The 72,089-nt window shown below is 46.0% G+C and overlaps 1 protein-coding gene across 1 annotated transcript; it reads left to right on the forward strand.

Moving 5' to 3' along the window:
• Window positions 1-8,733: 8,733 nt before the first annotated feature.
• HSF5 (heat shock transcription factor 5) lies at window positions 8,734-40,897 on the forward strand. The gene is made up of 6 exons (XM_073566067.1): window positions 8,734-9,478; window positions 14,995-15,363; window positions 22,361-22,458; window positions 34,459-34,800; window positions 38,000-38,120; window positions 40,827-40,897. Exons 1-6 carry the CDS (start codon window positions 8,962-8,964, stop codon window positions 40,895-40,897), a joined length of 1,518 nt encoding a protein of 505 aa, XP_073422168.1. The 5' UTR covers window positions 8,734-8,961.
• Window positions 40,898-72,089: the final 31,192 nt, after the last annotated feature.

Here is a 72,089-nt window from a genome sequence, read left to right on the forward strand (position 1 = left end):
GCGGGAGCCGAGTATCATGTGACTGTGCTCCGAGCCTCTCGCACAGAGAATCGGAGCACAGCTGTGGAGAAGGCAGAGAAACTAATTTCTCTAACTTCTCCATTGCCAGCGTCGGCGTAAATGCTGAAAACGGTCGAGAAAAATAACGTTTATGGGAGCTGCCCCATAGATTAATACTGGTCCGAGTGCTATGCGATGTTTTATTGCATAGCACTCGTCCGTATTCCTCGCAAGTGTGACCCGGGCCTATCAATGATTTCCTCATCGTCCTCTGGCAGCAAATTATGGTTTACTCATAATTGCTAATTTTCTTCTTCTTCCCAGCTAGTTCTTCTGTTTTCCATTAAGTCTATGATTAAGAACTGACTAGCTGAATCCTTCTAAGCTCTACATTAAAACAGAAGGGCAATTTTCTCTGCACAAGTCATGACTTACTGCAAAAGCCTATGGCGGCGGGGAGGGGAAGCAGCTGGGCCAGGAGTTGGAGAGGGGAATAAGTCATGCAGGGAAAAGAGACTTCCAGTTTCTACATAGAACAGGGAAGAGAGCATAATTAAATGGGTGGAAAGGAAAAATGAGCAACTAATATATTAACAGTATAAAAACTTTGATGGGAATGCTTCTTTAAGCACCCTGATAGACAGACCACTATTTGTAATATTCTAGGACTCTATTATAACAGAGTCTGAATCACAAGATTGCCGCTGACACAGCAGTAACTTGCATGCCTCCTCAGTGCCACCCTACTCACCGCTGACACCATGCAGCTTCTCTTTGTGTCACGCCAGTATTGCCTCTTGCAGGTCTGCTGCATAGGAGTCTGTTACCATTTGGCTTTAGGGGGACGCCATCTCTGCAAGAAATTAACCCTGCTGTGTCCTGCAGAGATTAAGTTCCTTGGTCTTGGCTGTGCAAGCAGCCTCTATATTAGGCAGCTTTTCCCACCACTCTTGGCCCAAACGTTGGTTCCTAGTCAGTTTGTTGTGCTAGTGTTCTCTTAGCGCATGTGTGACTTGTTTCTCCAGTTGTTGACCAGACTCAGACTGTTTTTTGTGACGTAGCAGTGATATTGCTAGCGATATCGCTATGTCTGATACTTACCTCCGACCGGCTCCCCCGCTGATTATCGCTGATCGCGCGAGAACGTCCTGGACCGTTTCTCGTCGTCAGCTTCCTGCTGGGCTTCCTGTGGCGCCGACGAGCGACGAGTGGACGTGGGCGGGAAGACGTCAGGATCGCCTCGTCTGACAGGTAAGTAACGACCCCCGACCGCTGCTATGTCGCTGGTGAGATCTGCCTATGTGGCAGCTCACTAGCGACCACTTAGCGATGCACCAGCGATCCTGACCGCGTAATATCGCTGGTCGGGATCGCTGATGCATCGCTAAATGTGACAGTACCTTGACACTCTCCCACCCCTCTAATCTATCAAAAACTCTGCTGCCCGGCTAAACCACCTGTCCCCGTGCTACTCTATGGGCTGTCCTCTCTGCGAATCCCTTCACTGGCACCACAGACTCCAGTTCAGAATCCTAACCGTGACATACAAAGCCATCAACAACTTGCCTCCTCCATACATCTGTGACCTCGTCTCCTGGTACTTACCTACACGCAACCTCCAATTCTCACAAAATCTCCTTCTCTGCTCCCCTCTTATCTCCTCTTCCCACAATCGCATACAAGATTTCTCCCATGTATCCCCCCTACTCTGGAACTCTCTACCCCAACATATCAGACTACCATGGAAACCTTTAAAGGGAACCTGAAGACCTACCTCTTCCGACAAGCCTACAAACTGCAGTAACTGTCGTTCCACTATACAGCTGCATGATTAGCTCTATCCTCAACTACTGTATCCTCCCTCATTCCTTTTAGATTGTAGCCTTTGCGGGCAAGAGCATATCTCCATCTGTACCAATCGGTGTCTTGTATTGTTTATGATTATTGTACTTGTTTTTTATTATGTATACCCCTTTCACATGTAAAGCGCCATGGAATAAATGTCGTAATAATAATAAAATAATACATTTTATTTCTATAGCGCCGACATATTCCGCAGCACTTTACATTTCAGAATATATAATAATAATAATAATAATAATAATAATAATAATAATAATAATAAAATTAGAGCAATGGGACCAGGGGAAAATCTGTGTAACTGGGTTAACAACGGGCTCAACGATAGGAAGCAGAAAGTGGTTATTAATGGAACACACTCAGATTGAGTCACAGTTAACAGTGGGGTGCCACAGGGATCAGTAATGGCAGGGGCGGACATATCGCTGGTGTAGCTGTACTGGGGCCCAGAGTTGGAGGGGTCCATCGACAACAGCACGCATTCAGCTGAAATGTATTGTGATGCAGAGAACCTGATGGCTCCCTACGCTACCATATACGCCACTGGCCAATCAGAGGCTGGCAGCAGACATCGAAGAACCTGTTACTGGGGGAAAATAGCCGAACATCATATGTAGCAAGATGGGAAGAGCAGATCAGAGGAAAGAGCAGCTGGACAGAACAGAGGACAAGCATTTCATCTAACATGTCCTCCTGTAGGGGGTATCATATATTGCGTTTGTTTATGCCTCTGCCTTTCTCTTTCGTCCCGATGCCATATATTATTAGTGTATGTATATTTGTAATATATGATGGTACTGCTACATGATTTAGTGTATTACCACTTCTATACATTGGTACTGCTACACTGATATTTGTATTACCGTGTCTTGCTGAATGTATATATGTATAATGTTATACTGTTGTAATGCTGCTATGTATAGTGTATAGGGTAAGTGTAGTTACTGGATTGGCTACTACATGGGGCATTATAGTTCACAGAGCTTTCAGCTAGTGAATAGGATAGGAAAGGGTTAACAATAGGAGGGGCTACTGTGTGGTAAGCTAGGAATGTTCCTTTAGGTAGTCAGAAGGGCGAGCGCGCCCGAATAGTCCACATGGGCTCTAGGCCCAGGACGCCACAGCAGTCACGCAACATTAAAGAAGAGAAGCTTAGACATTCAGAGTCTATAGGACAGAAGTATGGTGTCAAGCAGCAGGACTGAAGCAGTTCATAGCTGGAGAAAGGAAGCGGTCCAGGAAAGTACAGGGCACAGATTGTTCGATATGTAGCAAATAGTTGCATGAGCTAATGCTCTCAGGACCGGGGCGAAACGGACCAGAGAATCCCCAGGCACAGTGAGTCTGAACAGGGAGATTGCTGCGGTACTGTACAGGAGGATGTCAAACTGAGTACAGGGAAAGAACAGGATGTGAACTGCATGGAACTTGCTGTTGATGTTGTAGCTGAAAAGAATGTGCTGCCAAGTTGTTCAAGTAAAGTTTCACTTCTTGCATTTGAACCTGTGCCTCAATTCATGCGAAACCAGTTGCAGAAAGGCTTCAGCACTACAGTGGAATCCCTGATGGCGCAGTGAGAAAAAACAAAGGTATGCTGGTGAAAGAATACTGTTTTCATGTAAGAGAAGGCCAGGGCTCAGATACACCAGAGTGCTCGGCCATCACTACAGTCCTGGACCTCCCTTACACTTCCACACACTAGAAAAAAGTCCTTCTCATCAGCTGGACTAGGAGAGGGTTCCTGCACTAACGTGCTGCTGCTCTTCAGTGTGTGGAAGCTACGTACCTCATCCTGCACCTGCTAGACTGCCCATAAGTAATGATCACACTTACTGGCAAGCTAACATGTATCATATTCCGCAGCACTATACAGACATCAGCATCAGTGTCCCCATTGGGGCTCACAATCTAAATTCCTTATCGTTATGTCTTTGGAGTGTGAGAGTGAAACCAACGCAAACACAGGGAGAACATACAAACTCCTTGCAGACGTTGTTCTTGGTGAGATTTAACCCCTTTGTGACCGCGCCAATTTTTTCAATTCTGACCAATGTCACTTTATGTGGTCATAACTCTGGAATGCTTCAACAAATCCCAGTGATTTTGAGACTGTTTTTTCATGGCACATTATAATTTATGATAGGCCTATTTCACATTTCCGTTTGTCGCCATCAGCCAAAAGCCGCCGTTTTGCAAAAAAAAGGATCCGCCATTTTTTTTGGCAGATCCGTTTTTTTCCCATTGACTTGCATTAGCGGCGGAGTTTGACGGATGGTCATCCGTTGGATCCATTTTTTGACGGATCCGCCATAATTTTGGCGTCCGCTGATTTCAGTGGACGGACAATGAAACGTTTTTTGTCTGCATCAAAATAGCGGATAGCAACGGATCCGCCGCTATCCGCCATTCGTTATAATGGTCGCCTATGGGCGGTGGATCCGTTGCCAACCGTTTATTGACGGAATCCGGCAACTGATCCGCTTTTTTTCTCTCTCCTTTTCCACAGTCATGTCACTTTAAATTTCATCACCTCGGCACCAAAAACGGATCCGTCAAAAAACGGATCCTGTGACATCCATTTGTGGCAAAACGGAAACGGATCCGTTTTTTTAAACTCTGGCGGATTTTGACTGACGTCAAAAAACTGAAGTGTGAAACAGGCCATAGGGGTAAATTTAGATTTATATATTTTGTGGTAATTTATAAAAAATATCAGAAACTTGACAAAAATGTAACAAAAATTTCAATTTTCAAACTTTGAATGATTATCCCTTTAATCCAGATAGTCATACCACACAAAAACATTAATAAATCACATTTCCCACATGCCTGCTTTACATCAGCACCATTTTTAAAACACTAATTTATTTTGTTAGCCTTTTAGGAGGTTTAAAAATGTAGCAATAATTTTTCATTTTTTCAAGGAAATTTACAAAATTTATTTTTTGAGAGACCTATCCAAGTTTGAAGTGACTTTAGGGGTGCTATATATTGGAAAACCCCAAACATGATACCATTTTAAAAACTGCACCCCCTGACATACCAGTGTTGCAAAACAACAGTGCTAACCACTGAGCCACCGTGCTTTTATTACAGGAGATCAATGGCTTCGCTTGGATTAGGCGTGGTTGTAAGTATGGTTTAATTGAGATTAATAAAGGAGTTTGTGTCACTTTTTTTCAAATAAAGGACTTTATTCTGGGTGTGTGTTTATTTACAATACAACTATAAGATTAGTAATGGGGGAGTCTTATAGACGCCTCTCCCATTACTAAGCCATGGGCTTGATGTCACCTGAAAGGTGACATCAACCCCACAACTATTACCCCACTTGCCATCGCTACAGGGCAAGTGGGATGAGCAAGGCTAAGTGTTGGCGATTCTTAGAGATGCGCCTTTTCTGGGGGGGAATATTCATGGCCCCTTCCTAGGCTATATCAGCCCCCAGTCGCTGGCTTTCCCTCTGCTGGTTTGGAAAATTGTGCGGGAGCCCACGCTATTTTTTCAAGAAAAATAATCTTTTATTAATTAAATACATGTACAGTAAGCTGCACACACACTGTTCTAATTGTATTTGTCACAGACATCTATATACAGTATCTACCTATTCTGTATGTATTTACTGTGTGTAATCCATCTCTTTTATCCTGTCGGCTCCTGCTGTGATCTTACACTACCACGGCTGCTGAATTATCGGCTTTTCTTCTATCTATGTAATATAAATACATATTTATGTGTGTGTGTCACTGACATGTATATGCATATTTATGTATTCTATGTGTATATCTCTATTCTATTGTGACTTGTTAGTGTGATTTTACAGTAGCCGCATATGAATTGTTGGCTTTTCAAAGGACACTGGTGTGTAAAAATCGTACAGAACTCGCATGGTGCGAGTGCTGTGCGATTTTTTTTCTCGCACCCATTGACTTGCATTGGCGAGTCTCGTCCGAGATGCGGGACAATACTCAGGACGCTGATTTTTTTCCTCAGTCCGGTTCAGCTGAGAAAAAAAATCGCAGATGAGGTGGTATAACATTGGTCCAAGTGCAATCTGATTTTTTATCGGATTGCACTTGCCCGGATTTCTCGCAAATGAGTATGAGCCCTAAGTGTCAAAAATGGCCGGGGGCAGAGCAAGGCCTCGACCAGACTATTTTACACCTGCCCATGGAAAGCTACATAGACAGCAGCCCAAAGGTTAGATTACTGTTCTTAATCTAAATGTTCGGACCCCGCACATTACCGCATACTGAACATGTAAGAAAAACTAAAATGGCAGAATGGAGTTTTTTCACAAACACCACAAGCCTTCACACAGCTATAGCTACTGAAAAGAAAGAAAGAAACTGTGTCATGTGGCTGTGTCCTTGAAGTTTAGCTAGCCTTTCATATTCCACAGATGAGTATAGCAGTGTGGGCCAGTCAGGGACCCACAGAGCAGCAAGGGAGCCCCTTACTCAGCACTGCCGCCACAAGAAGCTGCGGTCACCAGAAGAACCCAGTCAGCAGCCTTCCAATATGGAATGGGGCTGCACTGGCCAATTACATTGCCGCTTTTATTTTGTAATGCAAGGTAAGAAATGTAAGAAGTGATCTTATTGGCCACTTTCTGTTTGCACTGTGCTTAGTGCCCTCGGCTCGGCTATACTTGCCTCCCGCCTTCTTCCATCAGCACCGCTTCTCCCTGAAGAGCTGAAGTAGCAGCTCGCCCGGTTTTCCTTATTGAGCCTTCACCTGCTGGGGCCCGCAGTCCTCCACATAATGGCCGCCGCCATCACTGTTTCCTGCGGCGGCCGCGTGAATCCGCCCAAGGATAGGCACGCGGCAAAACTCGAAGCCTGATTGGTCCGAGTTTGGAATTTTACATGCGCAGGTTCGGGAGCGTCGGTAATAACGGTTTTAAGGAGCGCAGAGAACGGGAGAGGCCAGAGAGAAGCCACGTCCAGCCTCTGACAGACTGTGCACAGTGGTCAGATCCGGTTATATTGTCAGTGTGTGCCCTTATACATACTACAGCACAGATCGGTGCCATAGTACTGACCGCTGCCCAGATCGGTGCCATCGTACTGACCGCTGCCCAGATCGGTGCCATCGTACTGACCGCTGCCCAGATCGGTGCCATCGTACTGACCGCTGCCCAGATCGGTGCCATCGTACTGACCGCTGCCCAGATCGGTGCCATCGTACTGACCGCTGCCCAGATCGGTGCCATAGTACTGACCGCTGCCCAGATCGGTGCCATCGTACTGACCGCTGCCCAGATCGGTGCCATCGTACTGACCGCTGCCCAGATCGGTGCCATCGTACTGACCGCTGCCCAGATCGGTGCCATCGTACTGACCGCTGCCCAGATCGGTGCCATAGTACTGACCGCTGCCCAGATCGGTGCCATCGTACTGACCGCTGCCCAGATCGGTGACATCGTACTGACCGCTGCCCAGATCGGTGCCATCGTACTGACCGCTGCCCAGATCGGTGCCATCGTACTGACCGCTGCCCAGATCGGTGCCATCGTACTGACCGCTGCCCAGATCGGTGCCATCGTACTGACCGCTGCCCAGATCGGTTCCATCGTACTGACCGCTGCCCAGATCGGTGCCATCGTACTGACCGCTGCCCAGATCGGTGCCATAGTACTGACCGCTGCCCAGATCGGTGCCATCGTACTGACCGCTGCCCAGATCGGTGACATCGTACTGACCGCTGCCCAGATCGGTGCCATCGTACTGACCGCTGCCCAGATCGGTGCCATCGTACTGACCGCTGCCCAGATCGGTGCCATAGTACTGACCGCTGCCCAGATCGGTGCCATCGTACTGACCGCTGCCCAGATCGGTGACATCGTACTGACCGCTGCCCAGATCGGTGACATCGTACTGACCGCTGCCCAGATCGGTGAAATCTTACTGACCACTGCCCAGATCAGTGCCATCGTACTGACCACTGCCCAGATCGGTGACATCGTACTGACCGCTGCCCAGATCGGTGAAATCTTACTGACCACTGCCCAGATCAGTGCCATCGTACTGACCGCTGCCCAGATCGGTGCCATCGTACTGACCGCTGCCCAGATCGGTGACATCGTACTGACCGCTGCCCAGATCGGTGAAATCTTACTGACCACTGCCCAGATCGGTGACATCGTACTGACCGCTGCCCAGATCGGTGAAATCTTACTGACCACTGCCCAGATCGGTGCCATCGTACTGACCGCTGCCCAGATCGGTGACATCGTACTGACCGCTGCCCAGATCGGTGAAATCTTACTGACCACTGCCCAGATCGGTGCCATCGTACTGACCGCTGCCCAGATCGGTGACATCGTACTGACCGCTGCCCAGATCAGTGCCATCGTACTGACCGCTGCCCAGATCGGTGACATCGTACTGACCGCTGCCCAGATCGGTGACATCGTACTGACCGCTGCCCAGATCGGTGACATCGTACTGACCGCTGCCCAGATCGGTGACATCGTACTGACCGCTGCCCAGATCGGTGACATCGTACTGACCGCTGCCCCGATCGGTGACATCGTACTGACCGCTGCCCAGATCGGTGACATCGTGCTAACCGCTGCCCAGATCATACAATTAAGGGTGCAATTGTATAATCCAGATGTGAGATCTTGTGGATTCTATGTGATCTAATACTTTTTACCATATAGATCACACATAGGTCTTAGTTTTGCACATGTGCAGTTCACACTTGAGGTCATATGCTCTCCATTAAATATAATACTCATGTGACATCATAGTTTCCTGTGAGGTCAGATAGGTCACGTATAAGATTTTATTTCAGAGGCTCTACCCATACAGTATACACACGAGTCCAGATATAGAGATTACATGTTACATGTGTAGTTATCACATGTTAGAATAGCGTTAACTCGAGGGGTTATACACGTGTGGTCATATACGAGAGTCCATACACTTGAGGTCATACACAATAGGTTATACCTGTGAGGTCTTTCACGTCAGGTCATACAGATAAGCTTATATACAGAAGTGAGGTCATACACATTGAGGTCATACAGGTGAGGACCAACAAGTGAGAGCCGTCGCGTTAAACTCTCATTATAGTTCACATTAGTTTCCATCAATGGACCCAGAAGAGACTTATTCGTCAACTCTGATCAATCCCAACAACTTCCCTGCCAAGCTGTGGCGTCTTGTGAATAGCCCCCGCTACCAGTCCATCCGCTGGGACTCCACCGGGCATGGTGTTATCATTGACCAACAGATATTTGAGATTGAACTACTATGCCCTACAGAGGTAACTAATGAGACCCCTGAATTGTTTAAGACCACTAACTTCACTAGCTTTATCCGTCAGCTCAATCTCTATGGCTTCAGGAAATTAGCGATGGGATCAGGCAGCAATGCCGATCTTCATTCTCCTTGTTTGGTTTTGGGACTCATTGATGGTAGCATTCATCATTTCCACAATGAACATTTTCAAAAAGGGCGACCAGATCTGCTGGTCAATATGAAGAGACTAACGAGCACTAACAAAGCCAAGCTGGCTGCGGGCCTGGAAATAAATTCTCGGGCACCAAATCGCTTCCAGAAATCACTTACCGGGTCGTTGACAGAGGAGAGTACAGGAGATTCCCAAGGTAAGAATGGGTTGTACTTGACCAAAGTGTACAATCTTGATATGCAATGGTAAAACAAGTCTTCCTGGCTTGTAGTAAAACGAGTCACCCTTCCTAAATCCTTTAGTGGGGTATTTTGGTGAGAATAAATTATCACCCGTCCATAAGTTCTAGGTTGATAAGGGTCCAACTCCTGTGACCGCCCAAAATGACCAGAATGGGGCACTTTTATCCCTATTAGTGCTGTGGCGCACATGCTTGACTGGCGTTCCATTCATTTCCTATGGGTCTGCCAGAGAAAGACGATTACAGTGGTACGGCAGTCCCATAGGGAATGAATGGAGCTGCAATCTGCAGTTCTATTCTAAGGCTATGTTCACAAAAGGATCCATTTTTTGGTTACTGGATCAGTTTTAAATGTAACAAAACAGATGGATATTTTTCTGATCCGTTTTCCATAGACTTTGGTGTTAAAAAATGGATCCAGTTGAAATAATTTTTTTTAGCTGGACAAAAAAGTTGTGTCTCCACAACTGTTTTACTAACAAATTGTTGTTGGATCCATTCTACAGTAAGGCCGGCGTCACACTAGAGAGGAATACGGACAAGTGCTATGCTATAAAAAATCGCATAACAGTCGGACCAATGTTAATCTATGGAGCAGCTTCCATCAACCATTTTTGTCTTGGCCATATTATACGTGCGAGAGAAATCGCAACATTCTGCGATGTGCACCGTATCTCGGCCGAGACTCGCCAATGCAAGTCTATGGGTGTGAGAAAAAAACGGATTACACACGGACTACCAGTGTGACTTGCGAGAAATACGCACCGGTGTCCTTAGAAAAGACTGCAATTCAGTGCGGTGTACAGTAAAATCACAGTAGAATAGAATACAAATACTGTATTTTTCGGACTATAAGACGCACTTTTTTCCCCAAGAGTTTTTTGGGAAAATGGGGGTGCGTCTTATAGTCAGAATATACTTACAAATACTGTGGCGGGCGATTCTGCGGCAGTCCGACGCTGCCGGGCGATGTTCACACTTTCTTCCCAGGTTGGGGCAGCAGGTTCGGCGGTAGTGCAGTGGGGGGCTCCACCGGCATTTTGTGAAAGCCTGGAGGCCCCACACATCGATTGCTGCAATTTGGGTGGCCTCTGGGAAAATGTTCAGATTGAGATCTTGACAACGAGATCTCGTCTCCCGAGATCTCAGGATGAGAACTCGTTGCCAAGATCTCGGGATGAGATCTCGTTGCCAAGATCTCAATCTGAGAATTCACCGCACCCGGCGACCATTTTCCCGGAGGCTACCGCATCACAGCAATGGACATGCGGGGCCTCCGCGCTTTCACAAGATGCCGGTGGAGCCCCCTGGCACCACAGAGAACCCTCGCCGCACCAGCCTGGGATGGGATTTCCCGGAGGCCACCGCATCGCAGCAACGGATATGCGGGGCCTCCGGGCTTTCACAAGATGCTGGTGGAGCCCCGAGCACCACCACTGAGCCAACCTGGGATGGGATTTCCCGGAGGCCACCGCAGCTGCCGCACCAGCCTGGGTTGGGAGTCATATCGCCGGACCCCGCTCCACCAGCGCTGCTGATCCCCCCCGGGTAAGCTGAATTTGGACTGTAAGACAGACCCCCATTTGAGACATTCATTTTTTTCCCTATTTTCCTTCTGAAAATTTAGGGTGCGTCTTATGGTCCCATGCGTCTTATAGTCCGAAAAATATGGTACACATAGTTTAGGTGTATATATATATATATATATATATATATATATAAATAAATCAAGAAAAAAGGCTTGACAAAGATGGGTCACCGTTGAAACGTTGCCATCTGGGGATCAGTAAAGTATCCACTTTTTTCACATTTAATTTGAGTGCTGCCTATTTTTTTTCCATATATATATATATATATATACAGTGCCTTGCAAAAGTATTTGGCCCCCTGGAACTTTTCAACCATTTCCCACATATCATGCTTCAAAAGTAAAGATACCAAATGTAAATTTTTAGTGAAGAATCAACAACAAGTGGAACACAATTGTGAAGTTGAACGAAATTTATTGGTTATTTTAAATTTTTGTGGAAATTCAAAAACTGAAAAGTGGGGCGTGCAATATTATTCAGCCCCTTTAACTTAATACTTTGTTGCGCCACCTTTTGCTGCGATTACAGCTGCACGTCGCTTGGGGTATGTCTCTATCAGTTTTGTACATCGAGAGACTGAAATTCTTGCCCATTCTTCCTTGGGAAACAGCTCGAGCTCAGTGAGGTTTGATGGAGATCGTTTGTGAACAGCAGTTTTCAGCTCTTTCCACAGATTGTCGATTGGATTCAGGTCAGGACTTTGACTTGGCCATTCTAACACCCAGATACGTTTATTTGTGAACCATTCCATTGTAGATTTGGCTTTATGTTTGGGATCATTGTCTTGCTGGAAGACAAATCTCCATCTCAGTCTCAGGTCTTTTGCAGACTCCAACAGGTTTTCTTCAAGAATGGTCCTGTATTTGGGGATGGTGTGTTCAGGGCGATGAGCTGTGTTGCCTTTACGCCAAACATATCGTTTGGCATTGTTGCCAAAAAGTTCGATTTTTGCTTCACCTGACCAGAGCACCTTCTTCCACATGTTTGGTGTGTCTCCCAGGTGGCTTGTTGCAAACTTTAAATGACACTTTTTATGGATATCTTTGAAAAATGGCTTTCTTCTTGCCACTCTTCCATAAAGGCCAGATTTATGCAGTGTAGGACTGATTGTTGTCCTATGGACTGACTGCCCCACCTGAGCTGTAGATCTCTGCAGTTCATACAGAGCGATCATGAGCAGGGGTGAACCTAGCCTCTCTGATGCCTTAGGCGAACATCAAAATGATGCCCCCCCCACACACACAAAGTAAATTCTCATATCTATCCTGTAAAACTGAGTACAGTAGTGGATATTTTGATTTAGATAAATAGAAAAAAAAAGGTGTCGGGTAGAGGAGCGCATAATGCCGCCCCCTGCTGCCTGCCGCTTGAGAAGCTGGTGCAAATCGCCTCATTATAGGTGCGGCCCTGATCATGAGCCTCTTGGCTGCATCTCTGATCAATCTTTTCCTTGTTTGAGATGAAAGTTTAGAGGGACGGCCGGGTCTTAGTAGATTTGCAGTGGTATGATACTCCTTCCATTTCAATATGATCGCTTGCACAGTGCTCCTTGGGATGTTTAAAGTTTTGGAAATCATTTTTTATCCAAATCCGGCTTTAAACTTCTCCACAACAGTATCACGGACCTGCCTGTTGTGTTCCTTGGTCTTCATGATGCTCTCTGTGCGTCAAACAGAACCCTGAGACTATCACAGAGCAGGTGCATTTATATGGAGACTTAATTACACATAAGTGGATTTACAGTATTTATCATCATTAGTCATTTAGGACAACATTGGATCATTCAGAGATCCACAATGAACTTCTGGAGTGAGTTTGCTGCACTGAAAGTAAAGGGGCCGAAGAATATTGCACACCCCACTTCCCACTTTTCAGTTTTTGAACTTCCACAAAAATTTTAAATAACCAATACATTTCGTTCAACTTCACAATTGTTTTCCACTTGTTGTTGATTCTTCACCAAAAATTTACATTTGGTATCTTTATGTTTGAAGGATGATATGAGGGAAAAGGTTGAAAAGTTCCAGGGAGCCGAATACTTTCGCAAAGCACTGTAATATTGGAGACAGTGGTAATACAATCACTGGTGTTTTGTAATATTGCAGGCTTGATATCAGGAGTAGAGGTGTATCTAGTGGGTACGGAAAGTATTCAGACCTCTTTAAATTTTTCCATCTTTGTTTCATTGCAGCCATCTGGTATCTTTATGTTTGAAGCATGATATGTGGGAAAAGGTTGAAAAGTACCAGGGGGCCGAATACTTTCGCAAGGCACTGTATATACAGTATATTATATATATATATATATTTATATGTATATCAGTGACACACACATATATACATATATCTTTATATTTCATAGAGAGATAGCAGAATAACTGATAATTCATTTGTCGGCTTCTGTAGAATCATTGCAGAACCCGACAGGATAGGAGACATGGTTTACATACAGTAAACCATTGCAGAACAGTAATCTTTATATATGTCTGTGACTACTAATGTTAGTAGTATATGTGTGTTAAATTTGGGAGCTCTAGGTGTTAACTAAAAGAATTTATTCACAGAAAAAATTGCCGTGGGCTCCCGTGCAATTTTCTGTGCCACAGAGGGAAAGCCAGTGACTGAAGGCAGATCTTAATAGCCTAGAGAAGGACCATGGTTAGTGGTTCCCCCCTGGCTAAAAACATCTGGCCCCAGCCACCCCAGAAAAGGCGTAAGATGTACCAATTCCAGCACTTAGCCTTTCTCTTCCCACTGCCGTGTAGTGGTGGCATATGGGGTAATAAGGGGTTAATGTCACCTTTGTATTGTAAGGTGACATTAAGTCTGGTTAGTAATGGAGAGGCGTCAATAAGACACCTATCCATTACTAATCCTGAATTTTGTAAAGGGTTAAATAAACACACACGCAGAATAAAGTATTTTAATGAAATGACAGACAACACAGTTTTGATATCTTTATTCTTCTCCTTATCCAAACGAAGCCATCGATCTCCTGTAAAAAAAAAACAATATACCATGCTAGTCCGGCGTACAGTCAGTCCCATGGCGTAAATCCAAATCTGGGGGTAAAATAGGTTACAACCAGGAGTGGTGCTAATGCTACCGCCCGGCTGTAAACCACTGTGAAATGAATGAGAAGCTGCCTGTGCAGCCTCCCCGCCTGACCGGAGGTGAACTCTGCAGCGTGGTTAAGTTTCAGATTATTTTCCCACGCTGCCGAGTTCATAGCAGGTCAGGCTGTGTGTCTCCGCAGCCTCAGTGACATCAGCGCGGTACATTGTTCTTTTTATGTCTTTATTCCTGTAAAAATAATTGCATGTAGGTTGCTTCCAAACCCTTGCTTTTCCACAGTCTATTTACCAGTCTTTAGCTGCATTGATGCCAAAACCTACTCCTTTGGAGTACAGTTGATGGCAGTGACAGGGTTAGCACCTGTCTCCTCTTTGGATTACTGGAGTAATGTACTTATCAGATCACTCTCCTGCAGCAGCTTATCCACAGTTAGTGACACACTGGTGCTGAGCCTTTCACTGCCATCATCTGTACTCCAAATGAGTATTTTCTGATATCAATGCAGCTAAAGGCACACAAATAGCACGGTGTGGAAACTACTAAGGAATTATTCTTTTTTTTATAGGGGTGAAAACAAATTCTCTAATACATTGATTTGCAAAGTTTTAATAAAATTATTAAAAAATAAATAAATAATTAAAAAAAGAAGCAAATATTATTATTATTTTTTTTTTTTAAATCAAACTTTAGCTACTCTTTAAGTCTTACTTTAAGTCTGACATGGCACTTTTTAGAGATGTACATTTCTATTCCAGTGAATGAATCAGTTTCTGTACATTGTGTGAAATTGTTTTTTTCCAATCTGTAGGGCTGGCGACTGTTGATCAGACTCACAGAACTTGCAGACGTGAAAACATTTCTCCATATCCATATGTCATTCCGCCATCCCGTAACCAAATCGCTTTTCCTGGAAAGGAGCTCGGTTGGACTTTTATCCCATGGTCATATTCATTCGGCCTTCACCATGGACAGTTTGCCTCTCATTCATCATTTGCAGAAAACGGAATGTTTTATCCTGTCCTGCAGCGCTTTCCAACGGACATCACTTACCCAATGCAGTCTACGGCCAGGTCGGTAAATGTGCAACGTGGTCATTCTGCCATGCCGGGACCAGTGCAAAGATATAGTAGCTATATGCCACATACTGCACAGTACCCACAGGCGTTTTACCCAACAGGTGAGTTCTGCTCCGTTATTAGACAAGGATGGCTGCTGTAGTCTGCTTTGTAGGCCTCTGGTATTAGTAGGACCCCATCGCAAAAGTCCTAATTGGGTCCTCTCTCCACACCCCTGAAACCAATATTCAGTGGGGTAGACGGGGTCATATCTCACAACTTTTAAAATCAGCATATACTGTATATTGCAGCAAGTGCACAGTAATTATGCTGATACTGAAATTTCTTATCATCACACCTTGGCCCTTATAGAATGTAATACCCACAAAAATGGCCCCCTTAAGGTTCCGTTACATTTAGCGATGCACCAGCAAACGCAACAACGATACGACCCGGTCAGGATCGCTGGTGCATCGCTAAATGGTCGCTAGTGAGCTGCCAAACAGGCAGATCTCACCAGCGATGCAGCAGCGGTCATCACTTACCTGTCACACGCAGCGAGGGTGAAGTCTTCCGCCTGCGTCCATGGAGTCACTCGTCTGCGCCAGCAAGAAGCCGGCGATGAGAAATGGACCATCCCGTTCTCGCGCGATCAGTGATATCCAGCGGGGAGCCGGGTCGGAGGTACGTGTCACATGTAGCGAGATCGCTACCGATATCGCTGTTGTTTCACAAAATCGGTGACGCTTTAGCGATATCACTAGCGATCTCGCTAGGTGTGAAGTGGGCTTTACTTTATGATACTCCCACTGTGAATTCACCCCACACACAGTATGATGACACCACAGTGCCTCCACCAAAGTATGATGCTGCCACAATGCCCCTACATACTATGATGGTGCCACAGTAACCCCAAGATAGCACACCTCTCACAGCATGATACCGCTAAAGTGTCCCCCCAACACAGTATGATAGCCCCCACAGCTCCACTATATATCTAGCATGATGGCTCCACAGCCGCATTTACACATTGTAATAATCCCCATTGGAAGTGAGCGACCCCCTATAAGAAGTATGAGGACCTCTACACACAGTATAAGGGCTCCCACATACACAATATGATATCCCCAACAGATCCCACAGGACATATGAGGGGCCACCCACAATGTAAAATGTCACCCATAGCTCCTCACAAAGTATGAGTGCCCTCACAGACCCCCACACCGTATGAGGAAACCCACACATATCGAGAATTCTATAGATATCTGCAGAGAATTCTATAGATATCTGCAGCTGAGACACGCCATAATGTACCAGTTCCCGTATCCTAGAATGAGAATATCTAAATACCCATTGATAGGAATATTATCAACTCAAGGACCCACAGGTGTGAAATCCTCCTTTTATACCTCTCTATTAAATTCTAAAATTGCATCCAGTCAACTCGCTATAGAAAGTAAATGGCGGAATTTAATCCCTTCTATCACTAGTGAACAGTGGAGTGATGCCCTATAGGCACATGTGACGGTGTCACCAGCTGCAAATAATAAGCTAAGGCCAGGTTCACACTGCATTAACACAGCCCGTTCAACGCATAGCATTGACGGGCTGCGTTAACAGGCTGCGCTAACGCTATAGCATAACGCAATATGCGTTATGCTATACCGCTAGCAGATGCTCCATCTGCGCTAGCGGTGACGGAGCCTCAGACGCTGGAGGCCGCGTCCGAGGCTCCGTCACTGAATGACGGCACATCACGAACGCGCGCCGCTTTACTGCATGCGTCGCGATGCGCCCGACAATGGGCCTGAATGGCAGCGTTAACAGACTGCATTACACTTCGTTATACCGCAGTGTAACGCAGTCCGTCTAACGGACTGCTATAACGTAATGTGAGCCCAGCCTAATCCAACTATGTATTCTTCACCAGTCTTATTTGACCCCAAGCAGACTTCATAAATTTGGTAGAAGGGCAACGGATAAATGTCATAGGTGCGGGGAACTGGGAGCTGATTTTTGGCACCTTGTCTGGAGCTGTGGCAGAATACGAAGATATTGGAGTGATGTCATGACTACATTAGAGCGGATAATGGGAATACCGATTGAATGTACTCCTGAGTTGTGCATCCTGGGTGTCGTGGATGAAGAGATGTGGATTCATTATGATAGAACTAGATTATGGCCCGATGCTATCGCATCGGGAGGATGCGATAGCATCACACCTCTTGCCATGTTAACCCTCAACACACACACTCCTCAACACACACTCCTCTCACCTTTCACCATCTCCACAAACTCTTTCACTCCACATACGACCCCTTCTCTCACTCCTTCTCTCATACTCACGCCGTCATCGCCGCTGCTCCACGATCCCCGACATCTTCTTCCGCCGGCGCCATCCTGGATCCAGACGTTGTCCACGCCGGCGACATGTTCTTGCGGCGACGCCATCTTGAGTATCGTGAAATCCCGCGATAGTCAAGATGGCGTCGCCGGAAGAACATGTCGCCGGCGTGGACGACGTCGGGATCCAAAATGGCGTCGGTGAAATCTTGCAAGTTTTCGCCGACGCCATTTTGCATCCCGACGTCGTCCTCGCCGGCGACATGTTCTTGCGGCGACGCCATCTTGACTATCGCGGGATTTCGCCGATCCAAAATGGCGTCGCCGCAAGAACATGTCGCCGGCGTGGAGGACGTCTGGATCCAGGATGGCGCCGGCGGAAGAAGATGTCGGGGATCGTGGATCAGCGGCGATGACGGCGTGAGAATGAGAGACGGAGTGAGAGAAAGGGTCGTATGTGGAGTGAAAGAGTGAGTGGACGTGAGTGGAGATGGTAAAAGGTGAGTGGAGTGTGTGTGTTGAGTGTTAACATGGAAAGAGGTGTGCGGTGACGTCACCGGTTACAACTGGACGGAAGTTGTTACAACCGGAAGTTGCTTAGGGCATTTATTATTATAGATATTTCTTCGAGAGGATCTATTTATGGCTAGGAAAGCAGTGGTGTTGAGGTGGATGGGAGGGAGGTCCCCTTCGATCAATCAATGGAAGAAATTAGTGAATGACATAATTGAATTCCCTATGAGAACATATTATATAGGAACAGAGGATGTCCCCAGAAGTTACATAAGATTTGGGAAAAGTGGTGTAATTCGCCCTTGACGCATTTAGCTCCTAGTGCTATGGTTTCCTCCATCTCGCGATATAATCCCTGATGTATGTCACTTCCGGACCATGGAAGCTATGATTTCTGTAGATTTACCGTATATACTCGAATATACTGTAAGTCGAGATTTTCAGCCCAAAAAATTGGGCTCAAAGTCCCCCTCTCGTCTTATATTCGAGTCATATACAAAGGGGGTCGGAGGGGGCGGATGTGTCAGGTCATACTTACCCGTCCTGACGCTGTGTCTTGAGCCCCCAGCTTCTCCCCGTGCTCTCTCTTCCTGCCTTCAGCGGTCACGTGGTGCTGCTCATTAAAACTCATGAATATGCGCATATTCATGAGTTTTAATGAGCGGTACCACATGACCGCTGAAGGCAGGAAGATAGAGCGCAGAGAAGCTGGGGGCTCAAGACACAGCGTCAGGACGGGTAAGTATAGCGATACTCACCTGTCCTGCGTCCATGGCTGCTTGCTGCTGTCTGTCATCGGTCAGTGACTTCAGACAGCAGAGGGTGCGGTGACGTGGTTAGTGCGCGCCGCGCCCCCTGCAGTCTGAACGTCACTGACTGATGACGTGGCAGATAGCGGTGAGCAGCCATGGACGCAGGACAGGTGAGAATCTGACACCCAGCGACGGAGAGGTGAGTATGTCATTTTTTTTATTTTTACATGCAGCAGCAGCATGGGGGCAGCATATGGGGGAACAATCTATGGAGCTTCTTGTGGGGGCAGCATATGGGGGAACAATCTATGGAGCTTCTTGTGGGGGCAGCATATGGGGGAACAATCTATGGAGCTTCTTGTGGGGGCAGCATATGGGGGAACAATCTATGGAGCTTCTTGTGGGGGCAGCATATGGGGGAACAATCTATGGAGCTTCTTGTGGGGGCAGCATATGGGGGAACAATCTATGGAGCTTCTTGTGGGGGCAGCATATGGGGGAACAATCTATGGAGCTTCTTATGGGGGCAGCATATGGGGGAATAATCTATGGAGCTTCTTCTGAGGACACCATATGGGGGAATAATCTATGGAGCATTTCCCACCCTAGACTTATACTCGAGTCAATAAGTTCTCCCAGTTTTTTGTGGCAAAATTAGGGGGGTCGACTTATACTCGGATCGACTTATACTCGAGTATATACGGTAATATGTGTCAATTATAATCTGACCTGCTACGAGCATATCTCCTAAACCGAACTTGTTAGTTAGAATGTGCAATGATTGCCAACGTGTATCGTGTAGAATACTATGTTTTATTTGTTTGTTATCTTATTGAATGTTGTATGTAATAGTTATATCACTGTGAATGATAACTTAGATTATTTTGACCTTACACTGCAATATCATACGTTTGTTATACTATGTTGTGGAATTTTTCAATAAAAAGAGTTTGAAAAAAAAACCACACATATCATCTACCATACAGCTATCCACAGTGTTGAGGAACCCCACACACTGGATGATGGTCCCCATAGCCCTCTACTCAATATAAGGGCTACCAAAACAGTATGAGGAACCACACAAAATTTGATAGCCCTGCAGCCCCCATACATATTATGATGCCCCACAAGGCACTGTCTGCTCCACAAGGCAAATGTCTGCTCCAGTGGGTACACTCTGTAGACCGAGGCTCCATCTGCTCAGGAGACACAATCTAATGACTTAATTGTGGAGTCACTCAGATGCTGAATGGTGCAGCAGGGAGCAAACAGTTCCCGACTGCACCACTCTATTTAATGGCATCTGCATCGTATGTTTGCTGATACCATTGAAATTATGACAAAAGGCGATGGGAGATGTAGGGGGCTTTGTACTCAATACTGGCCCTCACTCAGCTCACAGGCCGCATAACGGCTGTATAGCCGTCTGCTATGGATGGAACGCCCTTCAATACAGCCAGGTGACATTAGTAATACTGCAATTATCATTAGTAGCAATGTAGACAAACTGACATTTCCCAGGTTCTTGTTTTTGCTAATTTTCACCTCTGTACTTTCCTAATTTAAAAGGCTTGTCTGATATTGAAAAAAAGTCTAAGACCAGAAAATGTTAAAAAAAGGAAAATTATTAATACTCACCTTTGCAATGTCCCATAGTTTTAGTATCAGCGCGCGTGTGCTCCCAGCTGGTATTTGTTTAATTCCCTGTAGTGATCATTTCATGTTCATGCACATGACCTCTGCAGGCGATCACTGGCTTTACTGGTGATACTAGAATGCATAGCACAACGTTACTAAGGCCAATAATTGGCTGCAGTGGTCACCTGGATTTACACAATGTCATTACTACAGGGATGTAAATAATGACCAGCAGAGCATTATCAAGCGTCAGAAATTGGACTTGTTAGTCAAATTCCTCAAAATATCAGAAAACCCCTTTAAGTTGTCTGATAGGGGTCTCCAGAACATAGGTGATGGGACAGCTGAGTGGATAGTTGATAGGGGTGTTCTGTATATATGTGATGGGACAGTTGGGTGGATAGGTGATATAGTTCTCCTGTACATAGGTGATGGGACAGTGGTTGTGAATAGGTAAAACACGTGTCCTGTAGATAGGTGATGGGACAGTTGGGTGGATAGGTGATGTGGTTGCACTGTAGATAGGAGATGGGACAGTTGGGTGGATAGGTGATAAGGTTGTACTTTAAATAGGTGATGGGATAGATGTGTGAATAAGCGATAGGGCAGTTGGTGGATAGGTGATAGGGCCATCCTATGAATAGGTGATATGATAAAACAGTTGGGTGGATAGGTGAGAGGGGTGTTCTGTAGATAGGTAATGGAACAGTTGAGTGAATAGGTGATATAGTTGTACTGTAGATAGGTGATGGGACAGTTGGGTTGATAGGTGATAGGGTTGCACTGTACAGGGTGGGCCATTTATATGGATACACCTAAATAAAATGGGAATGGTTGGTGACCCAGATCGGCGCGCTGAATTTGCAGAATGGGCAAAACAAAAATTGGAACAGGACCCTCAGTTTACGCAGAACATTATGTTCAGTGATGAGGCAAACTTTTTTGGGTGGGCTATTTATATGGATACACCTAAATAAAATGGGAATGGTGACTGTTTTCTTGCATAGGGTGTCTTGCATTGAAATCTGCTGCAATGACCCGGGTACTGCGTTCACCAGACATCAACACAATTTCTATCCGCTCCTCACGTGCTAACCTCTGCGACATGTCAATGGCTGTAAACAAAGAGAAACTTGTAAATAACTAATGAAAGAATAAAGTTACGTTAAAACCCAGCACACCAATGGTTTTCTTGTGAAATTCTCAATAAGTTTGATGTGTCACATGACCCTCTTCCCATTGAAAAAAATAAAGTTGGATCCAAAATGGCCGACTTCAAAATGGCCGCCATGGTCACCACCCATCTTGAAAAGTTTTCCACCTCCTATATACTAATGTGCCACAAACAGGAAGTTGATATCACCAACCATTCCCATTTTATTTAGATGTATCCATATAAATGGCCCACCCTGTAGATGAGACATTTTGGTGGATAGGTGATAAGGTTGTACTTTAGATAGGTGATGGGACAGTTTTGAGTGAATAAGCGATAGGGCAGTTGGGTAGATAGGACAATCCTATGGATAGGTGATGACACCATTGGGTGCATAGGTGAGTCTGTCATTGTAAATTTGTATGTAACCCCCCTTCTCATGTACAGCACCATGGAATTAATGGTGCTATATAAATAAATAATAATAATAATAATAATAATAGGGTCATCCTGTGGTCAGTTCATGGGGGACAGTTAGTAAGATATGTGATAGGGTTATCCTATGGATAGGTGAATAGGTGTAAATATGGTACAAAATCTTTAAGTTTCTACATTTGAGTGGTTTCTTAATTCTTTTTTAAAGAGCGAAAGACGCAGCATTATATAATGCATTTAATGGCATTTGATTCCAATTTCATTTGTTGTTCACTTCTCATGTAGCTGTTCTGCCATGCTGCACAACTCCAGCTCATCTGCACCACCTCAGTGGCTGCTCCGGCCCCGCAGTCCCCTCATATCAACACTGCAGCTATTTTCAGGTTAGTATAATTAAAATGTAACCTGACTCAAAGGATACTTAACGAATCTTAACGTCTGCAAATGTTTGGCATTTTGATGATGCATTTTTTAGATGGATGCCTTACACACACCACCCCAATGGCTTTATAGCTTTGTCCTTTAATGTAATAGTAATTTGTATGTCCTGACTGTTCCAACTTCTGTGCTGGTGTTGCCATGTCTCAAATCTTGAAAGGAACTATAGAGATGACAAGCAGATCTTTTCAGATCCGCACCTTGAAGCCTGGAAGCTATGGTCATACTTTATTGTTCTGCAGAATTTATCTGCTAGAACCACCAGCGATCAGCTATAATCACCATCACCCGAGTCACGGCCTCAAAACCACCAGAGCTGCTGCACCCCCGACCTTCTGTCTCTTCCCCACTATCCCATAGAATGTAAGTCCGCAAGGACAGGGTCCTATCCCCTCTCTACCAGTCTGTCATTGTAAATTTGTTTACTGTTAACGATATCTATAACTTTGTATGTAACCCCCCTTCTCATGTACAGCACCATGGAATTAATGGCGCTATATAAATAAATAATATTAATCTGTGGCCGAACCAGTAAACACGTGCCTCGGCAGTGCTTTTGTGGGTGAAATTAAGCATTGCATATTTTTCACAACTAACACTCATGTGACTCTGTTTATTTCCTTACATACCGTATATACTCGAGTATAAGCCGAGGTTTTCAGCCCATTTTTTTAGGCTGAAAGTGCCCCCTCTCGGCTTATACTCGAGTCATTGTCCCAGGGGGTCGGTGGGGAAAAGGGAGCGCGGCTGTCAAATTATACTCACTCCCTCCTGGCGCGGTCTCTGCACTACCCTGCTTTTCAGACGGTCTCTGGCGCCGACCTGGCAGCTCTTCCTGTGTTCAGTGGTCATGTGGTACCGCTCATTAAAGTAATGAATATGCACACGACTCCACTCCCATAGGCATGGAGCGCATATTCATTACTTTAATGAGCAGTACCACGTGACCGCTGAACACTGGAAGAGCTGCCAGCGCCGGAGACCATCTGAGAAGCAGGGAAGTACAGAGACCGCGCCAGGAGGGGGTGAGTATGGCACGGAGGACGGGGGAGCCATGTGATATTCACCTGTCCCCGTTCCACCGCTGCGCTATGCTGTCTCCAGCGTCCTCTGGCTGTGACGTTCAGGTCAGAGGGCGCAATGACAGAAAGTATTCAGACCTCTTTAAATTTTTCACTCTTTGTTTCATTGCAGCCATTTGGTAAATTCAAAAGAGTTCATTTTTTTCTCATTAATGTACACTCTGCACCCCATCTTGACTGAAAAAAAACAGAAATGTAGGGTGATGGGAGAAAGTTCCACAAAGTATCACTGCAGCCCTCCACCAGTCGGGCCTTTATGGCAATGTGGCCCGACGGAAGCCTCTCCTCAGTGCAAGACATATGAAAGCCCGCATAAAGTTTGCTAAAAAACACATGAAAGACTCCCAGACTCTGAGAAATAAGATTCTTTCGTCCGATGAGACGAAGATAGAACTTTTTGGTGATAATTCTAAGCGATATATGTGGAGAAAACCAGGCACTGCTCATCATCTGCCCAATATATTCCCAACAGTGAAACATTGTGGTGGCAGCATCATGCTATGGGGGTGTTTTTCAAATGTAGGGACAGGACGACTGGTTGCAATTGAAGGAAACATGAATGCGGCAAAGTACAGAGATATTCTGGATGAAAACCTCTTCCACAATGATCTGGACCTCAGACTTGGCCGAAGGTTCACCTTCCAACAAGACAATGATCCTAAGCACACAGCTAAAATAACAAAGGAGTGGCTTCAGAACAACTCTGTGACCTTTCTTGATTGGCCCAGCCAGAGCCCTGACCTAAACCAAGTTGAGCATCTCTGGAGAGACCTGAAAATGGCTCCAACGTTCACCATTCAACCTGACCGAACTTGACGAGGATCTTCAAGGAAGAATGGCAGAAAACAAATCCAAGAAGACTCATGGCTGTACTAGCTCAAAAGGGTGCTTCTACTCAAAACTGAGCAAAGGGTCTGAATACTTATGACCATGTGATATTTCAGTTTTTCTTTTTTAATAAATTTGCAAACATTTCTACATTTCTGTTTTTTTTTCAGTCAAGATGGGGTGCAGAGTGTATATTAATGAGAAAAAAAAATGAACTTTTTTGAATTTACCAAATGGCTGCAATGAAACAAAGAGTGAAAAATTTAAAGAGGTCTGAATACTTTCCGTACCCACTATATACACCTCTACTCCTGATATCAAGCCTGCAATATTACAAAACACCAGTGATTGTCTTACCACTGTCTCCAATATTACAGTGCCTTGCAAAAGTATTCGGCTCCCTGGAACTTTTCAACCTTTTCCCACATACCATGCTTCAAACATAAAGATACCAAATGTACATTTTTGGTGAAAAATCAATAACAAGTCGAACACAATTGTGAAGTTGAACGAAATTTATTGGTTATTTTAAATTTTTGTGGAAAGTCAAAAACTGAAAAGTGGGGCGTGCAATATTATTCGGCCCCTTTAACTTAATACTTTGTTGCGCCACCTTTTGCTGCGATTACATCTGCAAGTTGCTTGGGGTATGTCTCTATCAGTTTTGTACATCGAGAGGCTGAAATTCTTGCCATTCTTCCTTGGCAAACAGCTCAAGCTCAGTGAGGTTTGATGGAGATCGTTTGTGAACAGCAGTTTTCAGCTCTTTCCACAGATTCTCGATTGGATTCAGGTCTGGACTTTGACTTGGCCATTCTAACACCTGGATACGTTTATTTGTGAACCATTCCATTGTACAGTAGATTTTGCTTTATGTTTGGGATCATTGTCTTGTTGGAAGACAAATCTCTATCCCAGTTCTCAGGTCTTTTGCAGACTCCAACAGGTTTTCTTCAAGAATGGTCCTGTATTTGGCTCCATCCATCTTCCCATCAATTTTAACCATCTTCCCTGTCCCTGCAGAAGAAAAGGAGCCCCAAACCATGATGCTGCCACCACCATGTTTGACAGTGGGGATGGTGTGTTCAGGGTGATGAGCTGTGTTGCCTTTACGCCAAACATATCGTTTGGCATTGTTGCCAAAAAGTTTGATTTTGGTTTCATCTGACCAGAGCCCCTTCTTCCAAATGTTTGGTGTGTCTCCCAGGTGGCTTGTTGCAAACTTTAAACAGCACTTTTTTATGGATATCTTTGAGAAATGGCTTTCTTCTTGCCACTCTTCCATAAAGGCAAGATTTGTGCAGTGTACGACTGATTGTTGTCCTATCAACAGACTGTCCAACTTCAGCTGTAGATCTCTGCAGTTCATCCAGAGTGATCATGAGCAGGGGTGAACCTAGCCTTTCTGATGCCTGAGGCGAACAGCAAAATGACGCCCCCCCCCCCACAAAGTAAATTCTCATATATATCCTGTGAAACTGAGTACAGTAGTGGACATTTTGATTTAGATAAATCGAAGAAAAAAGGTGAAAGGTGTCCAAACACAAGGATGTCAGCGGCATCACACGCAAATAGAAGAACAACACAGAAGTATCCAGAACAAGGGTCATTAATGGCAATGGTAGGCCTGGCACAGGGCCAGACTGGGACAAAAATGCAGCCCTGCAACACAAATCCCACCAGCCCACAAACTATAACACTCCTCAAACCGATCAGTGAATTTTTGTTATACTTTGTTGTCCCCTCATCACTCTCTTGAAGGAGTTATTTGAAGAGCCACATGTGAATGGCATCACAGTGCGTATGACTAACCACAGCTCCATTTACATGGTGCTCTTCAAAGCTATGTTTCCCAGGATCATGGGGGTCCCAGCGGTCAGATCCACAACAAACAGAAAGTCATCCCCTATCCCCACATAATGCTCCATACAGTATTACGTGCCCTATATATTACTTTGTACAGTATAATGGGCCCCATATAATGCTCCATACAGCATAATAGGCCCCATATATTACTTCGTACAGTATAATGGGCCCCATATAATGCTCCATACAGCATAATTGGCCCCATATATTACTTCATACAGTATAATGGGCCCCATATAAAGCTCCATACAGTATAATGGGCCCCATATATTACTTCGTACAGTATAATGGGCCCCATATAATGCTCCATACAGTATAATGGACCCCATATATTACTTCGTACAGTATAATGGGCCCAATATAATGCTCCACACAGTATAATGGGCCCCATATATTCATACAGTATAATGGGCCCCATATAATGCTCCATACAGTATAATGGGCCCCATATATTACTTCATACAGCATACTGGGCCCCATATATTACAGTCATGGCCAAAAGTTTTGAGAATGACACAAATATTATATTTTCACATAATCTGCTGGCTACTGGTTTTTATGTGTGTTTGTCAGATGTTTTTATCACATACAGAAATATAATTGCAATCATATTATGAGTAGCAAAAGGTTATATTGACAGTTAGAATGAGTTAATGCAGCAAGTCAATATTTGCAGTGTTGACCCTTCTTCAGGACCTCAGCAATTCTCCCTGGCATGCTCTCAATCAACTTCTGGATCAAATCCTGACTGATAGCAGTCCATTCTTGCAAAATCAATGCTTTTATTTTGTCTAAATTTGAAGGTTTTTGTTTGTCCACCCGTCTCTTGATGATTGACCACAAGTTCTCAATGGAATTAAGATCTGGGGAGTTTCCAGACCATGGTCCCAAAATCTCTATCTTTTGTTCCCTGAGCCATTTAGTTATCACCTTTGCTTTATGGCAAGGTGCTCCATCATGTTGAAAAAGGCATTGTTGATCGCCAAGCTGCTCTTGGACGGTTGGGAGAAGTTGCTCTTGGAGGACATTCTGGTACCATTCTTTATTCATGGCTGTGTTTTTAGGCAAGACTGAGAGAGAGCCCATTCCCTTGGCTGAGAAGCAACCCCACACATGAATGGTTTCAGGATGCTTGACAGTTGGCATGAGACAAGACTGGTGGGAGCGCTCACCTGGTCTTCTCCGAATAAGCCGTTTTCCAGATGTCCCAAACAATCGAAAAGGGGATTCATCAGAGAAAATGACTTTACCCCAGGCCTCAGCAGTCCACTCCCTGTACCTCTTGCAGAATATCAGTCTGTCCATGATGTTTTTCCTGGAGAGAAGTGGTTTCTTTGCTGCCCTCCTTGAGACCAGGCCTTGCTCCAAGAGTCTCCGCCTCACAGTGCGTGCAGATGCACTCACACCTGCCTGCTGCCATTCCTGAGCAAGCTCTGCACTGCTGGTAGCCCGATCCCGCAGCTGAAACACTTTTAAGAGACGGTCCTGGCGCTTGCTGGTCTTTCTTGGGTGCCCTGGAGCCTTTTTGGCAACAAGGGAACCTCTCTCCTTGAAGTTCTTGATGATGCGATAGATTGTTGACTGAGGTGCAATCTTTCTAGCTGCGATACTCTTCCCTGTTAGGCCATTTTTGTGCAGTGCAATGATGACTACACGTGTTTCTTTAGAGATAACCATGGTTAACAGAAGAGAAACAATGATGCCAAGCACCAGCCTCCTTTTAAAGTGTCCAGTGGTGTCATTCTTACTTAATCATGACAGATTGATCTCCAGCCCTGTCCTCATCAACACCCACACCTGTGTTAATGGAGCAATCACTGAAACGATGTTAGCTGGTCCTTTTAAGGCAGGGCTGCAATGATGTTGAAATGTGTTTTGGGGGATAAAGTTCATTTTCTAGGCAAATATTGACTTTGCAAGTAATTGTTGTTAAGCTGATCACTCTTTATAACATTCTGGAGTATATGCAAATTGCCATTAGAAAAAATGAAGCAGTAGACTTTGTAAAAATTAATATTTGTGTCATTCTCAAAACTTTTGGCCATGACTGTACTTCATACAGTATAATGGGCACCATATATTACTTCGTACAGTATAATGGGCACCATATATTACTTCATACCGCATAATGGGCACCATATATTACTGCCTACAGTGTAATGGGCCGCATATATTACTTCATACAGTATAATGGGCACCATATATTACTTCATACAGTATAATGGGCACCATATATTACTTCATACAGTATATTGGGCCCCATATATTACTTCATACAGTATAATGTGCACCATATATTCTTCATACAGCATAATGGGCACCATATATTACTTCATACAGTATAATGGGCCCCATATAATTCTTCTCCCCAAACCCCGCTGCTCTTGTCTCCTCAGTGTATTCTGATCCTCCGCACTGCTTGGCACAGGGACATTATTAACTTTACGAATATAATTGTCCACTTGGACTGATAGTAATAGTGATTTGTTTGTACTCTGTTGTCTGGGGCTGGCCCACTTTATGGGGGTGCACAGGGCATATGATTATACACCAGTAAAAAGTATGAGAGGCTCAATATGACCAGTGCCACCTAGTTTCCTACCCCTCTTATTCTACTGGTACTGTGGGCACTGAGGAAAAGAAAGAAACAGAGAGAAAAAAAACAGAGAAAGAAAGAAAGAACAAAGAGAGAAAGAAAGACAGAGGGGAAAGAAAGACGAGAGAGAGAAAGAAAGAAAGAAAGAAACAGAGAGAGAAAGAAAAAACCAACAGAGAGAAAAAAAAGAAAGATTAGAGCGATAAAGAAACAGAGAGAGAAAGATTCTATAAAGATACTATAGCAGCCCGGCTCCCACTGTAGTGCCCACCTGAGCCTCCCGATGCAGGACATATCATGATCCACTTACATGGCCGGCAACCCCAAGTCCAAGGCGATCCTGCTGTCCGCGCTGTTGGAGGAGGACACGGTGATGGATCTGAAACATTCCCTGAAGTGCCTCCATGGTTCCGTCACAATCTCCTCCCGAAATTACCTAATTTCCGTTCAGCTTCTAGCACATCACTTCCGGTAGAACGTCACGTGCGAATTTTAAAGTATTCCGCGGGGGTCCGCCGTGTACTCCTGTGTCCGCGGGAAAAGTAAGCTCCCAGCCGTGGCAGTGGGACAGAATCTCTCTCAAAATCGGGACTGTCCCGCTGGGAGGTATGAATGCTCCCCGCCATACACCTTGTACACGTATGGCTCTGCACACATCATAAACACGATTCCACTTTTTACACACACAGAGCTCCGCTCTGTACACCTCGCACACACACGGCTCCACTCAGTACACACATGGCTCCACTCCGTAAACCTCGTACACATGCGGCTCTGCTCCGTACACCTTGTACACACGTGGCCACGCTCTGTAAACCTTGTACACAAATGGCTCCACTCCGTAAACCTTGTACACATGCGGCTTTGCTCCATACACCTTGTACATTCGCAGTTCCGCTCCGTACACCTCGCACACACGTGGCTCCATACACCTCACACATGTGCGACTCTGCTCCGTACACCTCGTACACGTGCGGCTCTGCTCCTTACACCTCGCACACGCACTGCTCAGCTCCATACACATCTCTGCTCCGTACACCTCGTACACGTGCGGCTACGCTCCTTGCACCTTGTACACGTGCGGCTCCGCTCCGTGCACCTTGTACACATGCGGCTCCGCTCCGTGCACCTCGTACACACGCACGGCTCCGCTCCGTGCACCTCGTACACATGCACGGCTCCGCTCACCTCGTACACATGCACGACTCCGCTCCGTACACCTCGTACACACGCACGGCACCGCTCCGTACACCTCGTACACACGCACGGCTCCGCTCCGTACACATCGTACACACGTGGCTCTGCACCTTACATCTCGCACATACACGTCTCCGCTCCGTACACCTTGTACACACGTGGCTCTGCTCCTTACACAGGGCCGGGCTGAGACCAAAAAGCAGCCCTGACACAAAAAAAAAATCACCAGCCCACATACAATGAATGTCATCACCCAAATCGTAGAACACTGGCAGGTTGTGCCAACTTTTGCTTTAGCGCACACACACACGCACACACTTACCACACAGCTCACACATATCACACACACACACAGCTTACGCGTATCACACACACAGCTCACACATCACACACATACAGCTTACATGTATCACACACACACAGCTCACATGTATCTCACACAGCTCACACGTATCGCACACACAAACACACACCGCTCACATGTATCGCACACACACAGCTGACACGTATCGCACACACAGCTCACACGTATCACACACACAGCTCACACCTCACACGTATCGCACACACACACAGCTCACACATATCACACACAGCTCACACACAGCTCACACGTATCACACACACAGCTCACACGTATCACACACAGCTCACACCTCACACGTATCGCACACACACAGCTCACACGTATCACACACACACAGCTCACACGTATCACACACAGCTCACACCTCACACGTATCGCACACACACAGCTCACACGTATCACACACACACAGCTCACACGTATCGCACACACACAGCTCACACTTATCACACACAGCTCGCACGTATCACACACACACAGCTCGCACATATAACACACCCAGCTCACACGTATCACACACAGCTCACACATATCACACACCCAGCTCACACGTATCACACGCACACACACAATTCACACATATCACACACACACAGCTCACACGTATCACACACACAGCTCACACGTATCACACACACACAGCTCACACGTATCGCACACACACAGCTCACACGTATCGCACACACACAGCTCACACGTATCGCACACACAGCTCAAACGTATCACACACACAGCTCACACGTATCGCACACACACACAGCTCACACGTATCACACACACACAGATCACACGTATCGCACACTCACACAGCTCACACGTATCACACACACAGCTCACATGTATCACACACACACACAGCTCACACGTATCACACACACAGCTCACACGTATTGCACACACACACACACAGCTCACACGTATCACACACAGCTCACACGTATCGCACACACAGCTCACACGTATCGCACACACACAGCTCACACGTATCACACACACAGCTCACACGTATCACACACACAGCTCACAGCTCACATGTATCGCACACACACACAGCTCACACGTATCACACAGCTCACACGTATCACACACACAGCTCACATGTATCACACACCCAGCTCACACGTATCACACACACACACACAGCTCACACGTATCACACACAACTCACACGTATCACACACAGCTCACACGTGTCACACACACAGCTCACACGTATCACACACACATATCACACACACAGAGCTCACACGAATCACACACACAGCTCACACCTCACACGTATCACACACACAGCTCACACACACAGCTCACATCGCACACACACAGCTCACACGTATCGCACACACACAGCTCGCACGTATCACCCACCCAGCTCACACGTATCACACACACAGCACACACGTATCACTCACCCAGCTCACACGTATCACACACACAGCTCACACGTATCACACACACAGCTCACACGTATCACACACAGCTCACACGTATCACACACACACAGCTCACACGTATCACACAGCTTATACGTGTCACACACACAGCTCACACGTATTGCACACACAGCTCACACGTATCGCACACACAGCTCACACATATCACACACACAGCTCACACCTCACACGTACCGCACACACAGCTCACACGTATCGCGCACACACAGCTCACATGTATCACACACACAGCTCACACGTATCACACACAGCTCACACGTATCACACACACACAGCTCACACGTATCACACACAGCTCACACGTGTCACACACACAGCTCACACGTATCACACACACAGCTCACACGTATCGCACACACACACAGCTCACATGTATCACACACAGCTCATACGTATCACACACAGCTCACACATATCGCACACACAGCTCACACGTATCGCACACACACAGCTCACACATATCACACATACACACAGCTCACACGTATCACACACAGCTCACACGTATCACACACACAGCTCACACGCATGTATCACAGCTCACACACAAGTAGCTCACTCACGATGACAGACAGCAGTCCTGCATAAACCAAGGAATGATGCGCACAGGACCTGTGATGAGGTCACAGGAGGGGAGGAGTCATGGGTCACATGATCAGGGGGCCCTGACACCTTCCCTCCTGTGACCGCATCAATTACAGCCTCTTGCACAACCGCAGCATCAGCGTGCAGAGGCTAAATTGTAGGTGCTGCGGGTAGAGGAGCGCATAATGCCGCCCCCTGCTGCCTGCCGCTTGAGCAGCTGGTGCAAATCGCCTCATTATAGGTGCGGCCCTGATCATGAGCCTCTTGGCTGCATCCCTGATCAATCTTTTCCTTGTTTGAGATGAAAGTTTAGAGGGACGGCCAGGTCTTGGTAGATTTGCAGTGGTATGATACTCCTTCCATTTCAATATGATCGCTTGCACAGTGCTCCTTGGGATGCTTAAAGTTTTGGAAATCAATTTTATCCAAATCCGGCTTTAAACTTCTCCACAACAGTATCACGGACCTGCCTGTTGTGTTCCTTTGTCTTCATGATGCTCTCTGTGCCTCAAACAGAACCCTGAGACTATCACAGAGCAGGTGCATTTACGATATGGAGACTTGATTACACATAAGTGGATTATATTTATCATTATTAGTCATTTAGGACAACATTGGATCATTCAGAGATCCACAATGAACTTCTGGAGTGAGTCTGCTGCACTGAAAGTAAAGGGGCCGAATAATATTGCACGCCCCACAAAAAATTTAAAATAACTAATAAATTTCGTTCAACTTCACAATTGTGTTCCACTTGTTGTTGATTCTTCACCAAAAATTTACATTTGGTATCTTTATGTTTGAAGCATGATATGTGGGAAAAGGTTGAAAAGTTCCAGGGGGCCGGATACTTTCGCAAGACACTGTATGTTCTCCCTCTATGAAACTGAACCTGTCAAAAAAAAATTATACCTGATTCACATCTTTCATTCACCCCCACATCCAATCACTAGCTCGCTCTTTTCATCTACACCTTAAAAACATTTCTAGAATTCGACATTTTCTTACTTTTGACTCTTCAAAAACTCTTACTGTAGCTCTTATTTATTCTAATCTGTACTATTGTAACTCTCTACTAATCGGTCTCCTTCTTACCAAACTCTCCCCTCTCCAATCTGTCTTGAAAGCTGCAGCCAGGATCATATTCCTCACCAACCGTTACACTGATGCCTCTATACTGTGCCAGTCATTGCACTGGTTGCCCATCCACTCCAGACTTCAATACAAACATATCACTCTCACCGTCTAAGCGCTCCATGGTTCAGCATCACCCTATATCACGCCTTGTCTCAGTCTACCACCCTTCCTGTGCCCTCCATTAACATCCTCAATAATTCAAACCTCCCACTCCCTTCTCCAGGACTTCGTACGTGTTGTGACAATTCTTTGGAATGCACTACCCAGGACAATTTGATTAATTCCCAATACCCACAGTTTTCGGCGTCCCCTAAAAACGCATTTCTTCAGACTGGCCTACCGCCTCAACATATTGATCTAACTATACCTGTGATGCTGATTCAAAATTTTCTTCAAAACCAGGATCCTCGTATCATCTGTTCTTATACCCTTTATGCACTTAATAGCCCTCTGTGTCTGTACTCTTACACATACTGGTTGGTTACCGGTTCATGCAGCATTATATGAACACACTATTTATTGCATTGATGGCTGGAACATACAATGAAAGAAATTGTTACCATCCACCTTTCGTGTCTCCCCTATTTCCTCATAGATTTTAAGCTTGCAAGCAGGGCCCTCATTCCTCTTTGTATCTCTTGATTTATGTGACTATTGGTATGCTGTAATGTCTTCTATTGTCTGTACAAGTCCCCTATAAAATGTAAAGTGCTGTGGAATATGTTAGCGCTATAGAAATAAAATTATTATCAATTTTATACATTATTTGTCCCACTGCGCAGAGCCCTGCAATACCTCCTTCATTTTCTACGGAGTTCTTTCATACAAATTAGTCATCCCGTGATTCAGATGAGTTAAGAAAATATGAGATGAATCTGGAGTCTGTTTTCCAGTTTGCAGATGAGCAGCCACAATCTTCTTCTCAATTGGAAGTGATGAAGCTGGATACAGTAGAAAACCTTGTGGAGCCAGAAGCATCACCTTTACAAAATGCTGCCGTGTCAATGAGCCTAGGATATGACGAGACCAGGTGTAGTCAGGCTAACCAGTGGGAATTGTTACAACCCATAAATGCTGATGTCTCTACTGAGGCTTTATTAACCGATCAACCTGCAAGTTGCCAAGCTTCATTGACTACAGTTAATGTCTATCCTCTCAATAGTGATCACACAGAAGTAAGTAGTAAGCTAGGTTTCCCATGTAATGTCTAGAGTACTGCAAAACATGAATATGGAAAAATCAATGCAAAACACATTGGTCTGCTTCATCAAAACTTTTCTGCCAGAATTCTGGTGTAAAACACTTTGAAAAGTTGCAACAGTCTGACGCAATGCATGGCAGAAACATGGTCTGCACTCATCACAGCTCCTGGCCAGGGAAGGATGCAAAATAGACAGGACAGCGTGGGATCACAAATGACTTTCTGTGAGGTAAAGCATTTTTTCTGTGAGGTAAAACATTGTTTTTAAACAGGCAGGAAAATGTTTTACCTCACAGAGAGCAGCAACTGCAATCCCATATCATCATATCTGTATACTCTCTTTTGCATCCACTGCTGCCCAGCTGTGGTACGTTCAGATCATATTCCCACATGGTCAGGCACAGCTATATGGCCACGTTCACATGTATAGTATTTGGTCAGTATTTTACCTCATTATATGTAAGCCCAAACCAGGAGTGGGTGAAAATACAGAAGTGGTGACGTGTTTCTATTATACTTTTCCTCTGATTGTTCCTCTCCTGATTTTGGCTTACAAATACTCGGGTAAAATACTGTCGAAATACTGAACATATGAACGTGGCCTAACACAGGCCACAGAATCTATAATATAACGGACTAAGCCTCACTCTGTCCGAAGCCTTTATAGACTGCGCAAGCGCAACGCGCCTGCGCAGTCTGGCTCCAGATAGAATGAGGCATCCAGCGGTGAGGAGTGTGTATGGCTCCCAGAGATGGAGGTATGCGTACATACCGCGATCTCGGGCGCCATACTTACATACTTACCTGACCGGGAGGAGCGCTGCTGGGTCACCCTCCCAGGGCTGTGGGGTACTCGGTACCGGGCCGGTGTCGAGGGGATGTGTCACAGCAGCGGTGACCCGGTCCGTGGCCCTGGGTGCCCAAGCAATGGGGGATGTAGTTAATGGTAGAATAGTTTGTGACACCACCTGTGGTGTTTGGCAAGTATGGTGTTAGGTCAATGCTGCATGCAGATCTGCTGGGACTGATGGTAGGGTGCAGCGAAGATGTAAAAGCTCCCCACAGGTGGAGCTGTAGTCCCAGGGCAGTGTAGATGAAACCAGCACTGGGATGTAGCAGTGCTGGAAGCGTAGGGAACAGACAAGACACAGCGGTTGCAGTTTCTGTACCTTTACTGAGTATACGCAGTCCAGGGTCCTGATTACAGATGGTGTTGGAGCAGGTTAGCCTGGAAGCAGATCAGGATTCTCAGCAGACGGGCTGTGCAGTCTCCTTCCTAGCGCCTTGTGGTGTGAAGCTCCCCAGTACTTAGTTACTCTGGAATGCCTCTCTTCAGATGTTCCTAGAACTATACTTGTATGACAGACAGCTGTAGCCTCTCTTGGGGACTCCTCTCCTGAGTCCTGGCTCTCTACTCAATTGCTGTTGTGTCCCAAGTCTCTGATGGGAGCAGGGCATTTACAGCCTCCTACTCCTCTGGTATCTGTGGCAGGACCGTTAGCATCCGTACCACCGTGGAGACCAGGCTCCAGTTCTTACGCTCTCAGCTGAGGGAGCTCTCCTTCCTCGCTCAACCTCCAGCTTCGTTCCACACGTCTGCACACGTGGACCTCCTTCAACAAAACTACCCACTCCTTCCTCTCAGCCCTCAGGGAGCACCCCCTCCCCTTCATCCTGGTTCAGAGTTCCCCCTGCTGGCTTGGAGCAGAACTGTGTTGCATGCATTAGGTTAACTGCTGGAGAGACCCATCACTGCTTCCAAGCCTGGCATTACCCTCCCCTGGAGGAAGGCAAGGCCAGTGTGGCGACCATACTCCTGGGGGCGCCACACTGCCTCGTAGCTTCTCTTCGGCTGGAGACCGGGGCAGGAGTGTGGCTGGAATCGCGCATGCGCATAGCACGATACGGCACCATTTTACTGAAGACACATTTGCATGCTCGTACTCCAGCTCCAGACTCCTCCCCCGGCCTCCAGCAGAACATGACAACGCAGGAAAGAAGGGTGAGTATAAATGTTTTTGTTTTTTTTGTATGTGTGTAGTTTAATAGGGGTGAGGGGGACCATACATACCAGGTAAGGGGGGGGGAGAGGGGACCATGCATACCAGTATTGGGGTTGAGGGGACCATGTATACCACAAAAGGGGGGTGAGGGGACCATGCATACCACGAAAGGAGGGTGAGGGGACCATGCATACCACGAAAGGGGGGTGAGGGGACCATGCATACCACGAAAGGGGGGTGAGGGGACCATGCATACCACGAAAAGGGGGGTGAGGGGACCATGCATACCAGGATTGGTGGGTGAGGGAAGACCATGCATACCAGGATTGGGGGGTGAGGGGACCATGTATACCACAAAAGGGGGGTGAGGGGACCATGCATACCACGAAAGGAGGGTGAGGGGACCCTGCATACCACGAAAGGGGGGTGAGGGGACCATGCATACCACGAAAGGGGGGTGAGGGGACCATGCATACCATGAAAAGGGGGTGAGAGGACCATGCATACCATGAAAAGGGGGGTGAGGGGACCATGCATACCAGGATTGGGGGTGAGAGGACCATGCATACCAGGATTGGTGGGTGAGGGAAGACCATGCATACCAGGATTGGGGGGGTGACAAGACCATGCATACCAGGATAGGGGGGGGGGTGAGAGGACCATGCATACCAGGATAGGGGGGGTGAGAGGACCATGCATACCAGGATACGGGGGGTGAGAGGACCATGCATACCAGGATTGGGGGGTGAGGGGGCCATGCATACCAGGATACGGGGGGTGAGAGGACCATGCATACCAGGATAGGGGGGTGAGGGGACCATACATACCAGGATAGGGGGGTGAGGGGACCATACATACCAGGATGAGGAATAGGGTGCCAAGCTTACCAGGATTGGGGGGGGTGAGGGTACCATGCATACCAGGATAGGGATGAGGAGTGCCATGCACACCAGGATAGGAGGGGGCAGCACACACCAGGATGGGAGACCGTATACCAATAAAAATGCGTAGAACGGGTTCATAGCTAGTTATAAAATATATATATAAAATCTCAGAACAAGAACATGTTTTTAACACATCCAATTGTAGAACTTACTATTATTCCAAGATCTATTAATTAAAATGTACCTTGTCCATTTAATGCAGCTTTTCCTTTTTCTGCTTGTGTAGGTTGACATGAATACATCTGATATAGATGTAACTTTGTGTGTTGATGAAGTTGACTTACTCACTTCTGATACTACTTTTTCACCGAGTCAAACAGCAACATGTGAACACAAGGAGGATACAAGTGAGATATCGCAATTAGAAAAATCAGCAGGTACATTTTAGTCCATAGGATCTAATAGTGTTTAGGACCGAGCTATTTATGCACATTTCATCTGAGCGTTACATTTGGCGTATACATTAGGAATGGCTCCTCGCATCTATGACAGATGTCTTTATTAGGATCCATTCACCTGATGGAGGCCAAAAAATGTCTTTGGCTTCTGCTGGACTGGTTATCATTGGTGTAATGTGTTTTCAGCATCATTGTAAGGAGCAGAGGGTTCCCGTACATGAAAAGTGTATATCGTGCATTATATGTTTTTGTACCCTATTGACTACTTATTTCATTGTACGCCTATAGCTCTATGTGTATTTCCAACGAAAGGCTCAGACATAACGCACACTTTGAGGTCATATAGAGCAGCATAGCTTCACAGATTTGTCCACAGTAGTAATATTGGTATGTGATAAACATTAGTAATTAGGCATTTTATTGAAAACTCTTATCAATGTTGAGGAAATCTGGTCAAATACTGTATAATTGCAATGCAAGAACATAAAATATTATATATGGAGACACCCTAAGGGAATGTTCAGACTTTTTTCTGGTGCCCTGCATGTGTTCATATTCAAGAACATAGTGCATTAGAGGACAGGAAGAATTCAAGGCGCTTTTGACAGATTTGACAGATTTTTGGAGAAATGAAAACATCTGTCTGAAAAGCTGTCTATTCATTATTGAGTAAAGCAGTTGTCATAAATAATTTAATCAGGAGCTTAGTTCATTTACTAAAGTCAATTGGGGCTCGTTTATAGGCGCTATCCCATAGGCCAATAAATACTGTATGGGGACAAACAATTGTGTCCCAGTACAGCATCATATTTTTGGCAGAACAATCCCCATGTAGGCTGGGGTCACACGGCAGTATATTTCCTCATCTGAGAGTATCGGGTCAATTATGCAAATAACACTCTGATCAAACTCTGGTCATAGTGCGATCGGATTCTCTCGGATGGGCCGGAATCACACTAGAGAGAAATACGGATGAGTGCTATGCAAGAAAAAAATTGCACAGCACTCGGACCAATGTTAATCTATGGGGCAGCTCCCATCATCAGTTTTTTTCTCGCCTGTATTATACGTGAGGGTGAAATCGCAGCTTGCTGCGATATGCACCATATTACGCCCTAGACTCGCCAATGCAGGTCTATGGGTGCAAGAAAAAAACGGATTACACACGGACCATGCGTGTGACTTGTGCAAAATACGCACCGGTGTCCTTTAGAAAAGCCGGCAATTCAGTGCTCTATACTGTAAAATCACACTGACATGTTAAAATAGGATAGATAGAATACAGTATAGGTATATATATATATATATATATATATATATATGTCATTGACATATATATATTTATATTTCATAGAGATATAGATAGCAGAATAGGTGAAAAATCCATTGTCGGCATCTGTAAAATCAATGCAGAACCCGACAGGATATGACATATGGTTTACAGACAGTAAACCATTGCATATCCGTTATATTTATTTATGTCCCTCACTAATAATGTTAGTAGTGTATGTGTGTAAAATGTTGGAGCTGTAGGTGTTAAATTAAAGGATTAATTCACGGAAAAAGCTGGTGTGGGATCCTCCTTGGCTATTAATTTTTGCCCTCAGTCACTGGCTTGCCCTCTGTGGCAGAGAAAATTGTGCATGAGCTCACGCCAGTTTTTTTCTGTGAATTAATCCTTTAATTTAACACCTACTGCTCCAAAATCAGGGACATATATAAATCTAACGGATATGCCATGGTTTACTGTATGTAAACCATATGTCATATCCTGTCGGGTTCTGTAATGATTTTACAGAAGACGACAATTAAATTATCGGCTATCCTGCCATCTACCTCTGTATGAAATATAAATATATATACAGTATATATATATATATATATATATATGTGTGTGTGTGTCTCACTGATATATATATATATATATAGGCTGTATATATGTTTTCACGAATATTTGAGGCTATGGACCCATTATATGTCCATTTTGCAAGCCGGCAAGAAAATCTCGCCGTACGGATGTCACACGGATGCTTAGATGCAAGAAAATCGCATCTTCGCATTACACAAGGATGACATACGGATCATTGTTCAGGGAACATTTCTGCGATTCTCGTCCGTTTAAAACGGACCGTATTTTTAGACGTGTGTGACTCCAGCCATAAGGAGAAGATGAAGCAAAAAAAAATTCTCTCTCTCCTCCATTGTGTCAGTTCATAGAAATCAGACTGTGCTCAGATATCATACAAGTGCAGTCTGATGTTTTCCATGGACTCATTGACTTGCATGGCCGAGTGCAATCCAAATGTCAAATCAAACTCGGGCATGCTGCACTTTTTGCCCCGGACTGACTCTGTTCGAAGGAAAATTCAGACATGTCCATGACCCCATAGAATAACATTAGTCCAGGTGCAATCTGAAGTTTTATCGATTGCACTCAAACCAAAAATACGCTTGTCTGCACTTGCCCTTACAGGAGGGAATGCACGGCCGACCACAATGATTTTTATACTGGCATAAACAATCCGATCATTCGACAAAGAAGCATTATGCTGGGACCATCACTGGAGATGTGGGGGAATGCGTATTTATTATTTGATAGCATTTCTTATTATAGGAAGGAATATTTTATCGTAACATGTAACTATCTCTTCTCAGATCTGAATCTTCGGGTAGAGGTGGCCTGCACACAAGAGCAGATCGCAAAGAAATCAGAATTAAAAGAATAAAGTGTGATGCATTATTTGGTAGCCATGTCATGAGACGTTTTCATGGTGAATGTTATAAGTAGGATTGAGTATTGTTTGAAGAATGTTTTTCTTTTGAATAAATTTACGATATACTAGAAATACCAGAATACATATATACATATATGAGTTGTTTTTATGCTAGGTAAGAATAAAAACATATTTATTGGAGTGTTATTTATGTCATATTTCATAATTTGATTATGTGTGCACATAGAAAACTTACTAAGGCAACAGGTGACATAACAAAAGGAGTTGCCTTCAACACACACTTACTTAGGACTGCCACATATAGGCTTTTTTATTTTATCGGGGCCAAACATTTAGTTCCAGGTGTTATCCTAATAGTGGACAGCCCCTTTAATGGCCACAGTGTGGATGTGCACCTACATTCCTACCTACCAGGTGTGCTGGTTCTGTTTTTTTGGTGTCCCTCCCTTAATATGCCCCACTGGTGGAAAAATACATTGTGGGTTTAGGAAAATGGTGACAAACCACATTTTTTTTAACCACTAAAATAAGACCTGTTCAGTATCATTCACTGTGTGACCTGGATGATCATGTCAGTGGGTCATTTTTACCATATATTGAACACTTAAAAAAAACTAAAACAGAAGAATGGAGTTTTTTCACCATTTCACAAAACTTGAGATTTTTTGGCCATTTTTTCAGGATATTGGACGGTAAAGCGAACAAGCCTTCACTCAGCTATGTCTATGGGAAAAAAATCAATAAAAAACTGTGTCATGTGGCTGTGTCCTTGAAGTTCAGTTAGCCTTTCGTATTCCACAGATGAACATAGAAGTGGGCCGGGCAGGGACCCCCCAAGAGCAGGAAGCCCCTAGTACAGCAATGCAGTCACAGGAAGCTGCTGTCACCGTGCCCTGATGTCACCAGAAGAACAGAGTCAGCAGCCTTCCAATGTGTAATGGGGCTGCACTGGCCAATTACATTGCCACTTTTATTTTGTTAAGGCACGGTAAGAAATGTAAGAAGTGATCTTATTGGCCACTTCCTGTTTGCACTGTGCTTAGTGCGCTCGGCTATACTTGCCTCCCGCCTTCTTCCATTAGCGCCACTTCACTCTGAAGAGCTGAAGTAGCAGCTCGCCCGGTTCTCCTTATTGAGCCTTCACCTGTTGGTGCCCGCAGTCCTCCACATAATGGCCGCCGCCATCACTGTCTCATGCGACGGCCGCATGAATCCGCTCAAGGATCCGCATGTGGCAAAACTCGAAGCCTGATTGGTCGTAGTATGGAATTTTAAATGCGCAGTTTGGGAGAGTCGGTATTAACAGTTCTAAGGAGCGCAGAGAACGGGAGAGGCCAGCGAGAAGCCACGACCTACCGCTGACAGGGGCAGACTGTGCACAGTAGTCAGATCCGGTTCTATTGTCAGTCTGTGACACTGCCAGATCGGTGCCATCGTACTGACCACTGCCCAGATCAGTGCCATCGTACTGACCACTGCCCAGATCAGTGCCATCGTACTGACCACTGCCCAGATCAGTGCCATCGTACTGACCACTGCCCAGATCGGTGCCATCGTACTGACCACTGCCCAGATCAGTGCCATCGTACTGACCACTGCCCAGATCAGTGCCATCGTACTGACCACTGCCCAGATTGGTGCCATCATACTGACCACTGCCCAGATTGGTGCCATCGTACTGACAGCTTCCCAGATCGGTGCCATCATACTGACGACTTCCCAGATTGGTGCCATCATACTGATCACTTGTGGATCCTATGTGATCAAAAAAATGTCACGATATGTCACGACCTAACGGGTCAGTCCAGCAGACGGCACAACACACAACAGGATGGTAAAGGGGAGAGGAAGGCTGTGCCGATAGGGAATGAGGGATGGGCACCTCCTGAGCTCGAAGCTGAGCCTGTCCCTGCACTCCTTTAATGCCCTAAGTGGGTTCTTCTCCCTGCCGCAACAAACCTCGTCCCTCACTGTCACTTCACACTGCCCTGGCTAGTTCACTGGCTGCCAAGTGCGCTAGCCTCAGCACTGCAGATGGTGAAACAAGGGTGAGGTAACAAGCATGAGATAGACAAGGTAAAAAATAAAAAAAAACTTAGCTCAACAACATTCCCTGCTGCAAAGCACCACACAGCAGAAGAAAGGCACCAGGACCATGAACTCAATGAAACCAGCAGATTCACCACTCCAACCAGAGAGCTCCTTACTTCAGGCTTGGTCAACATAAGATTGCTCTGTCACCGACAGTCACCTGATGCATCAGCTAACTATTTAAAGGATGGTGGGAGTGGTCACCACCCATATCAGCTGACCTAGCAACTCTGCAGCAAGAGAAACTGACATTAACCCCTGCTGACCTGAAGGGGAAAAAAAACTATTTAAATCATAGTGGAACCAGAGCTGCCACGCATCCAAAAATGGATCGTGACAAATACTTTTTTCCGTATAGTTCACACTTAGGCTGGTTTCACATTAGCGTTTTTTTGCGCAGTGCATCGAGCGTGTCCATGCGCATGCATCCCTATGTTTAACATGGCGAGCGCAGTCTTGCGTTTGCACGCGTTCGTATGCGTTTTCGTGCGCATGCGTTTTTTCAAGGGGTGCACCTAGGCGCGCCAGAAGCAACCTGTTGCATTTTTGGGTCCGCCAAAGGGCGTAAAAAACCGCATGCGCACACTTGCGCACGGAGTACGTCAAAATAACGCATTACAGTCTATGGGAATGCAGGCGTGCGCATGGACATGCGTTCGTCTGCGTTTTCGGCGTAAAAATGTGTAGACACTGGTTTTAACCCCTAGAGAACGAATGCGCATAAAAACGCAAATGCATGCAAAAACGCATGATGCATTTTTTGCATGCTTTTCTATTGCGCACGATGTGCTGGGCAAAAAAACGCTAATTTGTGCAGTTCATACTTGAGGTCATATACTCTCCATGAAATATAATACTCGTGACATCATAGTTACCTGTGAGATCATTTAGGTCACGTTTAAGATTTTAGCTCGGAGGCTTTACCCATACAGTATATATACGAGTCCGGATATATAGATTACATGTTACATTATATTTACATGTGAAGTTGTTATCACATGTTAGAATAGAGATAACTTGAGAGGTCTTACAAGTGAGATCATAGAGAGGTCATACAGGTTACATAATACCTGAAAGGTCATACAGATGAGAACATATATGTTAGGTCATCCATGAGAATCCAAACACTTGAGGTCATACACGTGAGGTTATACCCAAACAAGTGAGTTCATACTAAGAGGTCATATGCTGTGAGGTCATACTCATGAGGTCCTACAAGTGATATCCATCATATTAAACTCTCCTTATAGTTCACATTACTTTCCATCAATGGACCCAGAAGAGACTTATGCGTCAACTGATCAATCCCAACAACTTCCCTGCCCAGTTGTGGTGTCTCGTGAATAGCCCCCGCTACGAGTCCATCCGCTGGGACTCCACCGGACATGGTGTTTTCATTGAACAACAAATATTTGAGATTGAACTACTTTGCCCTACGAAGGGAAACGAGCGCTAACAAAGTCAAGCTGGCAGCGGGCCTGGAAATAAATTCTCGGGCACCAAATCGCTTCCAGAAATCACTTACCGAGTCCGTGACAGAGGAGAGTACAGGAGATTCCAAGGGTAAGAATGGGTTGTACTTGGCCAAAGTGTACAATCTTGGAAGTAAAGATATGCAATGATAAAATAATTCTTCCTGGCTTCTAGTAATGTGGCGCCCCTGAGGGTTCAGTCGCCACAGAGGTACTGCACCTCCTCCTGAGGTGTAGTATCCCACTTCCCAGGTAAGATGGTAACACCTGACCAGACTCCACCACTCACATCCAACACAAACACTTTAGAATAGCAGAGCACCCTTTGTGGCTCCCTGCTTGGAGCACAAAGAGTGCTGGGTGGTGGGTGGAGCTGAGATGACACAAGAGGAGAATCTGGTCACTTAGTGAGAGAAGATCCCAAGAGAGGATGGAGTGAAAGGAAGTGCTGCAGCAGACTTCAGTGACCTGGAGCTGCTGGCACGGGAAAGAGCAATAGAAAGCCTGATTCTTCAGAAGGAAGAAAGATGAGTGCGGAACGTAAGGAGAAGAGAACTAAGGACTAGGGTCAGAGCAGAGCCCTTCCTCAAGTTTGAAGCGCATGGCTGGAGTCCGGTATCCGAGGCTGTTTGTGAAACTATTGTTCCTGCAGCAGAAACCGGAGGGATAGGATAGTAGTTGTGACCACTCTATTCCCCCACTCTATTCCCCCAAAAGACTCAAAGACACGGTGGCAACCTAAGTGTGAGCCGGGACATGACTGATGGAGTCCCCGAAGCAGGCTACAGTCACTTGTCATTCGAGTGGAGTTTGAGTAACAACAAGCAGGAGGAACTTCAGTGTAACTCAGATAAGCGCTAGAAAGGAGACGTTCAGAGCAGGCCCATGAAAAGGAGTGCTGGAAAGGGTAGTTCCATCTGCCTGGGAGTTGGCTGAGCCCCTTGTCTGGAGACTGTGGCATTGAAGCGGGCACCTCTCTGTGCCAAGAACGTGAGTAAAAGAACTGGAACTGCACTCAGCTGTCTCATTGCCTTCTTCCTGCGCCAACCCACTCAGCACTGCTACATCCCTATGCCTAACACTGCACCCTTTCCCTCAACACCTATTACTACTGCCCTGGGACTACAGCTCCACCTGTGGGGAGCTTCAACATCATTGCTGCATCACACCATCTGTCCCAGAGAAGCTACCCTGCAGCGCTGGTCAAACTGACCAGAAACCACAGGTGGCGTCACGAATCATCTCAATAACTTTATCCCTATCACTCTACCCCTTTTACATTGACTGCCTGAGGCCACGGACCAGGTCACTGCCACTGTGACATGTCCCATTGAAATCAACGGGCCCGGCACCGAGTACCCCACGGCCTCTAGGGGCGAGTCAGTAAGACAAGTCGCCCTTCCTGAATCCTTTAATGGGGTATTTTGGTGAGAATAAATTATCACTCGTCCATTAGTTAGCATACCTGTGTCTTCAGGTCCAGCATCGTCAGGTTCTCTAATGCGCCACTGAAGGCTGCATACGATTTTGCATGAATTGAGACACAGTCCATTTCAACTGGAAACTGAACAACTTTACTGTTTTAATATCTCAGCACATCCAAGAATTTTACAGCATTAATCAGAGGTTGCACAATACATGTATCTTCATCTTTCCCTACACTCCTTTCCACGTCCTCCAGTACATTACGGGGTAACAGCGTCTTTGGCAGTACCGCCGCGTCCTCCTTGCCCAGACTCAATGTATTTGGGGATTCCATCGCCCATTTTGCCCTGGATCGGAGGGCATCAGCCGATGCAATGACCTGCCACATATTGGACAACCTGTGCCCTGTACTGTTCCTGGACCGCTTATTCTCCAAATTGCTGCAACACTGATATTTAATACTGTTCTTCTGTCCTAGGGACCCCCTAATGGCTGGGCTTCACTGCTTCCTTAATGTTACGTGAATGCTGCGGCATCTTGAGCCTATAACCGGTGTGAACTGTTTGGGCGCCAGGGTCCTTCTGACACTACCTCAACATCTGCACTTCCTTACCACACAGCAGCCCCTCCTATAGTTAACTATTTCCTTTGCAACATTCTAGCTGAAAACTCTGTATAATAAAATGCCCCCATCTAGTGGCCAATCTTGTAACTTGTGACGACTCCTGGAGTGGACCCTCTGGGTCATGGCACCAACCCTCCCAGGGCGTGCTGACATAGTGAGGACCACCCCCTATACAGGGATGGTCAGGGGCAAGCCCCAGGGGGTAAGGTACCACGACTGCTGGTACCAGGTGGCCGGCTCACAGGAGACACGAGTGTGTCTGCAGGAAAATGTGAAGCGTGGACACAGGGACACGTGTACCGGACGGTACAGGGTGAGTGTACAGAGGCACAGAGAGTACTCGGGAACACGAGGCGTGTACACGGGAGTGCGCTAGATACAGGATAGTACAAGACGGGTACACGAGAGCACGTATGGCGTGCAGCGGCTAGTACGTCCGGGTGTGAGCAAAGCAGGAAGCGTGCAAAGGAGCCCATCAGAGTACTGAGTTAGGCAGCAGGTGTGCCAGGAGGTGCAACAGAGTACAGGAACAGTGTGCGCCAGGAGGCACAACTGAGCATGAGACAGAGCACAGGATCAGAGTGTGTGCCAGGAAGCACAGCAGAGTACAAGGCAGAGTACAGGTTCAGAGCGTGTGCCGAGAGGCACAATAGAGTACAAGACAGAGGACCCGAATACAGCGCACAGCCAAGCAGGGACACGGCAGACCAAGCCAGGAAGTACAACAATAATCAGGCACCTCCCATAGGAAGAGGTAGCCTGATATAGCACATGATCACTAGGACTTCCGGGTCAAGTCCTCCAATACCATAGAGAGGACAGGCCTGGAGACAGAACTGAGAAGAGCGCGCGTGCGCACACAGAACATAGCGCACACAAGAACCTAAGCACGGGAGGTGCGCGTGCGCACCCGACGGGACCCCCGGAGCGGCCGTGGCTCCGGAAGAGGTGACGTTGGGACCGAGGTCCCGCCCCCAGGTGAGCGCGGCGTGACAGGCGGTGTGACATAACTGCACCTACGCTATTCCCTAACCATAGCAGCACAAAGTCAAATATACATTTAGCAAAACGGTAACACACATAGAAGATACCATTATACATGAATATATATATATATATATATACACTAGATGGAGGCCCGATTCGAGGGCGGTAATGTCACGATGGAGGCAGGCTTGGCAGCTTTGAGAATCTCCCCCCATGTGCTCACCCACCTATCCACTCTCTCTTTCCCCATGTGTGCTGACTTCTCCCGTCTGTGCTCTCTTCTTTGACCTGTCTACCCCATGTGCTATCCCCCTTGTCTGCTGTCTCTCTCCTTCCTGTGCTGTGTTCTCCCCTCATGTGTTGTCCCGTTTGAGCTGTCTCCCCCATGTGGTCTGTCCCTATCACCCCTGTGTCTGACCGTGTACAGAACATGCCACAGCTCCTGGGCAGGGGAGGAAGCAAAAGGCAATACTGACATTACAGCAGGAGATCGCAGAGGATACATTTTGTGGGGTAAAATATTGTTTAAAAACAGTCAGTGAAATATTTTACCTCACAAAATGAATCCTCTGTGATCCCCTGCTGTAATGTCAGTATTGTCTTTAGCTTCCTCCCCTGCCCAGGAGATGTGGTATGCTCTGTACATGGTCAGACACAGACAATTTTTAAAATGAACTTTCATTCGAGGGGAAAACACCTTTAATGTGACTGGATTCCTCTGCCAGTAGACACGTCGTGCATCTGCCGCCGGGATTAGCCGAATGATTTACTGCGCCTGCGCGGATTTCGCGCAGGTGCAGTAAATCAGACCTCCGACATCTTTGTGCAGACAGCGGCGGTCACATTAAAACTGCGCATGCGCTCCTGTACAAAGATGACGGCGGTCAGTGAATCATTCTGCTTATCCCAGTGGTGGCGTGTTCGCGACGGTATTTCGCTGGTGGTACTGCCCAAGAGGCTGCGTACGCAGTATGCAGTGTGTGTGTGTGTGTGTGTGTTGCGTACGGCATATACAGAGTGTGTGTGTGGCTACTTTTACACTTAGCACTTTTTTTGCGATCCGTTATTGCGGCCCATTTTTGCGGGCCATATTGCCGCATTTTTTACGGTCTGACGCAATAACGGACCGCTAAAAAGCTTGCGAATCGCTGTTTTTAATTCCGCAAAACCGCAAAAACACGGTAAGTGTAAAAGTAGCCTAAGCAACATGCTACTTCTCACAGATTTTCTTCTGCAGCTAAAAAGAATTAAAATTTAAAAAAGTGGGGAAAAATGCTTCTAAGGTAGAGAATCAGTCCAGGGTATTGTTCACCACTTTTACTGGATCACCAGAATTATGTTATTTTTTTCTGTGGCACAGTGCAAGTGAACAAGGTTATGAAATCCTTTTTTATCTGCATTGGATGTGGATTTTTAAAGAGGCTTTCCCAAAATGACAAATTTTTCCATATCTGTAACATAGATTGCTGGGCGTGCAAACGCTGGATTTCCCCTCAATTCTGAAAGGGGGGCTCCGGAATCCTTACTTTTGCATATATTACATAGCAATACAGGAACCAGATAGTGCTTCTCACAGGGTGTACTGTAAGGAGGTGGCGGGGACCCTCATGTACCTAATCTCTCCTGAACGTTGTTTACCTGTGTAGGACTGTAGGGGGACTAGAATAGAGGGGGGTACATTAAAGATAGAGCATAGGATAGATTAGTAAGGTACTGGCAGCATAGGAGTTAAGTAGATGGGAGGGGCACAGAGCAGAACAGCACAGAGCAGGGAGATATAGAACAGATACTTCCTGGTTCTGTCAGACGCCCAGGCAGTCTGCAGAAGGGCCGGACATATGCAGTGGACAGTAGCAAGCTAGCAAGCTGTAGGGATAAGTCTGCAGATGGCAGTAAGGGGACCCCAGCTGAAGACTAGTGTAAACGGGCACCACCTTAAAAGAAACATCCCCAGGAAGGATTCGTGGTCTAAAACCGGGGCAGGAGCAGCTGAGATAGCATTCCCGGCACCTTTCCCTTTTAGAACTGCACAAGAGGCTGACAGAGAGCTGGTGACTCTTAAAAGGATTACCCATGTGGTAGAGGAAGGGAAAGTACAGGAAACGTTGCCCTGTGAGAACTGTGCTGCTGATGTGATGGATGCCTTACTGTTTAGTAAAGTTCAGCTGTTCAAAAAGAACTGTGTCTCTGTGGTGTTTCCTGGAATCTGGTATTCAGAAGCTGGAGTAACAGAGGTAACCAACCATATAGCAGCACCAGGACTTTATCCTTTCATGACTGTGACTTTGTGAACTCGCCCACAACTACCACCCCATGCCATCTTCTTACACTTGGCATAGTTGGCAGGATCGAATCCAGAAACCATGCAGCTGCAGAACTGGTGGAGAAGAGTCCTGAGGCTTATGGACTGGTGACAGCCGTGAAAGAGTTAAAAATGGCGGCTGATAGTGACTTTAAGATGGCACCAAGCACTGACAAGGAGACAGTCAGTGGCACAAAAATGGAGGGCGGTGCCATCCTTCGTGGGTGTCCTGAAAAGAAGTCGGCGCCAAAAGGAAGGCGGCCGCGCCCAACTGTGAAATTGTCCGCCTGAATTTGGTGCAGGCAAAGAAGAAGCTTCAGCCTTCCCAAAAGAGTGTGAGGGAATGGTGGAGCAGTCAGAAGAGACTCCGCTCAAGAATGAGTGGAGCCCAGAAGAGCAAGATGGCGTTCCTTTTGTTTGGTGCAGATTTCACATTTCTATCATCTTTTGTTGCTTTCCTGTGACTGGTCAAAAGTGCACCATGACTTTACGGACACACTGTACATTGATGTACAAAGTTTAATAAAATTATTAAAAAATAAGTAATTTAAAAAAATAAGAAATAAATATTAAAAAAAATAAATAAAAGTTTAGCTACTCTATAAGTCTTACTTTTAGTCTGACACAGCACATTGTAGGCTACGTCCACACGGTCAGTAACCAGCAGCGCTTTGAATGCAACACATGTACGCTGCGTCCAAAGCGCTGCCAGCTTTTGAGCACAGGTGATTTCGCATGTGTTCATTGAACTGTGCGGATTCACCACGTAAAATACATTACACTGGTGATATTTATCTTGCGGAGACTCGCATCTCCGCAAGATAAATAGACATGCTGCTGTCTGCAAAGATGCGCTGCATGTCCATATCCGCAGGTGATCCACGGGCGCCGGTGCACATTTGGTTCCCTGTGTCACCACAAAATGTTCAAATATGTACTATTTTATATGTGTATTGTAAATGATGGGAGTTATGCTTTCTCTGCTGGGGACAACTGCACGCACAATTTACCCCGCTCCCTTACTCTGTCTGAAGCTTAGAGCTTTGCAGAGATACCCTAATTCGGAGGGGAGGGACATAGTTAGTCTGTGAAGAAACAGTGTGAAAAGAAAATGGAGAATGTTCATGGAGGAGAGACATGTGATTGCTCCAGCGATGGTGCTGAGAAGGATCAGGGCATTAGCCCCTAGGCCATCCAGAGTTGGGTGGTAAGCTGAGAAGCTGTGCAGTTTTCATAACTAGCAGTGAAGTGTTTTTCCCAGGAGTTCAACAGCAACAGAGAGTCAGTGAGGGATTGTGCAAGAACAAACACGTGCTTCACATAGGATTCACAATGTGAGCTGCTGGCGGAGAAAACACCGTGAGTACGTGGCTGTAGTGGAAGTTTCAGACTCCAGGAAACCTTTGTCCCAGAAGGGATTAGAACAGCAGGGAGTTTATACTGAATCACAGCAGAGGGAGATGATTCCCATCATCCAGAGCAGACTGTATATCTGGTGAGAGTTGTATTCCATCCTCTGAAACTGCATCTGGACTTCAGTAAATGGTAAAGTGACTTTCCCTGTCTCCTGCCTTATTACTCTGCACCATCTATTTCCATCACTATCCCTAGGGGCCTGCCCTAGTTGGAGGGGGTTAAACACCTGCACTGCCATCATCACCTACTCCCCAGGGATCATCTGCAGTGCTGGCCATCTTACAGCCGAACACTTCAATTGGTGTCACAAACTCGACTTTCTAATTTTTGTTTTCCTTTTTTTTAATTTTTATTTTTAATCCCTATTTTAGCGGTTCCCGGGTGGCGCAGACGGATAATGAAATGTTTTTTTACAGTGGCGGACCGATTTTTCTGACTGCGCCTGCCCGGGAGAATTTCTCGGTGATGCATTTTAAGCCTATACGCCGTCTGGAAGCGGCGAAAAAAAATCTCTCTCTCTCTCCCTCCTTTTCCAGGCCGCGGTTCCTGTACCTTTCCAACATCAGCTGATCCGTCAAAAAAAACAGTCCGGTAACATCCGTTGGTGTCACAACGGAAACGGATCCGTTTTTCCCATCTTGGATTGCAACTGAACAAAAAAAACTGAAGTGTGAAACAGGCCTAAGAGATGTAAATTTCTATTCCAATGAATGAATCAGTTTCTGTACATTGTGTGAAATTGTATTTTTCCCAATCTGTAGGGCTGATGACTGTTGATCAGATTTACAGAACTTGCAGATTTCTCCGTATCATATGTCAATCTGCCAACCCTTAACCAAATAGTTTTTCCTGGAAAGGAGCTTGATTGCACTTCTATCCCTCCGAGGACATGGTCACATTCATTCGGCCTTCGCCATGGACAGTTTGCTTCTCATTCATCATTTGCAGAAAAGGGAATGTTTTATCCTGTCCTGCAGCGCTTTCCAACGGACATCACTTACACAATGCAGTCTACGGCCAGGTGGGTACATGTGCAACGTGGTCATTCTGCCATGCCGGGACCAGTGCAAAGATATAGTAGCTACAGTCATGGCCAAAAGTATTGACACCCCTGCAATTCTGTCAGATAATACTCAGTTTCTTCCTGAAAATGATTGCAAACACAAATTCTTTGGTATTATTATCTTCATTTAATTTGTCTTAAATGAAAAAACACAAAAAGAATTGTCCTAAAGCCAAATTGGATATAATTCCACACCAAACATAACAAAGAGGGCGGACAAAAGTATTGGCACTGTTCGAAAAATCATGTGATGCTTCTCTAATTTGTGTAATTAACAGCACCTGTAACTTACCTGTGGCACCCAACAGGTGTTGGCAATAACTAAATCACACTTGCAGCCAGCTGACATGGATTAAAATTGACTCAACCTCTGTCCTGTGTCCTTGTGTGTACCACATTGAGCATGGAGAAAAGAAAGAAGACCAAAGAACTGTCTGAGGACTTGAGAAACCAAATTGTGAGGAAGCATGAGCAATATTAAGGCTACAAGTCCATCTCCAAAGACCTGAATGTTCCTGTGTCTACCGTGCGCAGTGTCATCAAGAAGTTTAAAGCCCATGGCACTGTGGCTAACTTCTCTAGATGTGGCCAGAAAAGAAAAATTGACAAGAGATTTCAATGCAAGATTGTGCGGATGTTGGATAAAGAACCTCCACTAACATCCAAACAAGTTCAAGCTGCCCTGCAGTCCGAGGGTACAACGGTGTCAACCCGTACTATCCGTCGGCATCTGAATGAAAAGGGACTGTATGGTAGGAGACCCAGGAAGACCCCACTTCTTACCCCGAGACATAAAAAAGCCAGGCTGGAGTTTGCCAAAACTTACCTGAAAAAGCCTAAAACATTTTGGAAGAATGTTCTCTGGTCAGATGAGACAAAAGTAGAGCTTTTAGGGCAAAAGCATCAACATAGAGTTTACAGGAGAAAAAAGAGGCATTCAAAGAAAAGTACACGGTCCCTACAGTCAAACATGGCGGAGGTTCCCTGATGTTTTGGGATTGCTTTGCTGCCTCTGGCACTGGACTGCTTGACCGTGTGCATGGCATTATGAAGTCAGAAGATTACCAACAAATTTTGCAGCATAATTTAGGGCCCAGTGTGAGAAAGCTGGGTCTACCTCAGAGGTCATGGGTCTTCCAGCAGGACAATAACCCAAAACACACTTCAGAAAGCACTAGAAAATGGTTTGAGAGAAAGCACTGGAGACTTCTAAGGTGGCCAGCAATGAGTCCAGACCTGAATCCCATAGAACCCCTGTGGAGAGATCTAAAAATGGCAGTTTGGAGAAGGCACCCTTCAAATATCAGGGACCTGGAGTAGTTTGCCAAAGAAGAATGGTCTAAAATTCCAGCAGAGCATTGTAAGAAACTCATTGATGGTTACCGGAAGCAGTTGGTTGCAGTTATTTTGGCTAAAGGTTGTGCAACCAAGTATTAGGCTGAGGGTGCCAATACTTTTGTCCGGCCCATTTTTGGAGTTTTGTGTGAAATGATCAATGTTTTGCTTTTTGCTTCATTCTCTTTTGTGTTTTTTCATTTAAGACAAATTAAATGAAGATAATAATACCAAAGAATTTGTGTTTGCAATCATTTTCAGGAAGAAACTGAATATTATCTGACAGAATTGCAGGGGTGTCAATACTTTTGGCCATGACTGTATATGCCACATACTGCACAGTACCCACAGGCATTTTACCCAACAGGTGAGTTCTGCTCCGTTATTAGACAAGGATGGCTGCTGTAGTCTGCTTTGTAGGCCTCTGGTATTAGTAGGGCCCCATCGCAAAAGTCCTAATTGGGTCCTCTCTCCACACCCCTGAAACCAATATTTAGTGGCGTAGGCGGGATCATATCTCCCAACTTTTAAAATCAGCATATACTGTATATTGCAGCAAGTACACAGTAATTATGACAATACTGAAATTTCTTAGCATCTCACTCACCCTTATAGAGTCTAATGCCCTCAAAAATGCCCCCCATACTGTATGATACTCCCACTGTGAATTCACCCCACACACAGTATGATGACACCACAGTGCCTCCACCAAAGTATGATGCTGCCACAATGCCCGTACTAATTATGATGCTGCCACAGTAACTCCAAGACCGTGCACCTCTCACAGCATGATACCCCTAAAGTGTCCCCCAACACAGTGTGATAGCACCACAGCTCACTATATTGTTAGCACCACGCTGGACCCATGCTCTGACAGGCAGTGTCTCCGGCGTGTCTCTTCACTCACCCATGCTGCAGACAGTTCTTTCCATCCCTATGCTCTGCATGCTTCCAGAACGTTCTCTGGCCATGTCCTTAGGGCACACACTTGTGCGCTCCCGCCCTCTTAAAGGGTCAGCGTGTGCACTTGCTATTTCCTACCCCGGCCAATGGCTGTGGGACATTATGTATATATTGCTTCCTCCCCACTGGGGAGGTGCCTTCACAACCTTCCTGTTTATAGTCTATGTTGTATAAGGTCACATACGAGTACAAATCCTGCTTGCTGCACTCTAGTGTAATTCCTGCCTGCTGCACTCTGATGCAAATCCTGCCTGCTGCACTCTAGTGTAATTCCTGCCTGCTGCACTCTAAGCGCAAATCCTGCTTGCAGCGCTCTGACACAAAGTCTGTCTGCTGCACTCTGACACAAACTCTGTCTGCTGCACTCGGATATGAACTTGGTCAGCTGCATTCTGATGCAAGCTCTGTCTGCTGCTCCATCCAGTCTGTCCTTTAGGGTCCAGCTGCTGCGTGACCGTTGGTCTGTCCTGGAGTGGCACCTGGTGTTCGTCGGGAGCCAAGTCTAACTTCACCATCAAAGGCTCTAGGGAACAGTCAGGTGATCGCTTAGTCACTCCCCTCCAGGCTCTCCGCGGTCCATTGCACAGTGGTTCCACAAACCACGCTCGTAACATATACAGTATATATAGCATGATGACCCCACAGCTGCCTTTACACATTGTAATAATCCCCTATAGGAAGTATGAGAACCTCCACACACAGTATAAGGGCTCCCACGTACACATTATGATATCCCAAAAAGATCCCACTGGCCATATGAGGGGCCACCCGCAAAGTAAAATGTCACCCATAGCCCCCACAAAGTATGAGTGCCCTCACAGACTTCCACACCGTATGATTAAGCCCACGCATATCATGTACCCTACAGCTATCCACATTGTTGAGGAACCCACCCACACACTGTATGATGGTCCCCATAGACTCAGACTCTATTCAGTATAAGGGCCACCAAAACAGTATGAGGAACCACACAAAATTTGATAGCCCTGATACCCCCACACACATTATGATGCCACACAAGGCATCATGTTCCCCACAAGTACTGACAATAAAAAAATACAAACTACTCACCTTCTGCCATTGTCCTGATGTCTGCTCCAGTGGGTGTGTGAGCAGGTAGCGTGATGCAGTGACAGATAGGAGGCAGAGCAAGGGTTAACAGATTTATTAACAGAGGTATACTCCACGCAGGGAGGTAATTGTCACTCTCGCGCCCTGACTGGTTGGCATGAGCATGGGGATGTGGGCCCACTGTGCCACAAACCAGACTAATATCGAAGGGGCGAAACTAAGCAGCTACCTTGGTATTCACTGGAGCCTCTGATGGTGAGGTCAGGCTTGGGTGGCAGGTAGCTGCCAGGTGCCACTCCAGGGTGGTGTCTGGCTGTGGCTACTGATCCCAGTGGGGGGACAGAACGCTAGGACAGGTACGGGCGACAGGCACGACTGGCAGACAGGCAGGTGAGCACGGCTCATACTCGGATGAGTAGACAGGCACGGCTGGTACGCAGGCAGGCGGGAATGGCTGGTACTCATGCAGGTGGGCACGGCTGGTGCTCAGGCAGGTGGGCACGGCTGAGACACAAGGGGCAAGAACTGACTGGGAAGGCACAGGGACATGGGCAGGAAAGAGTGGTATATGGAATAGGTAGAGACCTGTTCACACAGGAGGTGCAGGAACTGGTTCGGGAAGGATGGAAATATAGACAGGTATGAGGGAACAGGTTTGGACCTGTTCACACTGGAGAAGCCAGTACTGACTAGGAACCAGTATAGACGATTAGGACAAGGATCTGCAAGACACGGAACGGAAGTAAAGCAGAACCGCAGGGTTGCGGAGTGGAGAAGAACCGCAAGGTATGCAGTGAGGAGCTGCAGCAGGAGCGGAGCACAGGCAGAGCCACAAGAGTGCGAATCACAGGCAGACGGAGAGGACACAAGGATAGACACGGCAGGGAAGGAGCCATGGACAGGGAGACCAACAGACAGAGGTCAGGACTGAGTTCAGACAAGGTAAAGGTACAAGACAAGGTACAGGAAAAAAGACACAGAGAACCAGATATACTGCCTCCTAGAGGGCAGAGAGGACAGGTATGAGACAAGATTAGGAACAAGGAAACAGACCAGGATATACTGCCTTCTGGATGGCAGAACATAGGTACAGATACAGGTCTGGGAATCAAGCCTCCAGAGAAGGCGAAATACAGGACAGGACCTGGCAGCTCAGTAGCAAGATAATGAGTAAAGGCATTGCTCAGGCCTCTTCCTATGGGCGAGGATGCCTTATGTACTGGAGACCTCTTGACAATTGGCCAGGGACACATTAGGCAGGTGCACACTGACTCAATAAGAGCCAGAGAGTTCTGGCGCTGCCCCCCTATGCACACAGCCAGGAAGTATGCAGAGAGCAGGCAGGAGGCAAGAGGCATACTGCATGGAGCTGGCAGAAGACAGAACTCACCGTATGGCGCCTGAGTAGTGAGTAAGTTGGTGTGTAAGTAAGGTGGGGGATGGGAGGCCATGCAGTGATGCCGGCAGGGTTGTTACAGTAATGGGTTAGTTAGGGAATATGGGAAGTGATATTAGCATGGTATGGGTGAGAGGTGATGTAATAGGTAAAGCAAATGTTCATTAAAGGGTTAACTTATCAGTCCCCCGGCTTCCTGGCTGCAGCATCTTAGGTTCCAACGGTGGCGCCTACGCAACTGGCGCGTGATGATTCCTGTGTGGTCCTGAAGAAGTTGGGGGTCCGGTTCCCGGTGAGGGCAATGAGTCCTTGTTGTCTTGTGCGGGGTCCTGGATCCAAGGTTCGTCATGGAAGTGCAGCTCAGTGTCTAACACCGCAAGAGCGTGACTCAGTTCAACAGTCTTAGGTGGCACGCGCGGTAACCACCAGCCCGGAGCGTCTGGCACTTTCGATTACGGGAGCCAACGGGCACACGGCAGATCTTTGTCCACAGTCAGTGCATATGGATGCAGGGAATCTATAGCGCGGGCCAGCGCTATGACAATGCTCAGAGGATGGAGCACCAAACTTCCCCTGCTGCACGCTCTGTCTTCCCGCCAAGTCTCTTCTCCCTTTCCCACAAACACAGGTAGGAAAATAGGCTGAGCAAATGATGGGGCCAACACTAACTAGAAAGGTCAGGAAAGGAAAGATACTGTCTGCAATCACGCCAAAAAACCCTGCAAAAATGTCCAACACTTCTGATAGCAAAAAAAACCCTAAAGTCACTAGACTTCTCCCACTATATCAGCACTCTGGCATATTCTGAGAACAGAGCAAAAAGAGGCCAATCTAATAAGGGACAAAAAGCAAACTGGCACATACAGTGACATAAGAATGGAAATTCAGCACAGCCCCAGCCGGGGCTGGCTGACCACACAAAAAACTGAATAGACCAAACCAAATCAAATGTGAACATTAGCAGAGAACACTTAGCTTGAGAAGGCAGGAACTGAACTGGAAACTAAGACCTCAGGAGGCAGGAAGAAATCACCAGCATGGGAATAGGGAGTCGGCTGTCTTAAATCCAGTCTGAGACTCCAGATGTCCAATCCTCATCCTCATTATCAGGTGGCAGGTCTCTGTTAATTAGATCAGCTTCATTACCTCCTGCCTCCACCAGAGGGAGCCCGGAAAGAGAACTCACAACTCCTCTGTCAGCACAACCAGCTCCCTCACCAGAAATCAGAGGCAGACCAGAAAATGAGTTCACAACAGTCCAGGTTGGAAAGTTTTCCCCCGGACAACAATGGTGACAGCCCCGACAGTTCCAGAACCGGCGCAAGAGAAGTACCTCCGGTCCGGTCCATCTTCTTTCAGGTGCACTGTGCAGACTGAGGCTCCATCTGCTCAGGAGACACTGCTCATAAGAGAGGGAACCTGGAAATATACTCAGGAAGAGGTGCCTCATCCATTAACAGATGATTGGCTAGAGAAGGATCAGAAAACACTAAGCACAATCTAACACAGTGTAGATGATAATCAGATTGTTCATATATGCAAGTGTGCAACTGCAAAGGAGATGTGGGATGAGTTGCAGAAAGTGCATGAAAGATCAAATCTCGGCAATAAGCTTTATCTAATGAGAAAGCTGTATCAGTGTAAGCTAAGTGATGGACAGAATGTGCAGGACTATATAGGAAATACCCTACAGATTGCGGAGCATCTCAGGGGTATTGGAAAAGAAATTAAAGATTTTCATGTTGCTGCACTTCTATTAAATGGTCTTCCAGAAAGTTATGACACACTCCTGACTGCACTAGATGCACGGCCAGATGATGAGCTGACACTAGAGTAAGTTAAAGGCAAACTTGTGGATGAATTCAAAAGAGAAATGCATCATGTAAGCAGCAGTAAAGAATCCAGAGCAGAAACAGCATTAAAGACACAGGATTTCCCTAAATATAAGTGCAATCTAAGAGAAACTCGTGAATGTTTTGTCTGTAAAAAGTCTGGCCACCTTAAAGCAGACTGCAGAATTTGGAAAGCAAGAATGAGTTAGTTTAAAAAGCAGAACAGTCATCAAAGGGTTAAAACAGCTATAAAGGAAGATTCTGCATGTGTTGAAACTGCATTTAATGTCAGTTCAGGCCCATCTGCAAAGCATATATGGTGTATAAATTCTGGTTCAAGCACCCATACGACAAATAACAAGGATTTCTTCACTGACCTTAATGAAAGCAAGTCAGAAGAGGTCATCTTAGCTAATGGTCACTATATGACTTCAGAAGGAGTTGGAGATGGCTACCTCCACTGTCCAATTTCCTCAGCACAAAGCAGAAAGATCCCAATAAAGGATGTTCTGTATGTTCCCAGCCTTGAAAGCAATCTTCTCTCAGTAAAGAAGCTCACGTAAAAGGGGGAAGTAGATACTTTTAGAGATAACAGCTGCAGGGTCAAACTTTTGCAGAAAGAAAAATCCAAGATGAACTTTAGCAGCTAAAATGCAAAGAAAGAGTAAACAATGCTAGACAAGATCTACATAAGAACTATATCCATGTAGGGCACATACATCTTGGGCACAGAGATCCAGAAGCAGTAAGGAAGATAGCTCAAATTGAAAATGGTATTGAAATGAACCAGTGTAGTCAAATGATAAAATACACTAGCGGTCTTAAAGGGAAAATGTCTAGAAAATCCTTTCCTAAAATAAGCACCACTAGATCTGCACAACTTCTGGATCTGATACATACAGATGTATGTGGTCCAATGAGTGTTCAAACTCCTAGCAAGAAGGGATATTTTCTCACATTGATTGATGATTAAGTCGCCTACCTGCTTCACAGTAAGGATGAAGTGCCACAGAAACTTGAAGAATAACTTGCTGTAGTGTTTAACAAATTTAGAAGAATGCCAAAAGCCCTGCGTGCAGATAATGGAACCGAATATACAAGTGGTAAGGTGCAAACCATTTTGAAAAACGATGGAATCGTGTTCCAGACTACCATTCTATACAAACCAGAACAAAATGGCATTGCAGAGAGAAAGAACCATACTCTGTGAAAGTGGAAGAAGTACCGTATTTTCCGCTTTGTAAGACGCACTTTTTTTCCCCCAAAATTGAGGGGAAAAAGGGGGTGCGTCTTACAAAGAGGATATACATTTGCGCTGCCACTGAGGGTACTTGCCGCGGCACTCTGTGCCCTGATGCTGCCGCTGCGCTGTCCGCCACCGCCGCGCTCCTGTCCCCCGGTGGTTTCTTCCGCCCCACCGCCGCCGCCGCGCTCTGTCCCGTTCAGCGTGGGGGGGTCTCTGTCGCTCCATGCCTGCTTTCTTCCTGGAAAATGGCCGCCGTGCATGCGCAGACGGACATCTCGGCACTGAAATCTCGGGAGATGAGATTTCAGCGCTGAAATCTCATCTCCCGAGATTTCAGTGCCGAGATGTCCGTCTGCGCATGCACGGCGGCCATTTTCCAGGAAGAAAGCAGGCATGGAGCGACAGAGACCCCCCCACGCTGAACGGGACAGAGCGCGGCGGCGGCGGTGGGGCGGAAGAAACCACCGGGGGACAGGAGCGCGGCGGTGGCGGACAGCGCAGCGGCAGCATCAGGGCACAGAGTGCCGCGGCAAGTACCCTCAGAACGGGACAGAGCGCGGCGATGGCGGCAAACACCGGGGGGACAGAGCGCGGTGGTGGCGGTAAGAACCGGGGGAGAGCGCGGCGGTGGTGGCAAGCAGGCACCGGGGGACAGCGTGGCGGTGGTGGCAAGCACTGGGGGACAGAGTGCGGCGGTGGTGGCAAGCAGGCACCGGGGGACAGAGCGTGGCGGTGGTGGCAAGCATCAGGGGACAGAGGGCGGCGGCAGTAACAGACACCGGCAGCGGCACGCTGCACATCAAAACACCCCCTCATCCCAGCAGCAATGTTCCACTCCGGCCTCCTCCATCACCACCCCTGGAAAGCAATAAGACGCATGGATTATAAGATGCACCACCATTTTATTAAAAATAAAGTTTTTTTCCTATTTTTCTCCTCAAAATTTGGGGTGCGTCTTATAATCCAGAGCGTCTTATAAAGCAAAAAATACGGTATGTTGTTTGATGCGAATTTACCTACAACACATTGGGGAGAAGCCATCATGACAGCTTGCTATCTTCAAACCAGAGTGCCAGGTAAAGCCACAAATAAAACTCTACTGCGAGAAGCCTAACCTGAAGCATCTCAGGATATTTGGAAGCAAAACGTTTATGTATGTTCCCAAAGAAAAGCGTTCCAAGTCGGAATCACATGCAAAGCAAGGAGTCCTGGTGGGTTATAGCGAAACTCAAAAGGGATACAGAATCCTGCACCCAGAGACCAACACAGTAACAATCAGCAGAGATGTAGTGATTGATGAAAACTCTGTATCGCTCAAATTCCATGATGTTACACCAGTTATTCAACCTAAGGCCATGTGCACACACTGAGTATTTAGTGAGTTTTTTACCTCAGTATTTGTAAGCCAAAACCTGGAGTGGAATGGTCAGAGGAAAAGCATAATAGAAACATTTGCACCACTTCTGCATTTTTTACCTACTCCTGATTTTGGTTTACAAATACTGGGGTGAAAAACTCATCAAATACTGAATGTGTGCAGGTGGCCTAAGAAGCAAGAACAAGAATCTCAATCACCAAACCCAAATGCCGAAAAGGAAAACACTGAAGTATACATAAGCTCTGAAGCCACCAAGGAAGACACAGAAGAACCAAGTCAACCTCCAGTCAGGAGATCACAAAGGCCAAACAAAGGTATCCCAGCTAGACGCCTTTCTTATATGGTCAGAACACTTCCTGAACCAGAGCCACCATAGCAAGAGATGCAAAAACTGCCTGTCCACGAGAAGCAGAAGTGGGTAAATGCTGCTAATAAAGAGATGGAGTCCCTTCACTAACTGCAGACAGCTTACTGAGCTATCACAAGGAAAAAGAGCTATCGGATATAAGTGGGTCTTCAAAAACAAATATGACTCAGAAGGTAAAGTTCACCGGTTTAAGGCAAGATTGGTCACAAATGTATGGTGAAGATTATGATAGCTGATGGTATGACAAAGCCATTATCAAGAGCCAAGTTTGTTGACTTCAGAACCGCAATGGGACTAACAGGATAAGTAGTTGTTGAGTGGGGGTGTTGGAATATGTTTGTTGCAACAACGCCATTCCTGTCTGAGTGTTTAGTCGCTTGATTTGTATGCTGTTCATAAAGTTTGAACAAAAAAAACTCCCAGAAGCTCACACAGGAAAGCATGTGACTGTATTTCCTGTTTTTCCTGTGTCTGTGTATGGAAGATGAAGCAGCCTGCTGCAGATGATGCACAGATAGACACACAAATGATTTATTCCTGATCTATTAAGCTTATCATATATTGTTCCTGATTGTTCCTGAATGAAGAAGCTCTGTTGTCACACGCTTGGAGAGTATCCTGAATAATCCAATGCCAACACTGTCTAACCAGGGATCCCATATGGGGATATTCTTAACTGCTAAGGACTGAGTCAAAGATAATTCATATTGACAATTTACATTAATTCTTTTAACCACTTCTCTAATAGTAGATACATTCTGATCTTTCCATTTAGCTGCGAGAGTTAGGCTACTTTCACATTTCAGTTTTTTGCTATCCGGCACGATGCGGCGAAATATGTAAAAGCCGGATCCGGCGCCTGTTACGACCGGATCCGGTTTTTTGCCCGTACACTTTCATTGTCACTGCATTGTGCCGGATGGCAATGCGGCGCGTCCGGCTTTTGCCGGATACGGCAAGAATTGCTGGTCCGGCGTCTGGAAAAAACGTTGCATGCAACGTTTTTTCCAAAGGCCGGACCGGTTTTTCGCACTGCGCATGCCCGGAAGACCTTCTCTTCCAGGAATATATCCGTCAGAAAGAAGGATCAGGTGTCAGCGTTTGCGGCTGGATCCAGTAGTACGGTATTTCACCACATCCTGCCGGATAAAGAAAACTGATGTCTGAAAGTAGCCTAAATCTAGCCGCAATTAATATGTGAGTTAGGGAACCTCTAAGGTAAAAACGAACCTTAATCGTTCCAATCTGAAGTACTATTAAGCTGGGGTCCAATAATATCTGCATCTTGAGAACCCTTTTAATAAGATCGGCTACCCCCTCCCAAAATTTAGTGACTATGAGACAAAACCACCACAGATGACCCAATGTACCTTTCTCCCACATCCTTTCCAGCATAATGAGGACTGATTTGGAACAAAATGAGCTAAGTTTTGCTGGCCACTGGTACCATCGTAGGTGTGTCTTTTTCAAGTGTTCAAGATGGTTTATACACGAGGATACACCTTGCACCTCTCACACAAACCCACCCTCCAATCTTCCGGTTCCAGGGATATGCCTAATTCCGATGCCCATTGCTTCATATAGGGTAGTTTATCAACTAAATCTATCTCTTTCAGAGCTTTGTATAAAATTGAAATCCCTTTAGAATTAGATTCCGGTCGTAGAATATAATTATTAGCCCCGGTGTTCTGTGGGGAGAGTGAAAAATACAGATTGTGGGGAGGTCTGGATGAGGTGTCGAAGTTGTAGGTAATAGTAAAACTAACACCGAATCCATGGAAATTTTGCTGTCAATCAATCAAAGGGGATGACGGAGAAATTGTCCACTAAGTCTTGTACATTTTTAACTTCCACCTCTACCTATTTTTGAAGCTTAAGAAAGGGAATGTGAGATTCAAGGGCTCTTAGTGAGATGTCCATTAGGGCAATTTTTATCAATTTTGAGGCCAGTGATCTCCAATATAAGCCAGCTGTGTTTAATTATCTCAGTTTCCAATATCGATCTGGTTGAACCCCCTTTAGCAAAGAAAGATTCTATTTGAAACCATTTGTTGGGATTGTCGACTAGCCGCCAACTCCGGATCTCCCCTAGAATAGCTACTCTACGATATGCTAATATATTTGGAACTCCCATTCCCCCCAAATCATAAGGATATTACATTATTTTACTGGCCACTCTGGGCTTCTTATTTTCCCATATGAATTGGTTGGTCATCCTCTGAAGGGAAGATATATATCTTAGGGGGATCTGAATCGGGAGGCATCTAAGGCAAAATAAAATTTTTGGAAGTAACATTTTAAAAGTGTTAATTCTGGCTATCCACGACACAGATACAGTTTGAAGATTCTCTATGTCCTTTTTTATGGACTTCACTAATTTGAAGATAATACTATCTAGCAGACGTTTTGAGGGGGTGAGCATAATACCCAAGTATGGGATTCCATATTCCACCCACTCGAAAGGGTATTGGTGCTTCAAGCGGTCTCTCATGTCAGGGGAAACTAAAATAGGGAGAAACAAAGATTTAGCGGTGTTAAGTTTATAATAAGATACTTTGGCAAACTACACCAATGCGGATAGAATATTTTGAAGAGATGATTCTACAGTTGTACAGGATATACCGGTAATAATATCATCTACATATAGGTCAATTTTATGTTCCACCGTCCCTACCTTAATACCTGAGTTGCCACAGAAAGTTCTAATCCTTTCAGCCAATGGCTCCATATACACTGCAAAAATAATGACGGGTACCATTAGATATTTGAAATGGATCTGATAGGAACCCCAAGGATAACACTCTTGCATTGGGGTTAGAGTACATGGCTGTCACAGCCAAAAAGATGGGACCTGCCAGTCAAAATTTACCTAGTACATTCCTTAGGTAACCTCAGTGCACCCAATCAAAAGCTTTTTCAGCGTCGAGTGACAAGAATGCACGAATGCAAGAATGTGGGGGAACCACAGAGCTCACGCAACTTTAATCAGATTAATCATTCTACATGTCCTATCCTTCACCTTGCATCCTGCCACAAACCCAACTTGGTCAGGGGAGATAAGAGAAGGGATAATGTGGTGCAGTCTCATTGCTAATATTTTTGAAAATATCTTCATGTCATAATTCAAAAGTGAAATAGGTCTGAAGTTTGTAGGCGGTTTACCTGGTTTCGGTTATGTAATAATCGTAGCCTCCAGATTAGAAGTGCACACAGATACTTTTACCTGCCAATGCTTATAAAGTCGCAAAAGAAACGGGGATAATATTTGTTGGAAATGGCGATAATATTAATTTGGCATCCCGTCTGGTGCGAGGTGGCTTTATTACTCTTCATCAATTCAATAGCAGTCCCAATCTCCTCCTCAGTGAAGGGAGCGTTAAGACAGTTTAGCTAGTCTTGGGATACTCGGGGTAAATTAATATTTTGTAAATATTGATCAATCTCCGACTGAGATGGTTGAGGAGTTTGAGGGTCTCTACGTAAATTATAACGATGTGTATAGCATTGGGCGAATAGGCCTGCTATCTTCGTGGGGTTCCGAACATATTTTCCATCAGGGTCTACAAGGTGATCAATCCTGATTCACATTTCGCGTTTTTTAACTCTGCGTGCCAGTAGAGACTCCAGCTCTATCCCCAGTTGCATAAAATCTCGTTTTCATTTTTTTAAGATTATATTCATAAGTAGAAAGGAGATTTTCTTGTAATTTAAATCAAAGCTTACATACAGTCCCTGAGTTATCAAAAGAAGAGTTGGATTTATTAATTAACTAGATGGAGGCCCGATGCTATCGCATCGGGAGGGCGGTAATGTCACGATGGGGGCAGGCTTTGCAGCGTTAAGAATCTCTCCCCCCCATGTGCTCACCCACCTATCCACCCTCTCTTTCCCCATGTGCTAACTTCTCCCATCTGTGCTCTCTTCTTTGACCTGTCTACCCTATGTGCTATCCCCCTTGTCTGCGGTCTCTCTCCTTCCTGTGCTGTGTTCTCCCCTCATGTGTTGTCCCGATTGAGCTGTCTACCCCCTGTGCTCTGTCTCTCTCACCCCTGTGTCTGACCATACACAGAACATACCACAGCTCCTAGGCAGGGGAGGAAGCAAAAGACAAAACTGAAATTACAGCAGGAGATTCCAGAGGATACATTTTGTGAGGTAAAATATTGTTTAAAAACAGTCAGTGAAATATTTTACCTCACAAAATGAATCCTCTGTGATCCCCTGCTGTAATCTCAGTATTGTCTTTTGCTTCCTCCCCTGCCCAGGTATGCTCCGTACACGGTCAGGCACAGACAATTTTTAAAATGAACTTTCGTTTATAGGAAAACCCCTTTAATGTGACTGGCTTCCTCTGCGTGTAGACACATCGCACATCTGCCGCCGGGATCAGCTGAATGATTCACTGCGCCTGCGCAGAATTCACACAGGCACAGTGCGACAGTGTTCCGCTGGTCATACTGCGCAAGAGGCTGCGTAAGTGTGAGTGTGAGAGTGAGTGTGTGTGTGACTGCGAAAGTGTGAATGTGAGTGTGACTGTCGCTGTGAGAGTGTGAATGTGAGTGTAACTGTCGCTGTGAGAGTGTGAATGTGAGTGTGAGTGTGAGTGTATTTGTGTGAGTCTGAGTGTGTGAGTATGAGAGTCTGAGTGTGTGTGTGAGTCTGAGTGTGACTGTGAGAGTGTGAATGTGAGTGTGAGAGTGTGAGTGTATTTGTGTGAGTCTGAGTGTGTGAGTATGAGAGTGTGAGTGTGTATGTGAGTCTGAGTGTGTGTGTATGTGTGTGTAGTGTGTACGGCGTATAGAGTGTGTGTGTGTATGTGGTGCGACGGTGGTCCGCTGGTGGTACCGCGCAATAGGTTGGTACCAGCAGCAGTTTCCATATTGAGACACCCATCACTTGGGTGTCCCAATATGGCGGTTGGTGAACTTCCTTGGAATTCTGGGATACGGTGACAGAACAGAAAATGAAAACATTACAAGGCAATTATATAAATAGATTCTAATTGATGGCGTTGCGTTATCTTATTCCTGCTCCTCTCTCTAAAATCAGGAATCAACCTGCTGGGTCTTTATAAGAATTTATACACTGAAACGCCACCGTATTTTTAATTAATATACATACCTCTTCCCAGGGTTATTTGCAAAGAATGTGTGTGGGAATTGGGGATGGCTAATCATACTATTTTCGGACTCAAGCAAGTGTGTCTCCTGAAAACACACTACATTAGCCTGTGATTTCCGCACCTCCCTCCACATCATGGACCTTTTTCCCTGGGGAGTTCAGTCTCTTAACATTGGATGCTCATGGTGGAACATGTAATCAATCGCCTAGGACTTCCCATATATCTCCAAGTACATTCCAACAATGTAATCAATATGTCTAAACACTCTTCCAGTATTACTTTGAGAGCACCGATGCATCAATAGATGTAAACAAATCAGGGATTCAAAATAGCATATTACCAAAACAAGCAAAAAGTAGAAAACAACCGAAAAAATTCAAATGTAGTTACAGTTAGAAAAAAGGAAAAGCAAAGAAAAAAGAAAAAAGAAACAAAAACCCAAAAAACAGGTTGCAAAAAAAACAGAATACAAACTATTAAGTCAAGGATCAATAGATAAAGTTACTGCAAGGGCACTGTTTTCACAAGCCCCACAATGGGCCTCAGAGACATGGACCTACTCCAAACCTCCAGATCATGGGTTAGACCACTCCTGGGCTAATTTGTTCCCCTGATTGATTTTCCTAGGAGAGAAAGAAATCTTCCACTCAGACAGTCTTTCTTCTGCTTTTTTGGGAGAGTGACATAACAACAACTTCACCGACGAATAACCGCATCTGTATCAGATATTGTTGTCTCTGAGAGACTTACCAACATGGGCATATTCCTTCCTCTTAGCCAACGTTGCTGCAGATAGGTCTGGAAAAACTGGAGGTTATGTGAATCCTCTGGCAGGCTTGATTTATTCCTTAAGCTCTGCAGAAATGTTTATTTAGTGGTAAAAAAAAAATGCTGTCTGGCTATTGTGTCTCGGGGGAGATCAGGATTTATGTCATAGTTTAGGGGTTCTATGAATATCTGGATTGCCCGCCTGGGCAGTGGGGTTACTCGGTACCGGGCCGGTGTCTCAGAGGGATGTGTCGCAGTGGCGGTGACCCGGTCCGTGGCCCTGGGCGTCCATGCAAAAGGGGTGAAACAAGGCTGAATAAAGTTTGTAGGTGGATGATACGTGACGCCACCTGTGGTGCTCGGCAATGAAGAGGTTAAGCCGACGCTGCAGGCAGATCCTCTGGGACAGATGGTATAAGGCAGCAAGATGTAAGGGCTCCCCACAGGTAGAGCTGTAGTCCCAGGGCAGTAGTAATAGGTGTTGAGGAAGAGGGTGCAGTGTTAGGCAAAGAGATGTAGCAGTGCTGAAGGGATTGCAGGAAGAAGGCAATGACACAACAGGGTGTAGTTCCCTTTACCTTTTTTTACTTTGCGTTGTAAGTGCAGTCTAGGATCCAGATTACAGATGGAACAGGACTTGATCAGCCTGGGAGCAACTTAGGAATCTCTCTTTGCAGATGGGTTGTGTAGTCTTCTTCCTAGTGCTTATCTGAGGCACTTGCAGGACTGAGTTACACTGCAGTCCCCCTTGCTTGCTCTCTTTAGAACTCCCCTCATATGGCATACAGCCGTAGCCTCCTTTTTCTGGCTCACACAAGTTGCTGCTGTGCCTCCGAGTCTTAGCTGGGAACAGAGCATTTACAGCCTCTTGTTCCTCTGGTTGTTTTTGCTGCAGGACCATCAGCATCCATACAACCTTGGATACCGGACTCCGGACCATGCGCTACAGCTAGAAGTGAGCCTGAATTCTGCTCAATCCTCCAGCTCGTCTCTCCACATCTGCACTCTTTTCCCTCTCCACAGAACTGACTTAACTTCCCCCTCCTGGCCCCCAGAGAGCAGCTCCTCCCCCAATTTGGTTCAGAGCTCCTGCTGCTGGCCCGGAGTGGGAACTGTGCTGTGTGTTGTATTTAACTGACAGAGAGACCCTTCATTGCTTCCAAGCATGACATCACCTTCCCTAGGAGGAAGGTAATGCCACTGTGGCGACCATACTTCTTGGGGCGCCACATTCCCCCCCAGTGCAATTCAGTACTCCCGGACTGAAGAAAACATATTAACAAATGAACAAATGTAACTGTTACAAGATTTCAAAAATGAAAAATTACAAAAACCAAAGCTCAAAAATAGTCCTTGTGACGATCAGTCCATGCGTCAATGTCAATGGTCCATTTCCTGAGCAGTTGGTAACTATATACAAGATAGTTTTGGCCACACATAGTCCTGTGGCCCAACTGTCCATCAAAAACAAACTGAGATTGCTCAAAAGATTCTTACAGAGTCTCTGTAGGCACATATGCTTGAAAAGATGTATATTTACAGTTTACCATTCACATTACTTATTTATATACGAAACCTTAGGGGTGATATACCTTGGGTACTGCGGACAGACCTACGTAGCACTGGTGTTGTTGGGTACCTTACCGGATGCCTTGTGTTAACTACTACTGGTGTAGTGTGTGTTGTACTGGCTACACTACTGGTGGTTCTGCGTAGCACAGGGATACTAGATTTCCTAGGACCACTTCTACTCACCGTGGGCATGACAGATTCACCACTGGCAGGACGAGGATCCTCTTGCTCCACTGCTGGTGTGGAATCCGCTGCCTGAACTTCCTGACTTTCAGAGTTGTCTTGAGTCTCTGCTACTTCAATTGCAGTAGGCTGGGGAAAGATTAGGACAGGAACTACGATGGCTTGATCCACTCTTGTCCAGTTCACAGGAAATTCTCCGAGTACAGTGCTGACCTTTTCTTCCTCTTCTATGGGTTGAAGGTTGTTTTGTTCTCCTATCCTTTCCTTTAGCTGGTCAGGGCACAGTTTCAGATGATCCCTCGATACTGCTGATGAGGTTTCTCTTCCATCCTTAGTGATAAGGCACACTTTGGTGTTGTCAAAGCTTGATGGTAGGACGGTGTAGGGTTCAGCTTCCCATTGATCATCCAATTTATGCATCCTCCTTTTCCTCTTTAGGACCTGTTCTCCTGGTAACAAGGGAACTGCAGGTACATGTTGATTATAGTTCTTTTCTTGTTTTTGTCGCGCCTGAGCTAGACTCTTTTCTACGCACTCTTGTACTCTTCGGTATTGCTGCTGCCTCTCTGTGTCCCAGTCAGTATCTGGTGATGTCACCTCAGGTTTTGGGACACACATATCCAAATCAATAGGCAGCTTGCCAGGCCTTGCTCTCATTAGGTAAGCTGGAGTGCAGTTGGTGGAATTCACAGGAATGTGATTGTAGAGGTCTACCAGATCTGGCAACTTCTCTGGCCACAGATTCCTCTCTTCCAAAGGCAAGGTCTTCAGTAGATTGATCACCACCTGATTCATCTTTTCACACATGCCATTGGTCTGTGAATGGCACGGTGTTGTCCTGATCTTCTTGCAACTGTACAAGTTACAGAATCCTGGAACACTTCTGCGTCAAAGGCTGGACTTTGATCTGTAAGCACTCGCTCAGGATATCCGTGTGGTTGACAAAAGTGCTATTGGAATGCTCTGGCTGCTGTCATGGCTGTTTGATCCTTGACAGGCACGACTACCAGGAATCTCGAGTAGTGGTCAATGATGGTAAGAGCATAAACATAGTCTGAATGGCTTGGGACCAGCTTCACATGGTCCAGGGCTACCAACTCGAGTGGCTGTTTAGTTATTATTGGCTGCAAAGGAGCTCGCTGGCTGTTACGGTCCTTCCTGCGCAGGTTGCATTGTCCACACTCCTGTCACCCATTTTCAATGGCCTTCCTCATACCAGCCCAGTAGGATCTCTCCCGGAGCAAGGCCTCCAACTTCTTCCATCCAAAGTGTCCAGCTCCATTGTGGTATACTTCCAAGACCATTGATGCCTCCCTCTTTGGGACTACCACCTGCCAGACCAATTCATGAGTGCGGGCATTGATACTCCTCCGACACAGCTTTCCCTCATAGATGAACAGCCTGCCTCTTTCCTTCCACAACTGCTGGGTTTCTACAGGAGCATCTGGACCTGGGCGTGAGTCAGCTTGTGACAGTAGCTCCCTTACCAGGCGGACTGCGGGGTCGCTATCCTGCGTTTCTGCCCAGTCATGATGAGGCAAAGGATTTAGGGTGGCCTCTTTCACGATGGATCGTCTGTTTCTCACTCCTTGGGCACGTTGGGCCGCATTTGGCCGGTGGAAGGCAGATAACTCTATTTCTTCGAGTGCCTCAGGGTCTTCTCCTGCATCTGGCAGATTGGGTATTCTGGACAGCGCATCAGCATTGGCATTCTTATGCCCCGCTCTGTACTTAATGGTAAAATCATAGTTAGACAGCTGGGCTATCCATCGCTGCTCCAGTGCACCTAGTTTTGCAGTCTCCAAGTGAGTCAGCGGGTTGTTGTCGGTGAAGATGGTAAACTTGGCTGAAGCTAGGTAATGCTTGAATCATTCAGTCACAGCCCTGACTATGGCGAGGAACTCCAGTTTGAAGGAACTGTAGTTGTCAGGGTTCCTTTCTGCCAAAGCTTCCTGCTGGCGTAGGAGATCACTCTTTCTTTGCCATTCTGTACCTGTGAAATACTGCTCCCAGTCCCACGTTGCTGGCATCAGTCGTAATCTGGGTAGGCCATAACTTCATCTCCTGTGAGAGCCATTTACAGTCGAGTGAAGGACATCTCCAGTTCCTCATTCCATTCAAATGTAGGACTCTTCTTCCTTGCTTTCTTGAGCTGTCCCACCAGAAGATTTTGCATAGGTGTGGCTATCTCAGTGAAGCCTTTGATGAACCTTCGGTAGTAGCCTACCAACCCGAGGAATGACGTACTTCATGGAGGTTGCTGGGCTCCTGCCAGTCCCGGATGTCAGTGACTTTGTCAGGATCTGGTGCCACACCTTCTGCACTACACTACATGACCGAGGTACTGTACCTTGGGCTTCAGGAGGTGGCATTTGGATGGCTTCACTTTCAGGCCAAAGTTGGACAAGGCTTCAAACACCTCAGCCAGGTGCTCCAGATGGTTTTCATAAGTCTTGGAGAAAACAATGACATCATCAAGGTACAACAGAACTGTCTCGAAGTTCTTGTGTCCAAGACAGCACTCCATTAGCCGTTGGAATGTCCCTGGCATGGTGAAGAGCCAGAACGG

The sequence above is a fragment of the Dendrobates tinctorius genome, unplaced genomic scaffold (assembly GCF_039654945.1).
Source record: "Dendrobates tinctorius isolate UK_male_01 unplaced genomic scaffold, ASM3965494v1 ptg000016l, whole genome shotgun sequence".
Classification (NCBI taxonomy): Eukaryota; Metazoa; Chordata; class Amphibia; order Anura; family Dendrobatidae; genus Dendrobates; species Dendrobates tinctorius.

What these genes read in the sequence shown, in the direction of transcription:
- HSF5 (XM_073566067.1), top strand. Translation starts at nt 8,962, where the DNA reads ATGGACCCAGAAGAGACTTATTCGTCAACTCTGATCAATCCCAACAAC. An exon ending in AACACTGCAGCTATTTTCAG is followed by an intron (nt 22,459 to 34,458) that starts GTTAGTATAATT and finishes CATACAAATTAG; the next exon opens with TCATCCCGTGATTCAGATGA. An exon ending in TCAATAGTGATCACACAGAA is followed by an intron (nt 34,801 to 37,999) that starts GTAAGTAGTAAG and finishes CTGCTTGTGTAG; the next exon opens with GTTGACATGAATACATCTGA.